A 72,089-nucleotide genomic window follows, 5' to 3' on the forward strand; every position below is an offset into this window, starting at 1 on the left:
TTGAGGGATGTGAAGGGGAATCTTACTTTGAAACAAAAAATTATGATACCAATCAGTTCAAGACACTCCAAAACACATGAAATATATAAAAGTTACACGTGCTTACCTTTGAAAAATCTTCCCTTTCAACATACCAAAAATAATAGAATACGTGTCCTCCACGCAATATTCTTTCCTAATAAATGAAAGAGAGCATAGACAAAGTAAATGATAGATATTCTAATATATTAAAATTCTAACTGATCCTCTAACCTACTCACTAACAAAACAAAAAGTGGAGTGCATCTAGACGCACATCTACATTTAATACAATTATTGACAATATATGTTATTCCTTAAAGATATTAATTTTTTTGAGAAATTACAAATATTAAATTCGAAGAAGAAAACTAATTTAAAATATAAAATTATACCTGAACACATCATGTCTCTGTCTCACCAATTGTGTAGAAGTCTCCTACTCCACGTCCATTTATGTCTCTCCTTTTTTCTCCTACACGTAGACTCTTTTCTTTAATTATATTTAACAATGTCATTTTTTATTCTTAAATGTAGGGTTGTCCTTGTTCGAGAGCATCCACGCCACTGCTTAATTAATACTTGTTCTTAATACACTTGTTAGAAATAATTTTTATAAAAATATTTTAATACTAAATTGTACCGCAATATAAATTTGTATATCTGACATAGCTTTACTTTTTTTTTCCAATTCTAACTAACCTAAAATAAAAAAGGAGATAAATTAATAAAAGGTTAGAAGTAATAATACCTCAAGATAAATTTGCATCTCTTTACCTGTAATTTTGATTGTGCTTTTGCAGCCAAAGGATAACCTGGTCTTGCAATATTTTGTCAATATCTTCATCATATCGCTGACACGAGTTGTCGAACTCGCGCAAATTAAAAATTAATTCTTTAGGGTTCAGAAAATTTGCAGTAAAGTGGAAACCCTAAGTCGTCTCTCAAGGAAATTGTTTTGGTTAAAATCGCTTATGAGAACAGAAAATTAAAAGGGGGGTTTTGGATTTTGATTCAATAATTAAAAAGACAGAATATAAATTTGGAATAAAAATTCGTAATTAAAAATAACCAACCTATGGTTTGGGTTCCATGGACGTCTTTCCTCCGATAAGAAGATATCAGAATCGTGATTGATTTGTCAATCGGATCAGAATCCTTATTTCCAATTGACAACCCTCTCTAAGCGATCGCTTAGCATTTGATCAAAGACGATGCTTCTACTCATACAATCGCAGAGTATCAGCCCGCTTGATTTAAGGTCATAGGGTCAATCAACCTAATCATCAAATCTGATGATTAATCCCTTTCCATAATCGCAATCACGAACCTCAGATTGAATATCCACGATCGCACGATATCAATCTGAGTTGGGAAGGGAAACAAAACTGATTTGAAATAAACGCAGATCCTCAAGACCAATCCATGGAATCCATTACCCTTAGGTTGATTAAAAGGTTCTTAGCCTCGCATGGCTAAGGTAAACATAATTGAAATAAAAAGAAGAAGAAGAAGAAAAAAGATGAAGAACACAATTGAATAAAAACTCAGAGAGAACTTCTCTGTTGTAAAAACTGACTACCAAGGGTTTCCTAGAGTCCCCTTTAAATAGCCGTCACGCAGGACGGCTAGGGTTTCATCGCTTCAGCCCAAACATAAAATAAAAAACCGAATAAAATAAAATGAAACAATAAAACTTGGCTTTGGGCCACTTAAGTAATTGGGTTTTAATTTAAATTACAAGCCCAATAGTCAAACAAAACTTCAGCAAAACGCGTCCAACTTGGTGTCCGAAATCGACCAGCTTCTAGTCCGAATTGGGCTTAGAGCTCTGCATAAGAATTGTAGCTCTATGTGTTATCTGAAAAACCCAACAAGAACGGAGTCAATCCGACAACTATGGACCGAGATATGGCCAAAATACAGAAGTAACGTAAAGCTGAAAAATTCTGACGAAAATAAATTAAACCCAATTAAAAACTAAAAACCTAAATTAACTCTAACAATCATTATTTTATTCAAATAAATCCTAAAAATACTAATCAAGAGTAACAAATAAGTGTAACAAAATATGTGTTATCAAATTCCCCCACACTTATCTTTTTGCACTCCTGGGCAAAAACTAAAATTGAAAGTAAATACTAAGATCAACCAATCCTTTCTAACAATTACCAAGCATACAGAAAATATACAAAGATCACAAGTCTTCTACAGATAAATCAATCAGGACAGAAATTCCCTAATCTCAAATCACAAGACCTGCTAACTTCAACTGCAACTGCTAACTGCATAAAAAATGGTTCCTCACAAGATGCTCTCAATTTTTCTCTCAAGTGTATCAGTTAATTCAGTATATCACTCAAATCAACTCAAGAAAATCATCCTACCATAGGCTTGCTCAAGTTCTACTTCTCCACTGCTCATAACACATGCATGCACAAATCAAGAGGGCTTTATGCAGGGTTGTAATGGGGCTGAGGTAAAGGTATGGATGAATATGGAAGAGAAAGCTAAACACCCCAGAAATTTACAAAGAGCAAAAGTTAAGAACTAAACTAAGAACATAAAACAAAGATACTGAAAAGATAAACACTTTTTTTTTTTTTTTTTTTTTTTTTTTTTTTTTTTTTTTTTTTTTTTTTTTTTTTTTTTTTTTTTTTTTTTTTTTTTTTTTTTAAAAAAAAAATTTTTTTTTTTTTTTTTTTTTTTTTTTTTTTTTTTTTTTTTTTTTTTTTTTTTTTTGAAGAAGTAAAACCACATAGCAGAAATGAATCAGATAGTCACCCCCCACACTTAAACTTTTGTCCGTCTCGGGCAAACCCCCACACTTAAACACAACATCACAATGAAACCAATGCTCAGTAAAACTCCAGGGTGTGGAATTAATTGGTTTTTCACTTAGGCTTGTAATGCGGCTTAAGAAATAAAAGATATAAAGGCTCAAAGGGGCTCACCAAGGGATAATAATATAAGGGATGGCTATCTGGCTAAAGTGGGTACAGAAAAGAAAGAATGCCTCAATCATATTCATGCATGCAAGTGAAAAATGCAGTTTCAAAAAGAACAAGAGCAAGTTCTAGAGGACAACAATCAAGAGCAGAAACACACAAGAAAGAAAGCATGGCCAGAAGATATGCCATGTATGCGGGCTCAAAACCTCACAAGGGTAAACCAAGTCATGCAATCAACAGCACAGAATCAATCAACAGGTAGTTGTAATCCAAGAATCGAGATCAAAGCCTAACAGATTGTGCTATCAAACACTGTGATCGAAGTCTACTCCATGTACCACTCAATAATTACCAGAAAGAAAAGGAAAATCTCCTATGAAAAATCAAAAACGAAAAGAAAGAAGAAAATGCAAATAACAGAAAGAAAGAAGAAAATGCAAATAACAGAAAGAAAAGAAAATGCAAATAACAGAAAGAAAAGAAAAGAGGGAAGAAAACTCCCCTGAGCTCCCTAAGGAGAATAAACAGCTTCAAGCAGCCTGATCTCTGCTTCCATCTCTGTATCCTCAGGCTGCTGTGGTGTTCCTTCATAGAAGGGCTTCAGACGATGCCCATTCACAGTAAATGTGTTCCCAGTCTGCTTATCACTTAATTCAACTGCTCCATAAGGAAAAATAGCAGTAATAATAAAGGGGCCATCCCATCTTGATCTGAGTTTACCAGGCATAAACTTAAGACGGGAATTGAATAACAGCACACTCTGGCCCACTGCAAATTCTTTCCTCAGGATCTGCTTATCATGGAATGCCTTTGTCTTTTCCTTGTATAGGCGTGAGCTCTCATAGGCATCCAGACGAAGCTCCTCTAACTCTTGCAGCTGTAGTTTCCTTTCTCCACCTGACTGGATTAGGTCCATGTTACACTGTTTCACAGCCCAATATGCCCGATGCTCCAGCTCCACTGGCAGGTGACATGCCTTACCATAAACAAGCCGGTAAGGGGACATTCCAATCGGAGTCTTATAGGCCGTCCTGTATGCCCACAAAGCATCTTCCAACTTCTTGCTCCAATCCTTTCTATTAGCATTGACAGTCTTTTGAAGGATTTGCTTAACCTCTCTGGAAATTTCAGCTTGGCCATTTGTCTGTGGATGGTATGCTGTAGATACTTTGTGGAGGACTCCATATTTCTTAAGTAAGGCCTCCATGCTCCTGTTGCAGAAATGTGAGCCCTGGTCACTGATAATAGCTCGAGGAATACCAAACCTGCAGAAAATATGAGAACGGACAAAATCTACAACAACAGCAGAATCATCAGTTCGGGTGGCTTTCGCCTCAACCCATTTAGAGACATAATCCACAGCTAAGAGTATGTAAGCAAAACCAAAGGAAACAGGAAAGGGACCCATAAAATCAATACCCCAAACATCAAAAACCTCACAGAAAAGTATAGGGTTTTGGGGCATCTCATGTCTACGGGAAATGCTACCTGCTCTCTGACAATTAGCACAAGACTTACAAAACTCATAAGCATCATGAAATAGAGAAGGCCAGAATAAACCAGAATCTAGAACCTTCCTAGCAGTTCTTTGTGGTCCAAAATGACCACCACAGGCAGACATGACAAAAATTTAAAACAGATAGAGTCTCACTGTCAGGCACACATCTCCTAACCACTTGGTCACTACAAAATCTCCACAAGTAAGGATCGTCCCACACATAGTATTTAGACTCACTTTTCAATTTCAAAATCTGAGCCTTAGTGAAGTCAACAGGTAACGCTCCAGCAACCAAGTAATTAACTAAATCGGCAAACCAAGGGAACTTACCTTGCAGCTGTAAAAGCTGCTCATCAGGGAAATCATCCCCAATAGGTACAGGGTCAGATGGAAGAGAGGTGATGCGGCTCAGATGATCAGCAACTTGGTTTTCCGCTCCACTTCTATCCTTGATCTCAATGTCAAACTCTTGAAGCAGCAACATCCATCGGATGAGTCTAGGCTTAGCATCTGCTTTCTTTAAAAGAAATTTCAAAGCTGCATGGTCAGAGAAAACAACAACCTTGGTATCTAAAAGATATGACCGAAACTTATCAAGAGCAAATACTATAGCCAAGAGTTCTTTTTCAGTGGTGGTATAGTTGGATTGAGCAGAATCCAACGTCCTGGATGCATATGCAATGACATGTGGGGCCTTGTTGACCCGCTGAGCAAGAACAGCTCCAACAGCATAATTGGATGCATCGCACATCAACTCAAATGGGATAGACCAATCTGGTGCCCGGATCACAGGAGCTATGGTTAGGCAGCGCTTCAGATGATCAAAAGCTGCCTTGCATGCTTCACCAAACTCAAAGTCAATGTCTTTCTGGAGGAGATTGGACAATGGAAGAGCGATTTTGCTGAAATCCTGAATGAAGCGCCTGTAAAAACCTGCATGGCCAAGAAAAGAACGAACTTCCCGCACAGAAGCGGGGTAAGGCAAAGCAGTAATAACATCAATTTTAGCAGGATCCACTTCAATACCCTTTTTAGAGACAACATGCCCTAAAACTATCCCTGACTCAACCATGAAATGACATTTTTCAAAATTCAACACAAGATTGGTTTGAATGCATTTGTTCAGAACTCTACCCAAATTATCCAAACATGCATCAAAAGAAGAACCATAGACACTAAAATCATCCATAAAAACCTCCATGCAATCCTCTAACAACTCAGAAAAGATGCTTACCATACAACGCTGAAAAGTACCTGGTGCGTTGCAAAGTCCAAAGGGCATCCGCCTGTATGCATATGTGCCAAAGGGGCATGTGAAGGTCGTCTTCTCCTGATCCTCAGGTGCAATGTGGATCTGGAAGTAGCCTGAGTATCCATCCAAAAAACAGTAGTGCGATTTACCAGCCAACCGCTCCAACATCTGATCAATAAATGGAAGAGGGTAGTGATCTTTGCGGGTTGCCTGGTTGAGCCTACGGTAGTCTATACATACTCTCCAACTGTTTTGAGCTCTTGTTGTGATCAGCTCATTATTTTGGTTGGCAATCACAGTGACTCCCGACTTTTTAGGGACCACCTGAACAGGACTCACCCACTGGCTATCAGAGATGGGGTAAATCATGCCAGCTTGCAAGAGTTTTGTTACTTCCTTCTTCACCACATCTAGAATCAGTGGGTTCAAACGCCTTTGGGGTTGTCTCACTGGTTTAGCTCCTTCTTCAAGTAGAATACGGTGCATGCATGTCGAAGGACTAATACCAATAATGTCAGCCATTGTCCACCCAATTGCCCTCTTATTTTCCTTCAGCAAGGTTAACAGTTTATCCTCCTGCTCAGGTAGAAGGTTCTTTGCCACAATGACTGGTAGCTGCTCATTCTCTTCAAGAAATGCATATTTCAAGTGGTCGGGCAGAACCTTCAACTCCAATTTCGGAGGCTGCTCAATGGATGGAAGAGGTGTAGTTGGTGGTGCAAATTCTGCAGAAAACAAGTCAGCAGCAATGCCTGTAAACAAATTCTCAGAAACAGGATTAGGATCATCAATAATATCAGCAGGCAATTCAGAAAATGCAGATTCACACTCATAATCAGAATCATCAATTAGTGCATCATTGAAACCAGAAAGATGAGATGCTATTTCATCACATACAATGCACTCTCGACTATCACCACAACCACAGAAATCAGAATCAAAATCAGTAGAAAACTCAGCAAGGAATGTAGCAGAAATATCCTCAACAACGTCATCTATCACATCTATGCAGAAGACAGAATGCTCTTCCCTAGGATGTTTCATGGCATCAAATATATTAAAATGCACAATGCTATCACCAAATTCCATGGAAAGAGTACCAGAATGAACATCTATCTTGGTCCTAGCTGTCCTCATGAAAGGCCTACCAAGTATGATTGGGGATCTATTAGTAGCAGTCTCACTCTCCATTTCTAAAATGTAGAAATCAGCAGGAAAAATCAGATTATTAACTCTGACTAATACATCCTCAATCAAACCAGATGGGTGAATACTACTCCTATTAGCTAACGTAACCACAATACCAGTGGCACGCAAAGGACCAAGACCAAGAGACTTAAACACAGATGCAGGCATAACATTGATGGAAGCTCCTAAGTCTAGCATGCAATCATGAAAAACAGAATTGCCAATCACGCAAGGGATAGTAAATGTCCCTGGATCTTGACACTTTTTAGGCATGGGCTGGATGAGTGCCGATACATTCTGACTCAGGTTAACCTGCTCATCTCCCTTCAGTCTCCTCTTGTTGGTGCACAGCTCCTTTAGAAACTTGGCATATCGCGGAATCTGCTGTATTGCATCCAAAAGAGGGATGTTCACCTCAACTTTCCGGAAGGTGTCAAGTATCTCTTTATCTTGAACCTTTGCTGACTGCTTCTTTGACTGAGTGGCTCTCTGAGGAAATGGCAAAGGGATATGGACATCAGATGTATCAGTGCTCTGCTTCTTGGAGCTAGTGTCACCTCCATTGGATGTCTCAGCAGCAGTGTGGGTTGGCTCCTCCATTTGCTTTCCAGACCGCAAAGTAATAGCACTCACATTTCCGCTTCCTTTTGGATTTGGAACTGTTTGGGATGGAAGGGAGCTGCCACTTGCTTGTTGATTTTGATTTACTGACGTTGCAAGCTGGCCAATCTGTGTTTGCAGATTCTGAATAGAAGACTCAGTCCTCTGCTGGAACTGCAGATTGCTAGTGGCCATCTGTTTCATTAAGTCCTCCAAAGAAGGACCACTGCCACTGTTTTGCTGCTGCACTGGTGGTTGTTGTTGCAACTGTTGGGGAGCAGGTTGCTGGAAGTTTTGTCTCTGCTGTGGAATGAACTGCTGCTTCTGCTGGTATGGAAAATTTTGTTGACTTTGATATGGAACATTTTGCTGATTCTGGTTCCATCTGAGGTTGGGATGATTCTTCCAGCCAGGATTGTAAGTGTTGGAGAATGGATTATTTTGCTGCTGCTGGTACTGTTGTTGCTGCTGCTGTTGGTACTGTGGCTTTCCAGGAAAAATTGCAGCAACAGACTGATCATCTTGGAAATCGTTGTCTTGATGAAAGGAAGGACAGGCATCCGTGGGGTGAGAAGGATCACAGCAGATGCCACACAAGTTGCTTATCTGTTGAGCAGAAGGTTGCACAGTCTGTGTCACTGCCAACTGCCTCACCATTGATGTCAGCTCATCAAGTCTGTTCTCCATTCTCTGGTTATCTGTGCTTGATGCTCCTGTTGCTGCTACTGTTGGATTTTGCATTGGAGGAGTTTGCACTTGGAAGACTGCACTGCTGTTGGCTCTAGTGCCAAATTGTTGAGCATTAGCAGCTATTTCAGCAATCAGCTCCTTGGCTTCATTAGGTGTTTTATTGCTCAGGACTCCTCCACTAGCTGCATCCAGAAGGTTCCTATCCATAGGCAGCAGCCCTTCATAGAAGTAAACAAGCAGGAGATTGTCTGGAATTTGATGGTGTGGGCAGCTTGAACAAAGCCTTTTAAATCGCTCCCAATACTCATGCATGTTCTCCCCATTAGCTTGCCTTATGCCACTGATCTCCTTTCTGATTGAAGTGGCCCTGGATGAAGGGAAGAATTTCTCCAGAAACAATCTGGCCATGTCATTCCAGCTTACAATGGAGGAAGGTGGCAGGTAGTACAACCAGTCCTTAGCTCCACTGTCCAAAGAGAAAGGGAAAGCACGCAGCTTGATTTGTTCCTCATCCACCCCTGTTGGCTTCATAGTGCTGCAGACTATATGAAATTCCTTCAGATGTTTGTGGGGATCCTCACCTGCAAGACCATGAAACTTGGGCAGCAAGTGTATTAGTCCAGACTTAAGCTCAAAAGGTACAACAGGATTAGTATAACGAATACACAAGGGCTGCTCATTATCAACATTAGGAGCAGCCAATTGCTTAAGTGTTCTATCACCCATGATTTCAGAATCAAATAAATGACCAAACGAATAAACACTATGTAAAGGACTCGAACAAACAGACTCGATAGACTCAACAGACTCTAAGGTATGCTCAGGAACAACTCTACTGTAAGTCAACCTACGAGCTCTACTAGCAGCATGCAATGATCTATCTATCTCAGGGTCATATGCATATAAATCATCAACATTGGTATTACTCCTAGTCATGCATCATAGGCAAAGCATACAGCAGTAAAATCACGAAACGTACGATAAGACACAAATTTTTTTTTTTAAATTTTTTTTTTATTTTTTTTTTCAGAAACGAAAATTAAAGAAAAAGAAGATGAAGATGAAAAAGAAGATGATCAAGAATCAGAAAACGATTTAGACCGATGCAATTTCCCCGGCAACGGCGCCAAATTTGACACGAGCTGTCAAACTCGCGCAAATTAAAAATTAATTCTTTAGGGTTCAGAAAATTTTGTAGTAAAGTGCAAACCCTAAGTCGTCTCTCAAGGAAATTGTTTGGGTAAAAATCGCTTACGATGACAGAAAATAAAAGGGGGGTTTTGGATTTTGATTCAATAATTAAAAAGGCAGAATGTAAAATTGTATGTAAAATTCGTAATTAAAAATAACCAACCTAAGGTTTGGGTTCCATGGACGTCTTTCCTCGGATAAGAGGATATCAGAATCGTGATTGATTTGTCAATCGAATCAGAATCCTTATTTCCAATTGACAACCCTCTCTAAGCGATCGCTTAGCATTTGATCAAAGACGATGCTTCTACTCATACAATCGCAGAGTATGAGCCCGCTTGATTTAAGGTCATAGGGTCAATCAACCTAATCATCAAATCTGATGATTAATCCCTTTCCATAATCGCAATCGCGAACCTCAGATTGAATATCCACGATCGCACGATATCAATCTGAGTTGGGAGGGGAAACAAAACTGATTTGAAATAAACGCAGATCCTCAAGACTAATCCATGGAATCCATTACCCTTAGGTTGATTAAAAGGTTCTTAGCCTCGCATGGCTAAGGTAAACATAATTGAAATAAAAAGAAGAAGAAGAAGAAAAAAGATGAAGAACGCAATTGAATAAAAACTCAGAGAGAACTTCTCTGTTGTAAAAACTGACTACTAAGGGTTTCCTAGAGTCCCCTTTAAATAGCCGTCACGCAGGACGGCTAGGGTTTCATCGCTTCAGCCCAAACATAAAATAAAAACCGAATAAAATAAAATGAAACAATAAAACTTGGCTTTGGGCCACTTAAGTAATTGGGTTTTAATTTAAATTACAAGCCCAATAGTCAAACAAAACTTCAGCAAAACGCGTCCAACTTGGTGTCCGAAATCGACCAGCTTCTAGTCTGAATTGGGCTTAGAGATCTGCATAAGAATTGTATCTCTCTGTGTTATCTGAAAAACCCAACAAGAACGGAGTCAATCCGACAACTATGGACTGAGATATGGCCAAAATACAGAAGTAACGTAAAGCTGAAAAATTCTGACGAAAATAAATTAAACCCAATTAAAAACTAAAAACCTAAATTAACTCTAACAATCATTATTTTATTCAAATAAATCCTAAAAATACTAATCAAGAGTAACAAAATAAGTGTAACAAAATATGTGTTATCACACCGCCACCACCGCCGCCGCCTCCACCTAGTGTTCAGGATGAGGGTCTGAGTCACATTGGCAGTGCTACTCATGTCGTTGAGACGATGGAGACCTTGGTAGGGCATGCTGAGGATCGTGATGTGATTGATCGCCGGCTGAATGCTTTCAGGAAGCATAAGCCACCTATGTTTGATAGGTCTTTGGATCCTATTGCTGCAGCGAGATGGCTACAGGCGCTGGACAAGATATTTCAGGTCATGCAGTGTACAGACCCGCAGAAGCTGATGTTCTCGACTTACATGCTGGAGGGCGATGCCCATGAGTGGTGGACGAACACCTCTCGTGCTTATGAGATGCAGGGTCATGTCATGACGTGGCCATTCTTCGAGGAATGCTTTTGGGCAAGTACTTTCCCTACGATTCGCAAGAGAGGAAGCAGGGTGAATTTGATAGATTGGTTCTGGGCTCGTTGTCTGTTGACGAGTACCTGGACAAGTTTAATGAGCTTGTGAAGTTTGCGCATTTTCAGATGGCGGTGCCTACTCTGATGTTTCTGGCTGCTAAGTTCCGCAGAGGACTTAGTGAGGTGATTGCTGAGCATATTGTTGGAGCTGCTTCGAGGGATTTTGGTACACTGGTTTAGCAGTGTAAGGACATTGAGGATGTCTGCATAGCGAGCAAGGCCAAGAGGGCCAAGGTCGACAAGACCAAAGGGACTGTTAGTTCCACTCCTGCTCCTATCTCTTGGAAGGACATGAAGTTTGCTGGGAAGGGCAAAGGTAAACAGTTGGCGACTAGGCAGGCGCCTGGTCAGTTCAAGAGGACTGCTTCACAGCAGGGGAGTTTTGCTAGGCCTCCTTCCACTCCGAGATGTGCGGGGTGCGAAAAGGAGCATGCTGGTCGTTGTGTTCGGGTCAGTTGATCTGTTTCCAGTGTGGCAAGGAGGGCCACTTCTCTAGAGACTGTCCGTCGTCGACGGCAAGAGCTGCAGCTGTTGAGGCAGTTCCTTTGCAGATGGTTTCGATGGCTTCTACTTCGGCACCTGCGGTGCCACCTTATGTTAGGCGTGTGTACACCTTGGATAGTCAGCAGACGGACTGCGCTCCGAACCTTGTTAGAGGTACTGTGTCCATTGATGGTTTTGCTGTTGATGCATTGTTTGATTCCGGGCTACGCTTTCGTTTGTTGCGACCCCGATTGCTTTGGGGCTTTAGTTTCCTATGTCTGTGCTTTCTCCACCGTTGCGGGTGACTACCGCCACCGGAGAAAAGTGTGATGCTACCACTGTACATCGAGATGTCATGTTTCAGTGGGAGGGCTGTGACTTCTCGGTAGATCTGATAGGGTTGCCGATGGCTATTTTTGGAAATCATCCTTGGCGTGGATGGATTGTCCAATAGTTGATTGATTGATTATTTGTTGTGCCTAGCGAGTGGTGATGTCTCCGTGTGATTCCACAGCCAGTTCCTCGCCTTTTATTGCTACGGGCTAGGAGGGCCTTGTGAGCAGGGACATTGATTATGTCATGTTGGGAGGTTTAGTGAGCGGGACACAAGAGGATCTCACTGGCATTCCTGTGGTGAAGGAATTCCTCGAGGTGCTTCCTGAGGAGATTCCTGAGTGTCTGCCACAGTTGGAGATAGCTTTCTCCATTGAACTTTTTTGCCTAGTGTGAGGCCTTGTTATTAGCTCCATACCAGATGTCGCCACCAGGGTTGGCTGAGTTGAAGTAGCATTCTGAGGGTCTTTCGGCGAAAGACTTCTTCCAACCGAGCGTGTCTCCATGGGAAGCACCGGTCATGTTGTTTTGAGGCAAGATGCCTTATGCCATTACTTAAGCGTGATGGTGCTCTGTTGGAGGATGTGAAATTCTCTTCAGGAAACTGAGTGTGTAACACTTGGAATTTGTGGCAAGGCCACGCGCGTTCTTGTATATGCGAGGCAGTGCATGTACAATTAGCTTGAGGTTTGAGTGGTCTCCATGACTCTAGGTTCTTATGTTGATTATTGATATGCTTCATAAGTAATTGGCATATTAACACCATGGGTAGTGTTAAGCATGAAATGAGTACGATAGATTGTTGTAATGTATCAATCTCATTTCACCTTTCATTGAGTTTCGATTTTGCAGATGCCATGGAGATTGAGGTATATTGTGTTTATAGTATTCGAACCATTATGTTACTAAGATTGAAAATTTTGCAGGTGTACGTGAACTAAGGTATGTTATTATGCGAATGAATATGCTAAATGACATGTGTTGGTTGAAATGAATATGATTATGATTTCGTACAATGAACATGAATATGAAGTTATTTTGAAAATAATGATTTATCAAGTTGTAAGACTAGTCGATGTTAGAGTCATGGAATAGGATCATACTCACTCGAGTTTTGTGCGGATTTTTGAGCTGTGGGGTTAGGTCACCTCTTTTGAGAGAGTGACTGGTGATCCCAGTGAATTGAATGACGTTTTGATGTCATTGTGAAACTTCGAGTTTTGTTGGTGACCTCCTTGTTGGGGGTGCACTTCTCGAGTTGGAGACTGTGAGAGTCAAGAATGAGCTTATGGAGAAGATCCATGAGGCGCAAGTGCAGAGAGAGTGTCTCGACTACGTGAAGAACCAAGACGGTGTGTCTTGGAATGAGGATGGACTTCTGCTGTTTCAGAAGCGTGTTGTGATTCCTCGAGGTCCTTTGACCGAAGAGGTTATGGTGGAGGCCCATAAGGGAAAGTTTACCGTTGACCCTGGTGCTACAAAGATGTACCAAGACCTGAAAAGGAATTTCTGGTGGCCAAGAATGAAGAAGGACATAGATGTGTATGTGTCCAAGTGTTTGATCTGCCAGAAGGTGAAGATTGAACATCAGAAGCCGTCTAGTAAACTTCAACCTCTTGAGATTCCGGAATGAAAATGGGAAAGCATTTCCATGGACTTCGTTGTGGGTTTGCCGAAGACTCAGGTTGGCTGTGACTCGATATATGTTATTGTGGACAGACTGATGAAGTCTTCTCATTTTCTTCCAGTGAAGGTGAGCTTCACTATTGAGCAGTTGGCCAAACTGTATGTTCGCGAGATGTGAGGCTTCACGGGGTGCCCGAGAGTATCATCAGTGATAGGGACCCGAAGTTCACATCTCGGTTCTGGGAGGCGCTGCAGGGAGCTTTTGGGACTCAATTGAGACTGAGTACAACCTATCACCCTCAGACTGATGGACAGACTGAGCGGACTATCCAAACCTTGGAGGACATGTTGCGGGCTTGCACGTTGGAGCAGGGCTTGGCATGGGATAGGTACTTTCCATTGGTGGAGTTTTCGTATAACAACAGTTTCCATGCTAGCCTGGGCATGGCACCCTACGAGGCGCTCTACGATAGGAGGTGTCGTACACCTACCTGCTAGTCAGAGGTTGGGGATCATGAGTTGTTTGGCTTGGACTTTGTCCAAGATACCACCCTGCAGATCCAGATGATCAGGGAAAAGCTGCATGCAGACGCAGAATCGCCAGAAGAGTTACTACGATGTCAAGCATCGTCCACTGGAGTTCAGCGAGGGTGAACACGTGTTTGTGAGACTTTCACCTGTCACCGGTGTTGGACGGGCACTCGGAGTGAGGAAGCTGAGCCCGCGGTTTATTGGGCCCTATCAGATTATTAGTAGAGTAGGCCCTGTTGCCTACCGGCTTGCCTTACCTCCAAACCTAGCCAACATCCACGACGTGTTTAACGTGTCTCAACTTCGCAAGTATGTAGCGGATCCTTCGCGCGTGGTGCAACCAGATGATATGGAGGTTTGGGAGAACTTGAAAACTCCCGTCGGACCACTCAAGATTCTCGATCGTGGCGAGAAGCAGCTGAGGAGCAAGATCATTCCGATGGTCAAAGTGCAATGGTCAGGAAGAACTCCTGAGGAGTGTACTTGGGAGCGAGAGGACGAGCTTCTCCGGCAGTATCCCGACTTCCGAGACAGGTATATTCTGATTTTGATGACAAAATCCTAAAAAGGTGGGGTGAATGTAAGAACCCGCACCGTTAATCAAGGAAGTTAATTAATTATGTGAAATTAGAAAATAATTCCATAATTGACCCTAATAATTATTATGAGGCTTTAATATTTATAATAAGTGATTAAGAATGCTGAAAGTCGCTTTTCGGAAGAAAAATGTAGATACCGGTTCTGCTAGTCGGTATAAATGCGTACCAAAAAAGTATCCCGAAAAATTATAATAAGTGCATGATAATTACTAGAATAATATGTAGGACTTGTAAAACGAGTTTCAAGTCCAAATAGTGAGAACAGGTGCCGGAAACTGGTACTGGCTATGAAAAACGCGTACCGGAAAGGTGCTCTGAAAATTATAAGAAAAATATGATAATTCTAGTAAAATTGAGTAGTTAAGAATCCAAAGTGTGGGATTAAAATGCTAAGCGTAGCAATTAAAGTTAATATTGTGTGTTTGAGACTTAAGTGGGCTATAAATACCCTTATGATGGCACAAAACCCTAGGAAACAGAAACTGGTACCAGAAACTGGTACTGGCTATGAAAAGCGTGTACCGGAAAGGTGCTCCGAAAAATATAAGAAAAATATGATAATTCTTGTAAAACTGAGTAGGTTAAAAATCCTGAGTTTGGGATTAAAATGCTAAGCATAGCAATTAAAGTTAATACTGTGTGTTAGTGACTTAGCCGCCTATATATAGTGCTTGGCACTAAAACCTAGGCTAATTCTTCAGCTACTCTACGTGAGTTTTGTGCCTTGGGCTGCTGCCTCCTTCCCCACTTGGTCCTAAGGCTTTCTTCTTCATTTCCTCACCAAAGACACCATCTTTGATTATTGTTTCTCTTCTTGATCAGGTAAACACTTGAGTGTGAGCATGGGTGAGTGCTTTAGGTGCCTTTTCTGAGTTTGAGAGGGCTGTGTGTGTGAGGGAGAGGGGTTGTTTCTGTGTTGGTTGGTTTGTGGACCCTAGATTGATGAAGTTGAACTTCTGTAATTACTTAACTAAGTTAGAATCAATGGATTAAGGGCTTGTGGCTTTGTGGGAAGCCTTAAGACGTAAAACGTAAGAAATGCGTTGTCTTTATGATGTATGCTTGTAGTGCATGTTTATTGATTTATTATTGGTCCATATCAGATTGTGATCTGCTGTGTGTTGGACTTGAGTTGTGGACTCTTGGCCTTGGGTGTTAGCTTGCAAGGTAAGCTTTCGTGTTCTCGGTTTAGCCATGTTGTGGTTCCACCATGTCCCATAGGGGTATGGTTATATGCATGCTGTGTTACATGCTTTGAATATTTGAAATGTTGTTAAGCTTTATGTGTAATGGCTTTTAATATGCATGTGTGGTTCCATCTTGACCTTAAGCCTTAGTATGTGGCGTCGTACAAGACTGTGATCCGGGGTGGATGCGAGTGGCATCTTGCACTATTTGTGGGTATTAGACGTATATAAATCCTGCATTTCTCTGGACAGTAGAATAGAATTGACACACATGACATGATTATCTGCTGCATTGCACTATTTTAGAACTGATGATGATAAACTGCTTTTGAACTTATATTGCACATGTAAGTGAGCTTGGGGTGGAAGATCCTTGAGGACCCCTTGCCTTACTGAAATTTCTTGTTTAAAGATCTCACCCCACGTTTGGGGAATGCTTATTTCAGGTTCAGGTAGTATGGGGACTGATGCCTCTGGCGGCAGGAGGCCATAGCTTTGTTGATGTTTTGTGTTGTTCATATTATGCTGGCATGACTGGATTGGATGCTATTTATGTTTTCCGCCTTTATCTTTATGTTGCTGTTGAGTTGAGACTTATGTTGGGCTTTGTTGCCTTATTTGGGGTGAGCATGGGAGTTGTCCATGCCACCATGTTGTTAGTACTTTTGAGTTGATTTGTATAAACTGCTAGTTGGTCCGGTCTACATGTTGTAGCTCCGTGACTAGAGACATACTTATGTTATTTTAATTAATGAGGTATATTCTTATTTTGAGGACAAAATCCTAAAAGGTGGGATGAATGTAAGAACTCGCACCGTTAATTAAGGAAGTTAATTAATTAATTATGTGAAATTAGGAAATAATTCCATAATTGACCCTAATAATTATTATGAGGCTTTAATAATTTTAGTAAGTGAGTAATAATGTTGAAAGTTGCTTTTCTGACGAAAAGTGTAGATACCAGTTCTGCTAGTCGGTATAAATGCGTACCGATAAAGTATCCCAAAAAATTATAATAAGTGCATGAATATTCCTAGAATAATATGTAGGATCTGTAAAACGAGTTTCAAGTTAAAATAATGAGAACTGGTGCCAGAACTGATACTGGCTATGGAAAAGCGCGAACTGAAAAGGTGCTGCGAAAAATATAAGAAAAATATGATAATTCTTGTAAAATTTAGTAGGTTAAGAATACTGAGTTTGGGATTAAAATGCTAAGCGTAGCAATTAAAGTTAATATTGTGTGTTAGTGACTTCACCGCCTATATAAGCCTTGTGGGCACTAAACCCTAGGCCATGTTGTGTCTCCTACGTAAGTTTTTGCTGAGTCTTGAAGTCAGCCACCCTTTGCCACCTTCTTCTCCATTTTTGTGAGCCAAGGAGCTTCCTTTCTTCTTGGTTTCTTCATCAAACACTTAGTGGAATGTGTTGTGAGTGGGAAGAGTTCATCTTTTCTGAGTTGTGTCCCTGCCTTGGGAGGTGTGAGGGGCTAAGTTGCTAGTTATGGGGTTGTGGTGTCTTACTCTTGGTTTGTGAAGCTTCAAGAAGCTTCCTTTGTGAAGAAAGGGCCAAGCTTGGTTGGCATTTTTCGTTTTGGAACCAAGTCAGAACTGTAGAGACTGTGTGGTGAGCTCCAAGAGCCATTATTGCTCTGTTTTGAGCTTGGGTAAGCTTCATCACCTTTGATCATGAGTCTAAGTGATTAAAAATGGAACCTTGATGCATGTAATGGATTAAAGTTGATAACCTAACGTTGGGTAATGCTAAACACACTTAGAAATGCATGTTTTAGCTTCTGTAATCGGTAAAAATGGAACATTGGAAGTGGTATTTCGCGATATTGATATCCGGATATGGATATCCGGATATGGATATCCGGATATTGATATCCGAATATGGGGTTCTGAATATCTGGATATTGATATCCGGATATTGCCAGTGAGATATCCGGATATTGATATCCGGATATGCCCCTGACAGATATCCAGATTTTCTGGGATTTTGAAGAACAGTAGCTGCACTGTTCATACAGTGGGCTATTGGGGGTTTGTGAACCCTAGATTGATGAAGTTGAACTTCTGTAATAATTGAACTAAGTCAGATCCAAGTGATTAAGGGCTTGTGGCTTTGTTAGAAGCCTTAAGACGTAAAACGTAAAAGGAAAGACGTTGTCTTTACGTGGTTTTCTTGTAGAGTATGATTATTGATATATTATTGGTCCATAACAGATTGTGATACTGTTGTGTTTGGGCTTTGAGCTTGTGTTGGACTCTTGGCATTGGATAGTTAGCTTGCAAGGTAAGCTTTCGTGTCCTCAGTTTAGTCATGTTGTGGTTCCACCATGTCCCATGGGGGTATGGTTATATGCATGCTGGGTTACATGCTTTGATATTTGAAATGCTATTGAGTTTTATGTGTAATGACTTTTAATATGCTTGTGTTGTTCCATCTTGATGGTAAGCCTGAGTATGTGGCGTCATACAAGACGGTGATCTGGGGGGGATGGAAGTAGCATCTTGTACTAATTGTGGGTAATAGACGTATATAAATCCTGCATTTCTCTGGCCAGTAGAATAATATTAACACACATGACATGATTATCTGCTGCATTGCACTGTTTTAGAAATGATATTGATGAACTGCTTTTGGAACTTATATTGCACATGTAAGTGAGCTTGGGGTGGAAGACCCTTTAGGACCCCTTGTCTTACTGAGATTTCTTGTTTAGAGATCTCACCCCACGTTTGGGGAATGCTTATTTCAGGTTCAGGTAGTATGGGGGCTGATGCCTCTGGCGGTAGGAGGCCGGAGCTTAGCTGATATTATTGCTGTTTATATGCTGACCTGTATGGACGCTGGATTTAGATGCTGTTTATGTTTTCCGCACTTATATTATTATGATGTTGTTGTTGAGATGATGTTGAGCTTTGTTGCCTTATTTGTGTGAGCATGGGGTTTGTCCATGCCACTTGGTTGTTAGTACTTTTATTTGGAGTTGTATAAACTACCAAGATTTGTCCGGTCTACGTGTTGTAGTTCCGTGACTAGAGACTTATATCTGTTATTTATTTAAAGAGGTATTTCAGTTAGCTGTCTTTTGCAATTTACATACAAGCAAGGTTTTATTAATTGGTTAATAAGCAAGTTGGTAATGATGATGTCATCATAATTGAAAAGAAAAAGATATTCCGCATTTTTTAATTAAGCGCAGCTTAATACGATAACCTGATAACATTACCGGATATATACGGGTTGTTACACCTCTTAGGGTAACAGACATCAGAAACACTCCAAAGAGGCAGACGTTCATCATCTGAACAGTTGCCCACACGACCCCCTGATCCCTTGAGTCATAGCCTAGAAGATCAACCGTAGAGCAGAATTGCGACCGTTCGTGGTGCGTTGCTGCAGATCAAGAGGCTTGAGAAGGAGAACTGAACGTGAGAATTTGTCACGCTCGCTACTTCACCCCAGGTAATCAAAGCAGTGTCTTTATTCTTCCTCGTATCGATACGATGCGCTTCTGCAGTTCTGATGATAAACCTTCATGTGGTATCAGAGCCGGATTGTGATGGGGATTAAGATCAGTTTTGATTGATTTATTTATTTTTCTATGTGATTTTGAAAATATGGCACCTTTATTCTGTACGTGTTATTTATATTCATGTTGTTGATTCTTTATAGTTCTTTTTCATAAAAGTTTTAATTTTAATCGGTAAAAATATTTTAATCCATGGTTAGGGTCTCTCGTATATTTCTCGATTTGTAACAAGGAGGCTAATCTCATATGATTAGGTTTCCTTCTTGCTGTTTATATTTATTTTTTGGAATTTCTGTGTATTTTTCCAATATTTTGTAAAAGTTCAAGATCGAGAAACCGTGAGGAAGAAGCGCAGTCAGCACTGTCAAAGACTTTTCGAGGACTTCCCGATCTCAGAATGGGGCGATGCATATATGGTTGGAAAGAGGACGGAAAGACTAACACAATGGTGGGTGGATCGCCGCCACAAGCGGCTTAGAGTGGCTGTCACTCTCCGGCAGAGAATCAGCGCGTGTGGGAGCGTGGGGCCACTTTTTTGGGTGGTTCCGGCGGCGGTGCACTCATTTCTATGTGGCGGTCCTTCCCCTGGAGTTTCGGCCTGAGTTGACTTTGGGTGACACCGCGGAAGACCTGACGGCTAGGGTTCCTCTTTCGCGTCCTAAGGTTTCTCGCCAAAGGATTGGGTCTTTGGGCCCATGGAAACCATAAAGGGGCTTGAGATAGATATTATGGGTTAGACGAAAAATCGAATTCCAACATTGTATTATTTTATTTTTTTATTTTTTTATTTTTTTATTTTCTTTAAGATAGGAAGGCCATGTATTAAAGTAATTAGAATTTATTATTTAATGTTTTTATTGATTAGTATGATTTATATGTGCGATTAATATGATATTTGCGATAACATGTCATATAGGATAGGAAGGTGCCATATTATTGCATGATCACATGTCATACATGCATATTTACTATTATGTCATTATCGACTAGTATGGTAGTTTATGCGCGTAGTTTTTGATTTTGAATATTCCGGTAAAACAAAATTATGATTATTATGATTTTAGAAACAAAATCTAGATTAATGGTTATATTAAATTCCAAAATTAATTAATTATTATGATTTTGGTAAAATCTAGAATAATCAAAATTGATTATTTTTGGAGTTTAAAATCAAGACAAATTAGTAAGAAAATTTTCTAAGAGAACTCTTTTATTTTGCGAGTAATTTGTGGGTCTACTAAAATGGTCATGTGTTAAACACACGTTGCATACCACAATCATGTACCATGATTGTGTGAAGCACACGCTGCCTATCATGACCGGATTTTAGGACCTTAATGATTTCAAAATTCAGATAAGCTAAGCGATGCACGTTCATCGGCACTCTCGCTTACATAGTTTTTGAAATCAAACAAAGGATACTCTCAATTAAATAATTCTTGGAAATTGGAAAATATTGCTTATGTTGAATGTAAGCATATTTAAATTAAGAAATTAATTTAACCTTCAAGCACATTATAGGACCATTAATAAAATAATCATGTGAAGTCTCATCGATAAATTAAGAATGGGAAGAGATTTAAATTAAGAAATTAATTTAACCTCCAGGCGCATTGTGGGCCTATCAATAAAATAATCATGTGAGGCTCCAACGGATAAGCTTGATTGGATTTTATTGGGCCTTAATAATTTCAAAATTTAATAAAGTATTGTACCACCCATCGTCGATAATACTAAGTTATTAAAAGATAATTTTGAAATTAAACAATGAATTCGACAGGGCTTATGAAAATTTTCAAATAAAAAATATTGAATGGGTGAAGGTTTTAAAAATTAAATAATTAATTTTAAAAACCTGCAGGCTCCATTTGTGGGTTTATTAGTGAAATGGTTATCGCTGAAGCCTCATCAGATAAGGATACTTAGATTTCATTAGATTAAATCTTAATAATTTCAAAATTTTAGTAAAGTATTGTACGACCCATTGTCGGCAGTGCTTAAACACTAAGGATAATTTTCGAGGCTCTGGCAATGGCACTGAAGGCCCAAATAACAATTTTGGTTTTTACAAGTGGCTTGCCCATCGTAAGCCTTGTAAAGATAAACTGAAGGATTGTTAACAATAAACAAGAGTAGTTATGAGAATCTACTTGTACTTTGTTTGTTTATTGCATTATTTTTTTGTAATTATGTGCTTTATATGTTTTTACAGAAAATGACTTCCTTCAATCCTATAGTCATGATTTTGAGTCAAAAATCTCTAGATGGTAGAAACTATGAAGAATGGAAAAGGAACCTTGATGTTGTTCTTAAACATGAAAAGCTGAAATTTGTCCTTATCGTACCAAAGCCATGGCAACCTGTAGAGCGTGCATCTAAGGAAACTAAGATGCATTTATCAGATTAAAAGAGGGAAGACATGGTCGTTCGCTGCTATATTTTTGTCAGTCTTTCGAAACACTTGCAGAAGCAAGTGTACATGATTAAGAGTGGAGTAGAAAAGCTTCAGACTCTTAATGACATATTTGCTGTGTCTAGCAGCTCTGCTAGACATAATGCAGTCAGTGCAGGTTTTGCTAAGGGTCTTATTAAATCCAAAGGGAAACCCAAGGGTGGTAACAAGAACAAAATGACTTGGTTATCAGTTGTCAAATTAGTTGCAATGAAGAAGCTGAAAGCCTAGTGCTTCAATTGCAAGCTGAAGGGACACTTGATGAAAGATTGCCCAGAGGTAATGAAAAGAAAAAGGTAAAGGTAATTTAAAAGGCTTAATTAGTGGATGAATCTATGATTCAGAAACCACTAACTATGTTTGTTGCTCTTTGCAGTGGTTCAAGCATAGAGAGCCTATTACCTTTGGACAAAGATATTTTAAGCTTGAAGATGGGGAGCTTGTGTCTGCATTAGCAGTAGAACAAGTTATTTTATCTTTTGATAATTTATGACTTTAGTTTTAGATGATTGTTTAATTATTCCGGATTTGAAGAGGAATTTTATTTCTGTTAGTTGTTTTGTGGAAACATGGTTTAATATTACAATTTAATTCCTCAGTTTCAATAAGAAGTTTATCTTCTTTTATTCTGATATATTAAATTGTCTTTATTACTTGAGTTATATATCCCATTTAATTTATTATGTTGAATGGAGAGGATGATGAACAAGGATTTTCACCAAAGAAATAAAAGTTTCAAATGAAACATAACTTTGGCCTTTGTGATTGAGTCACATTACCTCAAGTAGGAAACATGTTTTAGTTAAAAGAGGGACTGAAAGTTCAAGAATCTTTTAACTAAAAGCTACATGTTAGTCCTATTTTGGAAGGTAAAATGGCCACGCAATCCTACAAGGGGCCAAAAAGATTTGCTCAACTATTCAACTGGAACTGTTAATACTAATGTATATAAACCAATTAGCGTTCAGACTAGAAGAGGTGATGAGTACTTCATTATATGAATGTTTACTCTGGATTTGGACAGATGAACCAAGTGCGCTATAAGTCTAAAGCTTTTGAAAATTTCCAAGAAGTTTAAGTCTGAGGCAGAAAAGCATGTAGGTGTTCAAATCAAAACACTTCCGTCTACTAAAGTGTTTCACTACCTGTCTGGTAAGTTCAGGTCTTACCTGATTTAAGAGGGGATAGTTTTCGAAACTGTCAATTCTAAGAACGCGTTAGTTGAATGAAGTTGCAGTATGCAAAAATCAAATAGTTTAGACTTGGTGAAGATCATGTTCGGTTATTCATATTTGCCAATGTTGTTCAAGGGAGATGCCTAAGAGAAGGAAATGTACCTTCTTAACTTGGTTCCATCAAATTTGTTGTAAAGACACCTAAAGAATTATGGAAAGGGTGCAAGCCCAGATCAAACCATATTCGGATTCAGGGAGCTACGACACACGTCCTACAATAGCAGTCAAATAAGATGGAATCTTGTATGGAAGAGTGCATATCTTTTGGCTACCCTAAGAGAACTAGGGATGATTTCTTATTTAGTCTTAAGGACAAGATAATATAAGTAAGCACTCACATGATTTTCTTAAAGGAGGACTAGATGAGAAATTATAAGCTCTTAAGTAAGGTTATTCTTGATGAGATATATCTCAGATCAATAATTTTCAGAATCTCTAAAAGCTTCATCCATTGTTCCCTTGATTGTTCAAGAGGGGATAAATATATCTCTAGGTGAACAAACAAGAGAACCATAATTGAAAATTCAACATGATAATATATAAGTGAAACTAGTAGAAATATTAGTATCACATGTGGAAGAAAAATATCAAGAATAAGCAGATCCTCGAGAAATTGAAGATTCACCATTGCGGATCCTCAAGAAATTGAAGATCCACCATTTGACCCACTCTTTGTTTTACCTATAAATACTCAAAGTCTAGTACAATACATTCGTAGTGGGAGAGAACCTTGTTAACTCTCAAGTTGTCTCTTGTTGAGTGACATTCATCCTACTAGTTACGATATGCACTAGAAGATGTTGTTGATCAAGTGTTGCTCAAACTATGAACAATGAGATAAAATACTTGTATTTCAACTCCGTTTGGTCCTAGTAAAGACACCAAGAGGGGTAAAACCCACAAGGTGCACGTGGACATAAAAGACAAAGAGAGGATGGACAGGAAAAGTGAAAACCTTCAAAGCTAGCTTGGAGGCAATTTTTTCCAGACGTCATGCTTGAGTCTATCCAGATTCTCTTAGTTGCTATAAGTCTCAATTATGAGATTTTATTTTGGGAGTTGGATGTCAGAATATCTATATACAACAACCAAAACGGTTTATAGCAAATGAGTAGGAACACATGGTATGCGAGTTGTGAAAGTCTATTTCATATAATTAAGCAAGCATCCAGGTCTTGGAACATCAGTTTTGATCAGGTTATCAAAATTTTGATTTTGAGAGAAACTTGACGAATCATGTGTATTTGTATGTAAAGGATCCAACGGAAGATAGTAGCTTTTCTGGTACTTTATGTAGATGATATGCTCCTTATTGGAAACAACGTGGAGGTAATATCAAGCATAAAGAGTTTGCTAAGTTGGTGTTTTGGTATGGAAGTACTGGAGAAGCCAATTATATTCTTGGTTTAAAACTCTTATGAGACCGGACGAATAAGTTGTTGGCATCACCTCAGGCTACTTACATTGACAAAACTCTTGCCAAAATTCAACATGAGAATTCTAAGAGAAGAATTATAAATTCTTAGATGTGGAATTCATCTTCCTAAGGAGTAACCAAAGACTCCTAAGAAGGAAGAATGCATGAGCATGATATCTTATACTTTGGCAAAGGTAGACTCTTGCATATCATGTTGGGCGTTAAACCAGACATCTGTCATGCAGTGGGAGTAGTGAGACGGTACCATTTTGAACCTAGAGGAATACTAGATTATTGTTAAGCATGTACTCAAGTATCTTCAGAGAACGAGAGATTATATGCTGGTATATTCTAGTGGGAGTCTTGAAAAGCTGAGTTTTCACAAATTCAGTTATTTCAAGTGGATATTGGCTCGAAAAAATCAACCTTGTGCTATGAGTTTTACTCAATTAGGATAGGAATAGAGGTGGATCTTGTAGACTTAGTTACTAAGAGTTTGCCTGAACTTGTGTTCAAGAGGCATGTTACTTCTTTGGGTCTTGGGAGGATCCCAGACTTGCATTAAGCAAGTGGGAGTTATTGGTTTCATTGTGCTCTTGGAGTAAGACGATGAAATAATGAAATCATTTTCTGAATTTCATAAATAAGGTTTTATTTATTTATTTTGCGCACTATTTACAAACATCAAGGTCCGGATCAAATTGTGGAGTATATGATCATATGGATACGTTCATGGAGGACATGATCATATGTTCACACAATTGATGAATGGATTCACAGCTGTTAAATAAAGTTTGACACTTTATTTAGGCTGCAATATTTTATGAAATGGTTTTGTCCGAATCATTGTAGAATATTGGTGTGAATTAACATTCACATTGAAAGGATCAAGGAGAGATTTGATTAAGGTTGTTTTTCTGTCATAAGGTATCAAATCTGCAGTTAACTATAGTTCTGTGATTGCTCTTAATCTTGAGTTTATTATAAATAGGTAATCAAATAGTTTTCATTCTTTGATTTACCAACGGGTGAGGTTCGATCAATTGACGGCCAATAACTTGGTATTTTGGGATTGAGATTATCTGGTTATCAGTATTTATGAGATAAACAACAAGGAGTTTATAGGAAATGTCCTCTTGATATGTTTCAGTACTTGGATATTAAAGACACTAGTCAGTGCAATTAATCCATTAGAGAAACTATCATAGTCAAGTGAATAAATAATTGATTGGGTTACAGAAAATTAATCAATCAATTATAGACATTCTGTAAAGGGGCAACACATATTCATGTTATAAAGATCACTAATCTTGGAGTTACGTTCGGGCTTTTAGTGGAATTGCGCCGAATTAGATAATCTTTCAAAGATTATCAGGAGCCTTGGTAAGTGACAAATGGTAGATCTCCAAGCTAGCTTGACACAAGGGATGGGTTGTATAATCAGATGATGATGGCTTATGGGCTACATAGTCTTGGGTTTATGAACTCAAGTTTGTGTCCAAAAGAGCAAGTGAGAAATTGTTGGGTTTAGTATGCTCTTTTCACTTAAGCCTAATAGCTTTAGTGAGAGTAAGTCCAAAGTCTAATGTTAACCCATGAAGCTTAGGGTTAGTTTTGGATTGGGCAGAGTATATAAACTCTCTTTTCTCTCTAGTGCCTCCTAGGGTAACAGACATCAGAAACATACCAAAGAGGTAGACATTCATCATCTGAACGGTTGCCCACACAACCCCATGATCCCCTTGAGTCATAGCCTGGAAGATCAACTGTAGAGTGGAATTGCGATCGTTCGTGGTGCGTTGCTGCAGATCGTGAGGCTTAAGAAGGATAACTGAACGTGAGAATTTGTCATGCTCGCTACTTCACCCTAGGTAATCAAAGCAGTGTCTTTATTCTTCATCGCATCGGTACGATGCGCTTTCGCATTTCTGATGATAAACCTTTACTTTGGGAAGTCCACGAGTCATCCTTTTTAACTATATGCATTTTCTCATATAGCAACTAATATACTAATTTGGATCTGTTGCAAGGTCTTCCATTTGCAATACAAAAATTCAGCCAATCAAACATGACAGAAACATCGAATAATTGTTTATAATTGTTGAAACTATAATTTAAATTACTTACTAATCTTTTTTTGTGCTAGGTAAATGGAATGGAGCCTCCAACATAGGAAGCTCCTTCATAACAAGCTCTATTTTTCTTTTTTTTTAGACTTTATTTTCCATTCATCTGAAGAGCATATTTCTTTCATGTTAGCCAAAGCGTCATCCTTAATCCATGTGTCTTTCTCCTTCCCATTTCGAATCCTATGCAAGTGATGTGACAACAGAGTTGATGCTTTGGAATCAAAAGTCTTCCTCATCATATTCTCATCACGTGGAAGACATTTGTAATTTTGCTGAATTTATAAATTGAAAATAGGAGATGGTTACATAAATTGAAAATTTTACGTCCCTAATAGGGACGAAATATTTTTCCATCTCAAAATTTGTCCCTATTAGAGAAAAAATTTATTTCATTGCTTATTTCATTCCAAATAGAAACAGATTATTTTTCTCGTCTCTAAATTCGTCCCAATTAGAGACAAAATACTTTACGTCTCTAAAATCCGTCCACAATTCATACTTGTATAGTAGTGATCCTTAAACACCTCCTTATAGCTACGTAGGTTCGTTATCCTTAAACAAGAAGAATATTAGAAAATCAGTCTTAAACTAATTGAAAAAGTTGTGATTATCAGGTGTCAAGCACAATAATATTGTAATTTTTCTCAACTTCTCATGCAAAATGTTATCGTCTTCATTTTCTCTCTTTAACTAATTGAACTTCCATATTTAAATTTTTGTTAAATTAACAAAAGATAATGATATAGGGTTAGGAATCTTTGACACCAGTGTCAAATTTGAAATTTGACATCTCATCTGAGAGTCGTTAGATCAAAAAAGATCAATGGTGTCACATGCTTACAAATCAGAGTCGTTGATCTTTTTTGATCTAATGGCTCTCAGATGAGGTGTCAAATTTTAAATTTGACACTGGTGTCAAAGGATCCTACCTCAATGTTATAAATGTTGTAAAAGATCAAGTATAATTAATTTGATTATTGGTTTGTGTTTTTTACACAACCAAATATGTATATCATTAAAGTATTTTGTTTTCTTTAATTATAATTTATGGGTTCGCTTTTTCTACGGTCAACGTTGATAACTTATCTACATTGAGCCCAAAACGAATCGTTTTGAGGCGGAAATCAAGGTGTTTTTGTAATTATAATTTATTTTAGGGTTATAATAGTCTTTTTCATTATATTTTTTAATTTTTCAACTCAAAACGATATCGTTTTGGAAGCGAATGTAGATAACTCGCGGTAGAAACATTTAAGGGCTTTTTGACCCTTTTGCCCCTCATTAAATAATTAATAACCAATTTGCCCCTCCCCCAGAACTATCCACCATCCTGCCCCCATTTAGTCGATTAAGTTGCAATTTTAATCGACTAAATGGGCAAAACTCAGAAATTAGTCGACTAAATAATCATCTTAATCGACTACATTCGTTGCACTTTTAGTCGACTAATCCATTATTTAGTCGACTAAATGTCGTAGATCAGGTTTTTTAAAAAAAAACCCATTTCACAAAGGGGGTTATTTTCAAACCCTAATCGATTAAATCGCTCCATTCCGTCCCCTCTCTCCAACCAAGTCCGAATCTCAACCCTTGAAGGTGCGATTGAAGCATCCTTGGTTCACACTTGCGAAATCGACATTTAGGTAACGTATTCTGACTTGCATTTGGTTTTAAGTTTAGGTTTTTTTTTGTTTTCTCCATGCATTTGATTTCTGTTTGCGGTTTTGTGGATTTAGGTTAGGGGTAGGGTGTTAAGTTTGTTGTGAGGGTGAGGGTTAGGGTTGATGTGGTACCTTAGGCTTAGGGCTAGGGTAGGGTTAGGGTTAGGGTAGGGTTAGGGTTAGGGTTAGGGTTAGGGTTTATGTTGCTGTTTTGTTTGGGTTGTAGTGTTAGGGTTGATGTTTTTATGTTAGGGGCTAGGAATGGTTTTTTGTGATGTTCCAGGGTTAGGGTTAGGGTTAGGGTTAGGGTTTCTGTTTTAGGGTTAGGGTTAGGGTTTGGGGTGCTGTTTTTGATTGGGTTTCTGTTTTAGGGTTAGGTATAGGGTTCGTTTTCTATTTTATTTTAGGATTAGGTTTTGTTTTTTATATTGAATTTTAAATTTTTTGATATTGTTATTGTTCATTGATATTGTTTCCACTTGCATTGTAGGTACAGTTGTTCCCATGGCTGGCCGTAGAAGCTACGACAAGACCGTCCGTCTTCGTCAAGGCCACAAGAGGAAGAGCCCGCTCCTGTCGACCTCCCATTCGGATACTTGTTCGAGAATGACCCCGTGGTTCATGAATCATTTGTCCGTGACTTTGTTAACCGACCGATATGTGGGGCCAAATCACTTGATACAGCCTTTTTTGAACAAGAAGGTTTTAACATTGTGAGGTGGTTGGAGGAATCACATATTAGGACCTTGGCTGAACTGTCGTGTTCATATTCTGAGCTGCATGTACAGGCCTTCTACCATAACCTCAGCTACCATCAGGGTGAGCTGAGGTCTAGGGTCTGCGGGGTGGAGATCATCATGACTGCTCCGGTATGGTTGGAGTTACTAGGGTATGACTTTGATTCTGCGCAGACTGTGGAATATGACGCAGACAGCGGGACCATACTTCCAGGATATACACGAGGTGATGCCGTGCAGGAGAAAAGAAGAGTCTGTGGGCAACACATGGCCTATACGGTGGGGTTGCTTACTGTGGAGTCCCGCATACTACACTATGTCATCACCCACATTCTGTTTCCGCGAGCGTTCAATCATTCTAGGGTGTTGGAGCATGACATTCCCATTATGTGGGCTATCCAACATGGTACTTCGGTGAACTGGAGGCGCTACATCTGTTGGATGATGTATAAGGCCAAACACAAGGGTGCACTTCCATTTGCTTGTCTTGTTCAGAGGATATTGGAGCATTTTGATGTTCCCATAGGTAATGTGACCTTGAAGAAGACCACATGGTATAATCATAAGTTTGGGAAACGTCTACTGGAGCAGTGCAAGATGACAAAGAACCCCAAAACAGGAGTGTGGCAGTTCACAGGTGCGGCTGATGTTGAGGTCCCTGATGTTGCTCCAGTTGTAGACATGGTTGAGCCCGAGGTGGAGGATGATGATGACGATGATGATGAGGGTGACCAGCAGGAGATAGCTGAGCCTGAGGGTGGGTTTTCATTGCGTGATGTCATGAAGGGCATAAACGCCACGCTGAAGAAAATAGGAAAAATGGCGCTGAAACACAAAAAATGGAGGAAGAGTCACGTGCAGAAAGGGAATGAGAGATTTAGACATATACAGGGACGGTTCAAGGGTGTTGAAGATAGGCTTGCTCGTCTAGAGCTTGGACGAGGAAAACAACAGGTTGAGGATGTTGCAGGACAGGGGACTGATGTGTCAGACGAGGATGACGAGGAGACGACGTCTGAGGAGGAGTATGATTAGATTTAGGGTTTATGTTTTTTACTTTACGTTTGTAGTGTGTGTTGTTATGTAATTGACTTCGGTCTTCATATTTGACATTTGTAGTTTATGTAATATTATGGTTATGAGCTGAACTATTTAATGTTCCCATCATGTTGTGAACCGTTTACGTAATTATGTCATTTTTCTTGTTTACCAAATGAAGAAACATGGTTATTTTACATTCTTGTTTTCAATTTGTGTCTAATCACAGTCCAACGGGTCTAAAATGTCCAATGAAATTCAGAACAGGTGCTGATAAGAGAGTTAAATGAAGAACACAAGTTTCGGGTACCCTAAACCAAGATTTATGCAATACATGTACATTCATGGCTTATAACCGCCACAATACAATTTTGTACCTGAAAGTGTGTTCCCCAAGTCATTATTTGCGTGTACATTGATATTCGATCGATTCCGGGCCAAAAAATTGTGCGCAAAACAGAATGGGGTGTCAAAACCAGTTATTTAGTCGAGCAACCTGTACTGGTTTAGTCGACTAAATTGTGTAGTCGACTAAACCAGCACAGGTTTCTCGACTAAATAACTGGTTTTGACACCCCATTCTGTTTTGCACGCATTTTTTTGGCACGGAACCGATCGAATACTAATGTACACGCATATAATGACTTGGGGAACACATTTTCAGGTACAAAATTGTATTGTACAGTATTCGTATGCGATTGGGTACGTATTGCTTGAAACCGTTTGTTTACGCTCCCCGAAACTTGGTGAATTCATTTTTTGGTAATATTAGTATTAGTTTTGGGTTTCAATCTATCAATATGGACCAATGTTAGATAATGGACTTAGAAATGAAAAGTCAAATAACATAATGAGTTATACAGTAACACAAAGTAACATCAAAATTCATAAAGAATTACATGACTGCTAGCACATGACTGGAAGGGAATCGTCTAGCTGTGAACCGTCCACATTGACATTAATGATTTAGCAAGTCAACCCTCATAATGTCGCCGGCATCATGCGTAGATTGATTGTAGGTATCCTCAACTTCAAACAACTGCAAGTCTCTATCAAAAACACGAACACGGAGACTGACAGTTAACTGATCATTCTTTTGTAAGAAGGCCTCAACCTTTTTTGCAATTCTCTAGCCTTTGTCCTTTGCTTTTTTGATCTTTTCACGCCCCTTCACAAAATACTCTACAAGTCTACTTTGCGTCATCTTGACAAATGCAGTTACTGGAAAATTACGTGCACCCCGTAGGACCTTATTGATACACTCAGATAGGTTAGTCGTCATATGACCAAACCTTCGGCCCTCCTCATCATAAGACCTGCACCATTTCTCTTTGGGAATCTGATCTATCCATGAGGCTACTTGTGGGTTACTGTCGACAAATTCTTGAAATCTTAAATCAAAGTGAATCTTCGAACACATGTAACCTGCAAAAAATGAACCCAAATTGCAATGAGTTATACATAAACAACATTACATACAACATGCACTACATTCATGAAAATAACTTACCTAGTTTCATCAACGTTTTCTTCAGTTCCACGTCCCTAAACTTAGTGTTAAAGTTGCTTCCAATGTGACGAAGACAAAACACGTGATACGCAAATGGAGGCTGCCAACCGGCATGATCCTTCACAGCCCTGATGATGCTGGGGTGACGATCGGATATTAGACATATACCATGCCTACGTGTGACATGGAAACGCATCTGGCTAAGAAACCACAACCAATCATCCAATCTCTCACCCGGTGGAACAATGGCAAACGCAATAGGCAGAATGAATCCATCACCATCCTGTGACGTAGCAATCAAGAGGGTACCTTTGTATTTCCCGTACAGGTGCGTGCCATCAATTTGGATTATGGGTTTACAATATTTGAAAGCCTCAATGCTCTGGTGAAAAGTCCAAAATACCCTGCGAAAGACAGCCTTATCGGTGTAGACACGTCGTTCGTCACAACACTGATCCGTATCAATCTTGAACACAGAACCAAGATTAATCTGTGTCGTGTAGGTCAGCCAACCAGGTAAGATGGCATATGATTTTTCCCAGTCGCCAAAAAACTTCACAATGGCCTTCATTTTAGCCTTCCAAGCCTTCCTATAAGATATGTTGTATCCATACAAACTTTGTACCCTCTCCTGAATAAGAACTGGTTTCGTGGATGGATCTTCTTTTAACATACCTATACAAAATTCGAAGTCAACACAGTCAATAAATATACCGAAAAATTAAACCATAAACAAAAATTTTGTAATACATACTTATAATGGCTGCACAGATTACATCAGAATCCAGCTGTCTATGGTCCCGAGTAAGGCCTTGGTTTAGGCAGGTGTGTTTTTTACCCCACTTACTAACAACCCAACTATTTCCATTCTTGGGCAACATAGCCCGCACGTACCAGGGACAACCATCATTATGGTGTCGACACTTCATCACAAATCTATGGTCATCACTTTTTGCCACCACAGCAGTACGATGAGACTCCATACAATATAATTTGACTGCATGTTGCATTTCAGATTTAGTTCGAAACTCCTGGTACAAATATAATGGATCCCCTAAATGCCAGCCACCGTGGATGTCATCGTCGCCATACAATATCTCTGTCTCATCATTAGGGTGAGCCCAATTAATGAAGGAATAGTGTGGGCTGTCGTTCCAAAATGGCTCAATCTCAGAACCTACGTCCAAATTTAAACTTATCCGTCAGTACGAAATAAAACACAAATATATATATATGAAAAATTAAAACTTTAATTTACAACCTTACCACTGCTAACAGGGTCAACACGGAGTGGTGGCATAACCTGGGAACTCAAGTTTGCTGAACTAGTATCAGCGTCAAAATTCCCCTCTACGTCCGTATCTGAGGTGTCCCCTAGCGGAATAACACTCTCGGGTTCACCATCGTCTTCACTGTCCATATCCTCGTCGTGCTCATCCTCATCCTCGTCTATTTCCCTCAGTGGTATCTGACTTAAGACAGGTGCAGGTGCAGATAAACCGACCACTCTGTCTTCTTGACTTTGACTTCTTCCATGCACAGGTGCAGATGAAGATTGACCACAGTCTATTTCAACATATATCTCAATAAAGTTTTGAAATTTTCGGTCCACAAATGCATCTATGACACAGTCCACATCTTCATCGTCACATATATCATTACCAATGTAGAATATAGCATCCGTACCAACTGTAGACTCTACCCTGGCGATCATCCGTTGAACGCCATGGCTGCCGTGTAGCCCCAATTTTTGGTGAATCCTCCCCTTCAGCTCATTGTACGTAGTGCCCCATTTGATTTTCAGCATTTTCGTTTTTCCTTCAAATTGAACACCGTTGGGGCCTTCATAATGCTGTCCATCATAGTAAATCATGGTAACATACATGTTTGGACTTGAGCTCATCTTTCACACGAATTTTGGGGGTAGGAATCGGATTTTAGGGTTTTGGGTTCGGATTTGGGGGAAACAATTGAGAAATAAAGGGAAATGACAATGATTTCACAAGTACTATGCCTTAGAGGTGGTGGGATGAAATGGAAGGGTGATTAAAAGGATCACAGCTGACAAACAAGAGAAAAAGGAGTTTTGATTTCGAATATAATGCAAATGAGACAGAGAGAGGTCTGGATATAGGGTTTTCCGCGACATTTAGTCGACTAAATAATGGGCTTAGTCGACTAAAAGTGCAACGAATGTAGTCGATTAAGATGATTATTTAGTCGACTAAAATTCGCGTTTCATGATTTCTGAGTTTTGCCCATTTAGTCGATTAAAAGTGCAACTTAATCGACTAAATGGGGGCAAGTTGGTGGATAGTTTTGGGAGAGGGGCAAATTGGTTATTAATTATTTAATGAGGGGCAAAAGGGTCAAAAAGCCAACATTAAAGCCATAATTTATTAAGTAAACAAGCAGAATATTAGAAAATCAGTCTTAAACTAATTGAAAAATTGTGATTCTAGTTTCATATTATCCTAAATTTAATATAAACTTAAATCCCAAAAATAGAAATTCAGGGATGAAGTTTCGATTGCTAAGTAAGTTTCCTTAGCTAACTTAACTTTTTAAATTTAGTAACTTCACTAATTTGGTAGTTTGGAGGGAAAACTTGTTTCTTAAAGGTAGAAACCGCTCTCGTATCTTACCAAAAAAAAAAAAAAAAAAAACCGCTCTCGTAACTTGTAAGAGAATACTTTCAAAGTTCTTGTAATGCATATTACACCCAATTTAAATAGAAATACACTCACTCATCTAACTGCATTTATAAAGTTGCCCAGAAAATGAATGTAAATTCCCCTCCTAACCCTTTAAGTGACGTACTTGGATTGTTTTGAGGAAGTAGTATAAAGTACATTATAGATGGTATATCAGCATTTTTTTTTCTCTCTATTCGAAACAATCTAATGATACTTTAATTATCTATAGATGGTATATTTTCGTTTTTTCATTGATACAGCAGTAAAAAAATTTTCACTAATTTTTTATGTATAAAACATTTTTTGGGGTTGGGAGAAGGTGCACCTGTGGACTAAACTAGAGAAGAATGAAGAACAACGGTTAAGAAAACAGTAAGAGGTGAGAAGTTGCTGACTAAAATAGAAAATGAAGAACAACGATTAACAAAACTTTAACGAGGGTGGGAGTTTATTGAAATGTAAGTGGTGAAGGTTAATTACAAACACATTTAGATTTAGGCCAAGCTACTCTTTTTAGTCCCTCCCAAGCTTGTTTTATGTCTATTTTATTTATTCATCTCAAATATGATTACATCATAATCTCAATTAATTTTTATTTTTTTCTTTAAAAAATGAATATATAAGATATGTATGAAAAAAATGGACATAATTCCCAAATATATATATATATAATTTATAAATAATTTTTTTATAAATATAACGTCTCCCATTAACCTAATTTAATGTGGAATGAAAAATGCCCCTGTTTTTTCGAATTACCAAGAGACAATTAGGACTCCTAGGTAGAGCCAGCAAAACGGGCTCGGCTCGGCGGGCCAACCCGCCCAATCCGCCAAACGGAGCGGGGCGGCCAGAGTTTTTCAACCCATGTCAAAAGCGGGGCGGGGCAGGGCGGGCTCATTTTTTGGCGAGTTGACGACAGGCATAGGCGGGCCGAGGCGGGTCAGTGTAAAATATGCTCGGGCTGGCGGGCCAACCCGCCAAACGGGGCGGGACGGGCTGAGTTTTTCAGCCCACTTTCAAAAGCGGGACGGGGCGGGCTGACTCATTTTTTGGCGGGGAGAGGCGGGGCGGGGCGGGCCGCCTACTTTGCCACCTCTACTCATAGGTGACCGAATCAAACCTAACGTTTCGTTAGAATACCCACCCTACCCATCTTCTGTCTCTGTCTGGTATATCAGTGTTATTAAACCTGACCCGGGCATCGACCCGGTCGGGATACTGGGTTACTAGGTCACTGGTCGGACCGGTTGACCCGGATATATATAAATATATAAAAACATATATAAATATGAATATATAATTCAATTATATTCTTCATATCTAAAATGAATTAAATAAGGTCAACTAAATAAGCTCAAAAATATGAAGCATAACTAAATAAAAATGCACGCTATTACTATGTCAATTTAAATTGCAACTCATCATCTCTATAAACATATTTCGCAATAAACATTGAACTCATATTTTTCAAATTCAACTACATTAAAATGACATATGTCACATTCTCTTAATTTATTATTCAACAAATTGCTTCAGTATTGGAAGCTAAAATTTGAGGTTATTGTAAAAGAGTATACTAGCAAAAAAATTACAACAAGTTTTAAAAATGAGTTATACATTTTTCTGACAAGATGAAACAATTTTAGTTTTTTAGTTTTTTTTTTTTAAATGCATGACCCGACCGGGTCACCGGTTTTGACTGAGTTTGGCCGATTTTGTCTGGGTTTGACTAGGTCGATACATGACCGGTCCAATGTTTGACCCGAACCGGTTCGATGACTGGTTCACCAGGTCGGTCTGGGTTTTACAACACTGGTGTATACAGTGATATATATGCCATTGGATCTCACTCACTCTCTCAACATCCTCTTCTTCCTCTCCTCTCATCTCCAGGTAAACGAATGTCTCTGTTTCTATTTTCTTTCATTCCACTCTACCTTCAAAAATACAATACCTTGTTTCGATGCCCCGGTTGTTATGAATTGTGTTCAAGGAAAAAAAATGTATTTTTTTAATAATGGCTCTTTAGTTTTTTAATTTTGTTCGATTTTATTTTGTGGGCATCCTGAGGTTGAGGTGTTTCATGTTGTAAATTTGTGTGCAATTGTTTCAACGCTTGTTATTTATTTATTTTGTTCATATTCTGCTTCAACAAAGCATTTACGTGTATGCCTTTCGAAAGTTCTAATTCTAGTCAACTAAGTTGGATTTTTTTTTTGGGGCTTGTAAATAGCAGCTGCCTTTGGCGGTTGGAACTTGTATCATACTTGAGTATCATGTCCTCCATTTTAGGAAGCAAGAAGTGATCTTATCATATACAAAGTGGGGTAGTTTAAGCTCACAAATCAATTTCTTTCTGGTAAAGAAAGCAAATAGAAAACTTGCATGGGTTGCAAAGTCATCCCTAAAGAGAGCATGACTACCCAACAGGGTTTTTTTTTGTTAAGGATATACGTGCTAGGATGAGAGTAGGGGGAATTTGCCAAGACAAATCCCAAGGATCAGGTGGTGGAGACTAAGAGAAGGAAAGAAATGAGCTTTCAGATGGATATTTTAAAAGAAGAGATATGGGAAGTACAAGGGAATGCTAACGATATGTGGGATGAGATAGCATGAAGGATTAGGAAGGTAGCAAAAGACACTTGGTGAATCAACTTTCAACATAAGGATAAAGAATCTTGATGATGGAATGCAAGTGTTCAAGAGAATGTATAGTTAAAAGGGAGTGTTATAAAGCTTGGCATTTGCATAAAAATTATGAGGACTTAAGGTAGCTGGGAAGATACTAAGAAGGCGATGAATGAGGCAAAAGATAAAGCTTTCAAAGGGCTATACCAATCTTTAGGTACCAAATGCGGGAAAACTATATTTATAGGCTTGCTAAAGGTAGACAAAGGAAGACAAGAGACTTAGATCAAGTGAAATATCCTACAAACACATCATTTGTAGTAGCCAAAAACTTCTCATCATCTTATCTCCCCTGCAAATTGTGGAACTAATGCGGAATATAAAGATTCAAGGATTTTGATGATAACAAACAAAGCATGGAAAGAAGACTTCAAGTCGCAACAATCAAAAAGAAATAATCAACTAAGATTCATGGAGTCCATCAAGATTCAAGCTTCAAAAGAAGAATCTAAGTCCAAGAATTCGCCGGTAATATACTATAGGACTTAGAATTAACTGTAAGGATAATTGACTTCTTGCATGAGTAAGCTCAAAATATTTTTGTTAAAGTACAAGCATTAAATCATCATTTGATAACAAAAAGGATTTCTAGCATCACACATTTATAAAAATATGTTTTCAAGATCCAATCAAGTAATTAAATATGTTTGAAAGGAATTTAAAACAAAGAAGAATGCTTATGAACGTATTTACAACCTTTCCAACAGGTTGGGAATCGATTCCCACTCTATGAAAAAGTTAGGAATCGATTCCCAAAGCAAGGGAATCGATTCCCTCCTGCACCAGAGGACGAAAATAATTGCTATAAACGGCTAGTTTTGCTAAAATGGCTGTATAAACTCTCATGGGCCCCCTCTATAAATAGATATTACTGTTCCATTGATTGGACAACTTTTCTTGATCATCATTCTTGATTTAAATCATATCATTTACTTATTTTCATTCATCTTGATCATAAATACTCTTTGAACTTTATTCTTGTGAGAATGTCAACACCCATAGTTCTTCAACTTGTATAATCTGTATTTTGAGAGTACTTAGCTATTGTTAAAAACCTCCGTTTGATTTCTTGAATAGTTAGGGGAGTGAACCCTTTACACTTGAAAGGTCACCAAATTCCTAAGAAAATTTGGAATGTAAAATTGTAAGGAATAAAGAGCCCGAAGTCTTGAAAGGTTGTAGTGGTTTGTCAAGTATAATAACCCTAATTATATGACTTTTAAATTAGAGAGTTATGATGAGGACCTTATGGTCATATAGAATGAGAATGAAATTCTAAGAATTTGGATACCCATATTGAGGGTATTTCAGTCTGGTGAATTTTCATCTGTTGTGTTTGACTGCTGACGCGGTAATAGACTGTAGAATAGCTCCAGTACAGTGAATTTAAGTTAGAGAGCTATCCTAATGATATGAATATCATAAATGATGTAAGCATAAGATTCGATGAAGTTTGATACCTATATTGAGGGTATTCTGAACAGTTGAGTTTTCATCTGTTATTTTTGACTGCTGACGCAGTAACAATCAGTAGAATAGCTTCAAGAGAGAAAATTATAGTTAGAGATCTAATCTAATGATATAAACATCATGAATGAGGTTAGAATATGATTTGATGAAGATTGATACCCATATTGGGGTATTTTTGAAAAGTTACTTCTGCCGGGTATTTAGTACTGCTGTAGCAGCAACCGGTAGAATTCCGGAACGGAAAAAAGATGAGAAAATGGAAATAAAGACCAATATATGCCTAACAAGTCATAATTAGACCAAAAATATTAAACTTAAGAAGATTATGAAATCCGGGTACAGTTAAGGACACCAGTAAAGACTACAGTGCAATTAAACAACTGTTAGTGGATCTGTGATCTACTAATCAAATTTTTAAGTTATAAACATGATAATTAGACAAAATTAATGTTAAGTACTTAAAGTTAGAGTCTTGGGAGTTTCCGGGTAAAAATTTGATGACGGATCAGTTAAAAATTACACCGGGTCTCACTAAAGGACGAATGACACTTAAGTGACATGGCACCCCTCATTAGGGCAACCTCTTCTCTTCCATTCCACTTCTGATCAGCCCCCTTGCTCCTTCTCTCTCTAAAATTTCATTTTTGAAAACTCTCTCACTTCTCTCTAAGATTCCATCACCTAAACCTCTCCAAAACACAAAACATCTTTCATCAAAGTTGTTCCTCTCATCCTTTTCTTCAAAAACATACCATTTTTGTTCTTGGAAGCCAAATTTTCGTGGTGATTCTCTCACAAAATAGCAGCTGAAATACCTTCCTTTTATGGCAAAGAAATGGTGGTTGAATCTCCTTGTTGAAGAACACTCTTCCTTTGGTCAATCTTTGAGTTCCTAGTGTAAGTTTCTTGCATTTTTTTCATGAAAAACCTTACCTGTACTCTTTTAAATTCATGTTTTTGGTTCTAAATCCTTGTATATTTCATGAAGGTGTGTTCTTGGTGAAAAAGAATCATTTTTGGTAAGTAAAAGTTGGAGCTTGAACTAAACGAACCATCTTGGAGAAGTAAAGCTTGAATCCATGGAAAAGATGACCAAAAATCCTCCTTTCCTTCACTTTTGATTTTGGCCATCATGCGTTTATGGTGTTAATGATGTTGTATTTTCTTAAAAATGGAGTCTTGGTGTTTTAAATGTGTTCGTGGAAGTTTAAAACTCAAGAAAGATGAAGACTTGTAAGGGCGTCACCTTTGGTAGGTGTGTGAGTTGTTCTTGATGTGGATGAACTAAGAATCCTAAAATTATATGTTATAATTCTGCCCCATCCATATTAATTAAGGTTTAATGGTTAAAATTATTAAAGATGACACCTTTTGGGACTGAAGACACAAAAGACTTAATTAAACCATGAAAGTGTGTTAAAAAGACAAGTAAAAACCTTAATTTATGACTATGCAATTCAGCCATATAGATATATATTAGGGTTTGATGTCTTAAAATGGTTCTAAGACTTAATTAGGACACTAATGGAGGGACCAAGTGAGGTGGATTAAGCATAATTGATTAATTAAATCTTAAACTCTAAAAATTGAACTAAGTAGGGTTTAGGTACACTAATTAAGCAATTAGTGAAATTTAAGTATCATGACATAATGAGACTAATGATATTTCATAATGTGACTTAATAATATAAAAATCCAAGAATTAATGTGAATTGGGATTTATAATCAAAAGTAATTAAAGTTTGTTAAGTAAACACATTTAAGGCTAAGTAACCAGGTTTTTTGGCAAAATTGGGGAGATCATATCTCCCTCCACAGAGGTCATATAGGGATTTTACTTATATCAAATTGAAGCTTGAGATGTTAGCTATGTGTTGTAAAAATTTGGTATCAAATTAAGATGTATTGCATTCTGTATGTTCGTTTGAGTGAGAACTACACAGGGAGGCCATGTGCAGGGGCGCTGTACATGGCTGCAACTTCCACGAATTTTTTCTCCCTCTGTACTTACTCAAATTAGGCTCATAATATGTATAATTAAATATAAAGGTGTCTAGGTTTCTACATAAAAGTTTTAGAGAAATTGGTTTAGTAAATTTTCCAGAATCACAGAAATGGTAAAGGATGTTTAGGGCCTTGTTCGGAGTTGGCAAACAGCTTTGCTTATCCAACTTCAAATGGTGATAACCGGAGCTAGGAAACTCCAAATGAGGCATGTGATACCTTGTTGGAAAGGTAATTGAGTCTAGATTAATATACTAAAAGATGAGAATTTTATAACAAGTGAGACACGCCCAATAACTAGAAAACAGAAGCATGTACAGTTATAGAAAAACCGTAAAAGTGATTTTTAAGCTAAGTGGGATTAGAGGAACCCTTAGTAACTTATAATAATCATAAATATGGCTTGGATGAGTTGAAATAATCTAAGTTATGTAAGTGAGCCTTGCATGTGATTCTAAGCTATGTAAGTAATTGAAGATTAAAGTGGCTTGTAATAATGCACTAAAATATGTAATAAGTAATAATTAGTCTAGACTTGTAATGGGCATATTATTGGCATATGAGTATGAAAAGTGGAATCATTAAATAATTAAGTCGTGGATATGACTTGATTAATTAATATGTAATTAATGATGTGAATGGTTCCTACTCTAGGTGTCCCTAGAGAACCGTACACTTGAGGACTTTGTTGGAGCATACATATACTATTGGAGTGTGGGCTTGTGCTAAGCTCCTTAAGGTAAGCTCCTAGTTCTAGTTGAATCCTCTCTCTTTTGGCCCCACCATGATGGTGGGTATTATAGTTGTATTGTATGAAAGTATATGGTATGATGTATATGTGCATTCATTCACATTCATATAGATATTATATGATCTTGATGTTATGATGATGCATTGATGTATATGTTATGAGGATCCTGGCCAATGATCATGGTATGTAGGCTGCCTATGACTTAACTCTGGGAGCTATTTCATACTGAGGTTGTGTTGACTGTCTATGGCTTGACCCTGGAAGTCACACATGTGTAACTGTCTATGGCTTTGACCCTGGAGTTACACAAGGATAATATGATGATGCTATGTTTATGCTGTATGTCTGTATTATATGCATTATATCTGACTTGTCATGCAGGAAGTGGGCTCAGGGGTTAGAGGATCCTCTATGAACCTTGAGCTTACTGAGATATTGTTATCTCACCCCGTTTGGGGATATCATTTCAAGTACCCAGAGTAGTGGTGATGCTTCTAGGGGCAAGGCCCCCGCATTGGAGTAGTTGATGATGCAACTGATTATTTTAGACTATGTTTAGACCTTATGATGGCATGTGGATTTGTTAACATGTTTAATTATTTATATGGAGATTATGTTATGTATTTATTTAGGCTCATGATCGTATCCTTAGAGCCATGGATTAATTACTGATGTTTTTATACTTTGAATTAATATAGACTTGATGCATGTATTCAGTTAATTTGGGCATGAAGCCTTCTTGTTTGTATTGACCCATTGAGAGGATTGCATTCTGTGTGGACTTGCAAGCTGTCTATTTAAATTATCATATTTATCAGGTCAACTGTATGTGTGGGAACCATGTTCCTAGTTATCTGAATTACAGCCGTTATGCTGTCCGTGAGACTCCGTCAGGAGTGACACTTGATGTCATATCTTGATGGTCAATGGCCACTAATACTGGCTCATGGGATTAATTAGTAGATGTATGTTTAGATTTACGCTTTCGCAGTATCTCACTTGAACGTTTTTAGAAATGCTTTTTTTATAAAATGTTTTGGAAAAAGTTTACTCGTATTTTTATAAGAAGCTTTATTCCTTTTCAATAAAGTCTTCCGCTGTGAATGTTAAATGTCATGTATGTTAACAACCGGAATACTATGGGGCGTTACATCAAGCACCCTCAAGCTTGATAGCTAGTGAAAAAGTTTGATCGAGCGACTTCAGTCTAGACGTAGGTCACGGTGGTGGTGACCGAACCAGGATACATCTAGTTTGCAATTTCTCTAACCTTAAACTCCTTATTTTAGTATTGAAATTGCTTTATTAGATTGTGTCTATCTATTTGCTTGCTTACTTTATTGATGACACACTTGCTCTCACACTTAGATTTTTCCTTGTTAAATCATTTTATTGAAGAAACGCTCTTTTTAAACGCTCTTTAAAATATCAAAGGAGACACTTTGCGAAAAGATTTTATAAAACTTAATTCACCCCCTCTTGAGTATTGAAGCCACTTGTCCAACAAAAATACAATTCCAAGGTTACATAAGTTGGCAAACAATTTGTAAATGTAGATAACAAAAAACAAGATTAAAGAATAGAAAGAAAATAAGATTAAGAAAAAAAAAATTTAAACCTTTTATTTTTTCTTCAATCCATACTTATTACGTAGTCTATCTCCTCCACATATTTCAGCCAAGCTAGAACGATAAGCATCAATAACTTTTCCTCCAGCACTAAATGTTAATTTTGATGTTATTGTAGAGATTGGTACAAATATTTATGTCATTCCAAAGGTGGTATTGGTGGAGATCGAACCTAGGTCCTTCCACCACCTACTCAACTCACATGCACCATTTCACCCTTACTTAGGATGCACCATTTCAAAAGTTAGCTCAAAGGATAAGAGTGTTCAAGGTCTTCTAAAATCCACATTAGTTGTCCATATAAGTCGCATACTGTAACACCCCGTATATACCCGGTTTGTTAACATGTCATCGTATTAAGACATGCTTAATTAAAATGCGGAATAACTTTTTCTTTAATTCAATTATGATGTCATTATACTTAACCAAGTTGATTACTTAATTAATTTCATAAAATATCAGCTGTATGTGAATTGCAAATAGACATCTAATTGGAATACCTCAATATATAAATTAAGTGAGTGTCACGGATCTACAACACGTAGTCCGGACAATATCCTGATACATTATTACACTCCAAAAAAACAAGACATAATTTAGTCTAGGTGGCATGGACAATCCCCATGCTCACCAAATCAACAGCATAACCAACAAAGTCTCCACATATAAATCCATAAACTGAAGCTAAAAGGATAAGACAGTAAACAGGATCCAGCATCCAATCATAACAGCATATCAGCACAAGCAGCATAAACATGTATCATCTATCAGCTAAGCTCTGGCCTCCTACCACTAGAGGTCTCAACTCCTGGGTTACCTGAACCTGAAATAAGCGTCCCCAAACGTGGGGTGAGATCTCTAAACAAGAAATCTCAGTAAGAGAAGGGGGTCCTCAAGGATCTTCCACCCCAAGCTCACTTACAAGTGCAATATAAGTTCTAAAAACAGTAATTCAATATAAGTTCCAAAACTATGTAGTGCAACAGATATTCATGCCATGTGTGTTATAACTATTCTACTGGCCAGAGAAGTGCAGAAATACGTCTATTACCTACAGTTAGTACAAGGAACATCGCTTGCACCTCACCCACAGCCTCACCATCTTGTATGTACTACATACTCAGGCTTACCGTATAGGTGGAACACCACATGCATATAATAAAGACACTTGTGTATAATAGCTTAGCAGCATTTCACAAATCAAGATATCATGAAAACACATCATGCATATAACCATACCCCCATAGGACATGGTGGAACCAACAATGGCTAAACCGAGGACACGAAAGCTTACCTTGCAAGCTAGCTATCCAAGTCAAAAGCCCACATAAGCTTAAAGTCCAAACACAGCAATATCACAATCTACTATGGACCAATAATATATCAATAATCAAACTCTATAAGCATACAACATAAAGACAACGCCTTTTCATTACGTTTTACGTCTTAAGGCTTCTCACCAAGCCATAAGCCCTTAATCACAAGATTCTGACTTAGTTCAATTATTACAGAAGTTCCACTTCATCAATCTAGAGTCCACAAACCCCCAATAGCCTACTGTATGAACAGTGCAGCTACTGTTCTTCGAAATCCCAGAATATCCGAATATTTGTCGGGGACATATCCTGAAATCCAATATCCGGATATCTCTCTGCCTATATCCGGATATCAATATCCAGATATCCCGATCCCCATATCCGGATATCAATATCCGTATATTTCACGACAGAATGCAGCTTCTGCATTTCATGAAGATATCCTTCAAAGGTTCAACTTTTAACACTTAAACATGTCCAAGGATCCATTTTTAAGCATAAACAGGTTCATACATCGATTACTCACTTGTGTAACTCTTTAAACATGCTAAGACACCAACTTTAACCAATTAAACTCATGAGCAAAGGTTGGTAACACTTACCCAAGCTTAAAACTCAGCAAGAATGGCTTAAGAAGCTCACTAACAACTCCTCAAATTCAGATTTGAACAGAAAATGAAAATGGAACACCAAGGTGAGTTCTTTCTTCACAAAGGTGACTCCTTGGCATCACAAATGCCAAGCAAATGGTGCACACACTCACCCAACTCAGAAACAGCAACAAGAACTCCTCTCACAGGAACCCCAAACCAGCAAGAAGCACCCTTTACCCTATCAATCACTCAACCAAGTGTTTACAAGAGAAAGAGGAAGAAAATCAAAGAGAGAATGCTTCAAGGCTTACAACCATGGAGAAGAAGCAATGGAACAGTAGAATGAAGGCTGGTCAGCCCCACACTTAAGTAGCATTAAGGAGTTATCTAGGGTTTTGTGAAAATAAAAGTATTTATAGCCACTTAAGAGTTAATCACGCAGTATTAAAGTTAATTGTTACGATTATTATTTTAATCCCAAACTTAGGATTCTTAACCTACTCAATTTTGCAAGAATTATCATATTTTTATTTTATTTTTCGGAGTACCTTTCCGGTACGCGCTTTTCCATAGCCAATATCAGTTCTGGCATCAGTTCTCATTATATTAACTTGAAACTCATTTTACAAGTCCTATATATTATTCTAGGAATATTCATGCACTTATTATAATTTTCCGGGATACTTTATCGGTACGCATTTATATCGACTAGCAGAACCGATATCTGCACCTTTCGTCAGAAAAGCGACTTTCAGCGTTATTACTCACTTACTATAATTAATTAAGCCTCATAATAATTATTAGGGTCAATTATGGAATTATTTCCTAATTTCTTATATTTAATTAATTAATTTCCTTAACTAACGGTGCGGGTTCTTACATTCACCCAACCTTTTTAGGATTTTGCCATCAAAATCAGAATATACCTGTCTCGAAACTCGGGATACTGCCGGAGAAGCTCGTCTTCTCGCTCCCAAGTACACTCCTCAGGAGTTCTTGCGGTCCACTACACCTTGACCATAGGAATAGTCTTGTTCCGCAGCTGCTTCTCGCCACGATCGAGAATTCTGAGTGGTCGGACGGGAGTCTTTAGGTTCTCCTGAACCTCCACATCATCCGGTTGCACCACGTGCGAAGGATCCGCTACGTACTTCCGAAGCTGAGACACATGAAACACGTCGTGGATGTTGGCCAAGTTCGTAGGCAAGGCAAGCTGGTAGGCAACAGGTCCTATTCTACCAAGGATCTGGTATGGCCCAATAAATCGCGGGCTCAACTTCCTCTCTCCGAGTGCTCGTCCAACTCCGGTAACAGGTGAAAGTCTCACAAACACGTGCTCACCCTCACTGAACTCCAGTGGACGATGCTTGACATCGTAGTAACTCCTCTGGCGATTCTGCGTCTGCTTCAGCTTCTCTTTGATCCTATGGATTTGCTGGGTGGTATATTGGACAAAGTCTAAGCCAAAAAGCTCCTTGTCTCCAACCTCAGACCAGCAGGTAGGAGTCCGACACCTCATACCATACAATGCCTCCTATGGTGCCATGCCCAGGCTAGCATGGAAACTGTTGTTTTACGAAAACTCACCCAACAGAAGGTACCTATCTCATGCCGAGCCCTGCTCCAACGTGCAAGCCCGCAACATGTCCTCCAAGGACTGGATGGTCCTCTCAGTCTGTCCATCAGTCTGAGGGTGATAGGTTGTACTCAATCTCAACTGCGTACCAAAAGCCTCTTGCAGCGCCTCCCAGAACCGAGATGTGAACTTCGGGTCCCTATCACTGATGATACTCTCGGGCACCCCATGAAGCCTTACCATCTCGCGAACATACAGCTTGGCCAACTGCTCTGTAGTGATGCTCACCTTCACTGGAAGAAAATGGGCAGACTTTGTCAGTCTGTCCACGATGACCCAAATAGAGTCGCAACCAACCTGAGTCTTCGACAAACCCACCACGAAGTCCATGAAAATGCTCTCCCATTTTCATTCCGGAATCTCAAGAGGTTGAAGCTTACCAGGCGGCTTCTGGTGTTCAATCTTCACTTTTTGGCAAATCAAACACTTGGACACATACACAGCTATGTCCTTCTTCATACCCGGCCACCAGAAACTCTTCTTTAAGTCTAGGTACATCCTTGTATAACTAGAATGAACAGTGAACTGGCCCTTATGGGCATCCGCCATGACCTCTGCGGTCAATGGACCTCGAGGGACCACAATCCTCTTCAGGAACAACACAAGCCCATCCTCATTCCAAGACACACCATCTTGGTTCTTCACGTAGCCCAAGCACTCTCTCTGTACTTGCACATCTTGGATCTTCTCCATAAGCTCATTCTTGACTCTCACAGTCTCAGTCTCGAGAAGTGCACCCGCAAACAAGGAAGTCACCGACAGTTCTCGATACTTCGCAATGACATCAAAATGTCATTCGATTCTCTGGGATCATCAGTCACTCCCTCACTAGAGGTGACCTAACCCCACAAACTCAAATCCACACAAAACTCGAGCGAGTTTGGTCCTATTCCATGACTCTAACATCAACAAGGCTTACAATTTAAAATCAATATCCTCAAAATAGTTCCTATTCATTTCACACTACTGAATCATAATCATGTTATTTCAACCCACACATGTTATTTAACATACTCGTTCACATGGTAACGTACCTTAGTTCGCGTACACTTGCAGAATTTTCAATTTCAATAACATACTAAATCAAAAGCTTAATACAATAGTATACCTCAATCTCCATGGCATCTGCAAAATTGAGAGTCCATTAGGGGTGAAATAACATTGATACATTACCACAGTTTATCATACTTATACCGTGCTTGACACTACTCGTAGTGTTGACATGCCAACTACTTATGAAACATGACAATCATCAACATAAGATCCTAGAGTCATGGAGACCACTCAACTCACAACGAATTGCACAAGCACTGCCTCGTAAATACAAAACCACGCGTGGCCTAGCCACAAAGCCCAAGTGTCACACAGTTAGTCTTCTTGGAAGAGAATTTCACATTTTCAACAAGGCATCATCACGATTGAGTAATGGTGTAAGGTATCATACCTTACAACAAAATGACCAGGGCTCTTCCTCGAGACACGCTCGGTCGAATGAAGTCTTTCGCCGAAAGATCTTCAATGTGCTTCCTCGACTCCGCCAACTCCGGTGACGACATCTGATATGGGGCTAACGAAATAGACCCCACACCAGGCAACAAATCTATGGAGAACTCTATCTCCCTCTGTGGCGGAAACTCAGGAATCTCCTCAGGAAACACCTCGAGGAATTCCCTCACCACAGGAATGCCAGCGATATCCTCCTGTGCCCCACTCACCAAACCTCCCAACATGACATAACCGAATGCCCCTGCTCTCAAGGCTCTCCTAGCCTGCAACAACGAAATGTATGGCAAGGAACTGGCTGGGGAGTTACACGGAGACATCACCACACGCTTGGCACACAGTTAATCCTCACACAATTTCTGGACAACCAATCCATGCTCAGAATAATCTCCAAGTTGGCCATCGGCAATCCTATCAGATCTACCGAGAACTCATGGCCATCCCACTGAAACGCTACATCACGGTGAACAGTGGAGGTCACACACTTTTCTCCGGTGGCGGTGGTCACTCGCAACAGTGGAGAAAGCAAATACATGGGCAACTCAAGCCCCAAGGCAATCGGGGTAGCAACGAAAGAATGCATATTCCCGGAGTCAAATAAAACATCAACTGATGACCACCAATGATAACAGTACCTCTGACAAGGTTCGGAGCTCTGTCCGATTGCTGATGATCCAGGGTGTAAACACGATCAATCTTTGATGGTGCAGGAAACATATGAAAAGGAGCCGTCTGAACTGCTGCAACCCTCGCCACAGACGACAGACACTCTCTAGCATAGTGGCCCTCCTGGCCACACTGGAAACAGATAATATGGCCGGTAGCACACAATCCCAGATGAAGCTTCCCACATCCCAAGCATCTGGGAGTAGAAGGTCTCGTTGCACTCCCAGGGAACATCTGAAGGGGGGCTGTCTGAACTGCTACGGCCCAAACAACTGAATTATAACAATCCTTGACAATATGGCCACTCTTCCCGCATTTGTGACATAACAACTCTCCAGTAGCACATCATCCTAAATGCTCATTTCCGCAACCTACACACTGCGGGATAACCAACGGTCTAGCCAAGTTGTCTACCAGAGAAATAGACCTCTTGAATTTGTTGCAAAGCTGTTTGACTTGAAGCTGCTTCCCTTTACCTCTGCCTCCAAACTTCCTGCCCTTCCAGGAAATGGAGCCACTGTTTCTCTTAGCCTCAGATCCTTTAATTTTCTTTGCCTCGTGGCTCACACGAATTTTCTCGAAGTCCTTAGATGTCGATCCAGCTGTCTTTTCTATGGGACCTACTGAAACACCGTGTATTCCTGCAGCTCACTCCGTTTTGGAAGCACACCATTTGATAAGGTGGCCTGGCTGGCCACAATTGAAACATACTCTCTGTCCTTGAACGCAAGTACCCTTATAAGTCTCTCCACATGGGATGCACTCAAGCATCGAGGATTCATTCCTAACTAGCATCCCTCTAACGCCACTCCCACATCGGTAAGGGGATGGAGGTGATGGCAGCGGAGGATGTTGGCCGTCATGACAACCAGTTCTCGTCTCCTCCAATACGACCCGAAGCTTGGTCATATACGCCCGTCGATTCGCCTCCAAAACATCCTCCATGGCCTTCCGGTTCGCCTCCCGAACGGCGTCCATCATCGCCAGGATGGCCAATCTAGTGGCCTCCTGCATCTCAGCTAATGCAGTCAGGATCGGGTCGAGTTGACCCTCAGCAGTCTCGCGGGTTCTCCTGGGTATTACCATGCCTCTGCATAAGTTACACAAATTATGAGTTGATCAGGCCCACGCAATGTGATCACATATGCATTATCGTAATAACACTCAACGGAACGACACACGAGACAGACATAACCAAGCATCCTAGTTATTGGAATACATACAGGCTTTTCCCTCGAACCATTGCTCTGATACCATAAAATGTAACACCCCGTGTATACCCGGTTTGTTAACATGTCATCGTATTAAGCCATGCTTAATTAAAATGCGGAATAACTTTTTCTTTAATTCAATTATGACGTCATTATACTTAACCAAGTTGATTACTTAATTAATTTCATAAAATATCGCCTGTATGTGAATTGCAAATAGACATCTAACTGGTATACCTCAATATATAAATTAAGTGAGTATCTAAAGTCACAGATCTACAACACGTAGTCCAGACAATATCCTGATACATTATTACACTCCAAAAAAAACAAGACATAATCCAGTCTAGGTGGCATCGACAATCTCCATGCTCACCAATAACAACATAACCAACAAAGTCTCCATATATAAATCCATAAACTGAAGCTAAAAGCATAAGACAGTAAACAGGATCCAGCATCCAATCATAACAGCATATCAGCACAAGCAGCATAAACATGTATCATCTATCAGCTAAGCTCTGGCCTCCTGCCACTAGAGGTCTCAACCCCTGGTTTACCTGAACCTGAAATAAGCGTCCTCAAACGTGGGGTGAGATCTCTAAACAAGAAATCTCAGTAAGACAAGGGGTCCTCAAGGATCTTCCACCCCAAGCTCACTTACAAGTGCAATATAAGTTCTAAAAGCAGTAATACAATATAAGTTCCAAAACTATGCAGTGCAACAGATATTCATGTCATGTGTGTTATAACTATTCTACTGGCAAGAGAAATGCAGGAATACGTCTATTACCTACAGTTAGTACAAGGAACATCGCTTGCACCTCACCCATAGCCTCACCATCTTGTATGTACTACATACTCAGGCTTACCGTATAGGTGGAACACCACATGCATATAATAAAGGCACTTGCATAACCCCCATGGGACATGGTGGAACCAACAATGGCTAAACCGAGGACACGAAAGCTTACCTTGCAAGCTAGCTATCCAAGCTAAGAGCCCACACAAGCTCAAAGTCCAAACACAGCAATATCACAATCTGTTATGGACCAATAATATATCAATAATCAAACTCTACAAGCATACAACATAAAGACAACGCCTTTTCATTACGTTTTACGTCGTAAGGCTTCTCACCAAGCCATAAGCCCTTAATCACAAGATTCTGACTTAGTTCAATTATTACAGAAGTTCCACTTCATCAATCTAGAGTCCACAAACCCCCAATAGCCTATTGTATGAACAGTGCAGCTACTGTTCTTCGAAATACCAGAATATCCGTATATTTATCGGGGACATATCCGGATATCTCTCTGCCTATATCCGGATATCAATATATCCGGATATCCAGATCCCCATATCCGGATATTTCACGACAGAATGCAGTTTCTGCATTTCGTGAAGATATCCTTCAAAAGTTCAACTTTTAACACTTAAACACGTCCAAGGATTTATTTTTAAGTATAAACATGTTCATACATCGATTACTCACTTGTTTAACTCTTTAAATATGCCAAGGCACTAACTTTAACCAATTAAACTCATGACCAAAGGTTGATAACACTTACCCAAACTTAAAACACAGCAAGAATGGCTCATAAAGCTCAGCAACAACTCCTCAAATTCAGACTTGAACAGAAAACGAAAATGGAGTCAGTGACCTATTAAATAACATGTTGGAGTTGAATAACTTCGGTTTGTTTTCCTTAGATTCGTTTGAATTAGTGATTAGTTTTTAAGTTATTATTATCTTCAATTTTATTTTATTCGAGTAAAGCAAATATTTTAAATTTTATCAATAATTTACATAATTAATTTCAAATAAGTATTTTTTTTAAAAAAAATATTAGTGGTGTTATAAAATTAAGTTTTCATCATTTTCCATGTATATTCAATCAAACTCCTTAATCTGGATATCAATTTTTGAACACCATTTCATAAAATAAAGATTTTTAATTTTTTTCTAATTTTTATAAAATTAGTTGCGACTCTATACTTTATTGTATTTTTAAAATACATTTTTGGTCGTTTCCTATGGCTTTGAATGTTCATGGACGAGAGATGAAGTTTTGATCACTTAATTTTTAAAGCTTTCTCACCTATGTATACGTACTTGACACAATGGTACATCATATATGGCACACCAAAATTATATAATGTTAAATTGATAAGGGGTAAAGATCATTTACATCCTGATAAGTTATATTATTCTTGGCCGTGAATCTTATTTATACCAAACGACTATGGTTTATAATATATGTGAATCGTTAGATACATCATACAAGCAAACTAATGAAACAATATTTAATAAAAGAATAACATGCCCCATTAATTACACCTGTGATATATCTTAATTATTAGACAGACTAAAGCAGAAACGAAATTTTATTCATCCGAAGACCTTTATATTCGCTTAAAATATTCAAATTTAAACCATGCATGATGTTTCATCTTATTCAAAACATTCATCAGCTACACAACCTAGTGAAGCACCAAGGCTAGTTCTCCTCTATTTCAATTATCTAGTTTTTTATTCTCAAGTGATCTTGCATATCTTCAATGATTTTAGCTCATCTATCAACTGCATCAAGTTGTTGTAAGAGGATCCACCTTCCTCTATAGTCTTCTTCGCAGCATCACCAAGTTTTCTTGCTCTCTTCCTCATTTCTGTGCTCTCTCCTTCTCTTCCCATGAACCGTACCACAGCCTCAGTGATCTCTTCCCTTCTCACCATTGGATCCTCACCCATACTGACCCAAAAATTGTTTTCTTTTGATCCCACTGGGACTCCAATCTTCAAGACATCAACTAGCAATTTCTCATTGTAAAATTGCTCTGCAAACATTGGCCATGTGATCATTGGCAAACCAGCACTCATGCTTTCAAGAATGGAGGTCCAACCACAATGAGTCACAATTCCTCCTATGGCAGGGTGGTCCAATATGAGCAACTGTGGTGCCCAATTCCGTATGATGTAGCCCTTGTTGCTCTCTTTCATCCTGTGCTCAAATTCTTGCAGGAAACTGTTTCCATCTTCATCTCCATCTATTTTCCTAATTACCAAGATAAAATAATGACCAGAATTTTCAAGTCCATGAGCAAGTTCAACAAGCTGAGCATGAGAGAGTCTGGTTAGGCTTCCAAAACATACATATAACACAGACTCATTTTGCTTTGAGTTAAGCCAATTTAGCCACTCTGGCTCTGGCTCTTTTGCAAGTGCAAGTTCTTGGCTCTGTCCACCATCCTTATTAATCCAAGCTGAAACTGGTCCTACACTCCAAGATCTGATCCCCTTTATGCTCTCATGAAGTTGCACATATTCACTTTCAAGTTCTTGAAAACTATGGTACAGTGCCCCATAGCTTCTGCCCTCTGATTCAAATATTGCATCAAAAGATTCTCTGACTTCTTTAACACTATCAGGCCTTACCCATTCTTCAAGCTGCCGAGTGGTCATCTCTATGCTATGAGGTAAACCAGGAATTGTAAACTTCTGAGTATCGGAGACTAAGTTTTCATAAGGTTTATGCTTACGGACAGAATACATGGCACAGGTTGAGAAGTAGCTTGAGCAGTAATAGTAAAGCCTTGGAATACCAAGTTTTGCAGCAGATTCCACTGTCCAAGGATAAGACATATCAGTCACTATACAATCCGGTTGCAGATTCTGAAACTGAAGCTCAATTTGATCTTTGAGCAGCAATATTCCCATAGTAATTTTACCAAGTATTTCTGGGGAATTGCCATCTTTGATGTTTTCAAACCCATCAGGGAGACCAACTTGGGCTGCAGGGAATTGGATAAGTTGAGTTCTGATGGGATATCCATTGCTAAAATCATTGTCTATGGCTTTTTGGAATATCAAAGCATTAGCATGGGTAGTGATAATGGTAACACTAACACCATACTTGGCAAATAGCCTTGCTGTGTCTATCATGGGGTTCATATGGCCAGGGGCTGGATATGGAAGAAAAATGACATTGAGTTGGTGGTGGGGTTGAAACTCCATTGCCATTGCAATCTATGAGAGAAGTCTTGGTCTCTGAGCTGAGGGATAAAGAGAATGGTTTTCAAGCCTATGTCTGCAAACACAAGAAGAAGAAGAAGAATATCAAAAGCAAACACTACAAGAGAACACTTCATTCTTTGCAATCACGGGATAGGCCTATAAATACTTGGAGGAAAAAGATAATAGAAACCTACCTGGTCCCGAAAATTGCCTTAAAAAATATAGTGTGCTTTTGGACTGTGATGATAATCTGTGATAGCGGCTATGAATCAATTTTTAAGTGTATGCTGGCCAATATAGAGTATTAGAATATTATAGAGCGTAAGAAGTTTCATATTTTCAAAAAACATAAACAATACGCAATCTATGTTTCTCAATCCAGTTTCATGCCCTTAGTGTTATTTATTCTCTTTATATGACCAATTGACTTTGAACAAGTATCATTTTGTGTTTGTCTTTTGATCATCAAGTCGGTTTTTGCTTTCTCCGTTGCTCTTGACATATTTTAGTGATTAGTTTCTGCTTTGTTCGGCTTGTGGGGTCAGTTTATTGTTTTGTTTTTATTGGCACTCTGGATATGGAATTGTGATTATGTGATCCGATTCAGCAATATGCTCACGCTCGGTCTCATTTTAAAATGGGGATAGATGACCCATTTGAGGAATAGATAACCCATTAATATTGAGCCTGGGGAACAATTTAAAATGTGCCCAACATTTCTAAGCCTATTATTCATGGACCCAAAAAAAGGGGGGGCTTTTACTCGAAGGCAAATGCCCAACTTGAGGGGAACCGTGACCAAAATGCCACTGTTCACCAATTTTTTTATCTAAATGCCACGCGAACAGTGTTATTTCTCAATCTGCCACGGGGGCAAGTTCGCTACCCGGTGTACCGAACTCGATTTGCTGACGTGTCACGTTTTTAGTGGACACCAAGTTCGCTACACGGGATAGCAAACTTGGTTTTAACCAAGTTCGCTACCCAATGTAGCGAACTTCATACTTTTTTTTTTTACTTGGTACTTGTTAACCACTAGAAATGTGACACGTCAGCAAACCGAGTTCGCTACACGGGGTAGCGAACTTGCCCCCGTGGCAGATTGGGGAATAACAATGTTCGCGTGGCATTTAGGTAAAAAAGTTGGTGAACAGTGGCATTTTGGTCGGTGTTCCCAACTTGAGGACCATCATTCCCTAACATCACATTTAACGTTAGAATTAGAAATAGAAGAAACTTGAGAAAGATTAAATTTCTTATTAAGAGCATCTAATTGTTCTTGTTGTTTCTTGTACATTTGTAGCATTTGTTCATTCTGGGCTAAGAGTGCATCATAGTCTTCAAGCTTCATGATCCCTAATCTTCTTGGTGCAACTGGAGCAGGAGCATTGTCAAATTCTTGAGATGCTAATGATTCCAACAATTCAAGTGCTTCCTCAGGAGTTTTTGTTTTCAATGAGCCTCCTGAAGCGGCATTTACCAATGTTCTTGTGTTGGATGTCATTCCTTGGAAAAAGATTCTTGCCTTCTCCCATGCTTCAAAATTCCGTGTTGAGGACACTTCCTGAGTAATCCCTTGAATCGTGTCCAAGCCTCGTACAAAGATTCGCTTTCTTTTTGTTCAAAAGTTGTGATCTCCGCCTGGAGCCTAGCCATCTTTGAAGCTGAGAAAAATCTGGCCAAGAATTTCGCGGCTAAGTCATCCCAACTGGTTATGCTTCCTTCAGGTTGAGACTGCAACCAATCCCTTGCTTCATCCTTCAGTGAGCATGGGAATAGCCTGAGCAATATAGCATCACGACGAACTCCGTTTACTTTTAATGTATCACAATAAAGCAAAAAGTCATCAAGATGACAATAGGGGTTCTCTATGCTTCCTCCAGCGAACTGTTCTTTTTGAATCAGTTGCAGTAATGTTGGCTTCAGTTCAAAGTTGTTAGCCTCTATGTTGGGTCTAACAATGCTCGCAGTTTGTGGAGCTCGAGCTGGGGTCATGTAATCTCCCAACGTCCTTCGAACGATTTGATTGTTGTTTTCTGCCATTGGTTCCTCCTTTGGATCTTTCTTTGGTTCTGTCGAAGTTGATGCTGTTTTTGTTTCTTTCGCTTTCTTTGCTTTTGCGTCCTTCCTAAGTTTTCTTTCTGTCTTTTTTATCTCAGGATCAAACTGCAAGGTTCGCGGGTTAGAAGTACCTCGAATAAACTAAGATTGAAAAGATGTGCAGAAAAAATAGAAAACGCAAAAAAAAAGAAAACAGAAATTTGCAGAAAATATAAATATGAAGAAAAACATGCAGAATTTTTGTATGCAGAAAATGTTTTTAATAGTATGCTTAAAGTGCAGAAAAATAAACGTCCAATCTAAAACTTAATTAGTTACTTCTAATGTTGAATAATTCGATCCCCGGCAACGGCGCCAAAAACTTGTTGCGACTCGGCAAGTACACCGATCGTGAAAGTAATAAAATGTACTGAGTACGAGATCGATCCCACGAGGATCAGAATTTCAAGCACTAGTTCGCTAATTGCGTCTTAGTTGGACAATCAAAAGTTGGGTTTGAGAGAATTGTGAATTTAGATGAAGAGAGTTGTGATTCAAAGAACTTAAAATTAAAAACAATTAAATTCATGCAATTATGAAAATTCAGAATTAAAAGAATGAATGAGATGATGTAATATTTTAGTTTCCTTTGATCCATATTGAGTCGTTACTTCTCCGTCATGATTTCTTTAGCACTTTTAGCACCAATTCTTATGGTTTTACCTTCAAAACGCAAATATTCTCAAAACGTTAGCTCAATTTCCTATCTTATGACTTAAATGTCTTAAAACCTTGAATTTCATGCAATCTATGATATATTTCTCATATAATTTAGCCTAAAAATATGGTAAACCAAAGGTTTATCAGTATTCCAATACTCTTCCAAGGAGTATTCGACTACCAAGGGATAAGTATTCGAATACTACACGAAAAGTATTCGAATACTTATCAGACAGAATGCAGAAACTCGAGCATTCTTCTATATAAGTCCAATTTTAAGGGTCCAAACTCGATTTGGAGTCGTAGACAGATGTTCATTATCATGTTTAAGACTCAGAAACACAGTCATTTACTTAAATGGTCCAAGTTTTACTCTTTAATGGATTAAACAAGCTTAAATCATGAAAATGACAAAAAGGTGATCATCGTATACCTCACGTGACTTAAACTTCGAATATGAGACACACAAGGGGTCCTCTACACTACACCACAATACTTACTTTGCCAAGCCACGGATTAACACCAAAGGCGACCTTTCACCATCAAAATGGCTTCTTGGAGCCTCCAATGGTATGAACAAGGCCCACACCACCTCAAACGCCAAGTAAACAGCTCCAAGACAGCAACTCCACCTCACCCCAGAGGCTACAATCTCAGAAATGAGACACTCCACACTCTCACAAGACCAACTCTCACAAGCTATAGTGTTTTGGTGGAGAGAAAAGGAAGAAAGATGGTTTCTTTGGTGAGTTTTCAAGGGAGGGAGCAAAGGAACAGAAGAAGGCTGGTCAGCTGCCAAAGACACTCACGTAGCCTTCAAAATTATGGCCTAGGGTTTAGAGCCAAGCTTATTTATAGGCACATTAAGTTTTAAACGCACTGTATTAGCGCTAATTGCTGCGCATATCATTTTAATCCCAAACTTTGGAATCTGAACCTATTCATTTTTCTAAGATTTGTCATATATTTTTTTTCGCAGCACCTTTCTAGTACGCGCTTTTACTTAGCCAGTATCAGTTCTGGCACCAGTTCTCATTATTTTGACTTCAAACTTGAAATCACAGTCTTAAATGATATTCTTGGAATATTCCCACACTTATTATAATTTTCTGAGATACTTCATCGGTACACACTTATCCTGTGGAGCAGAACCGGTATCTGCACTTTTCGTCAGAAAAGCGACTTTCAACATTATAAATTACTTTCTATAATTATACAAGCCTTATCATAATTATTAGGGTAAATTACGGAATTATATCAATTATCTCATAATTATAAAGTTAAATTCCTTAATTAACGGTGCGGGTTCTTAGAAAAACCATCAAAGCTAGCTTGGAGGCAATTTTTGCCAGACGCCATGCTTGAGTCTATCCAGATTCTCTTAGTTGCTATAAGTCTCAATTATGAGATTTGATTTTTGGAGTTGGATGTCAGAATATGTACATACAACAACCAAAGCGGTTTATAGCAAATGAGTAGGAACACATGGTATGCAAGTTGTGAAAGTCTATTTCATAGAATTAAGCAAGCATCCAGGTCTTGGAACATCAATTTTGATCAGGTTATCAAAATTTTGATTTTGAGAGAAACTTGACGAATGATGTGTATTTGTATCTAAAGGATCCAACGGAAGACAGTAGCTTTTCTGGTACTTTATGTAGATGATATGCTCCTTTTTGGAAACAACGTGGAGGCAATATCAAGCATAAAAAGTTGGCTAAGTTGGTGTTTTGGTATGGAAGTACTGGAGAAGCCAATTATATTCTGGGTTTAAAACTCTTATGAGACCGGAAGAATAAGTTGTTGGCATCACCTCAGGCTACTTACATTGACAAAACTCTTGCCAAAATTCAACATGAGAATTCTAAGAGAAGAATTATAAATTCTCAGATGTAGAATTCATCTTCCTAAGGAGTAACCAAAGACTCCTAAGAAGGAAGAATGCATGAGCAGGATATCTTATACTTTGGCAAAGGTAGACTCATGCATATCATGTTGGACGTTAAACCAGACATCTGTCACGCAGTGGGAGTAGTGAGACGGTGTAAGAACCCGCACCGTTAATTAAGAAATTTAATTAAATAATTATGAGATTAATGAGATAATTCCATAATTGACCCTAATAATTATGGGAAGGCTTAAATAAATATAGTAAGTGATTAAGAATGTTGAAAGTCGTTTTTCTGACGAAAAGTGCAGATACCGGTTCTGCTCACAGTATAAGTGCGTACCGATGAAGTATCGCAGAAAATTATAATAAGTGCATGAATATTCCTAGAATAATATATAGGACTGAGATTTCAAGTTTGAAGTCAAAATAATGAGAACTGGTGTCAGAACTCATATTGGTTAAGTAAAAGCGCGTACCAGAAAGATGCTGCGAAAAATAAAATAAAAATATGAAAAATCCTAGAAAAATGGCTAGGTTCAGAATCTAAAGTTTGGGATTAAAATGATAAGCGTAGCTCTTAGTACTAATACAATATGTTTAAAACTTAAACGACTATAAATAGGCTTGGGCACATAACCCTAGGCTGACTCTAATCAGCTCTACGTGCCCATTGTGCCTCCCAATTCTAAGGTGGTTCTCTCTAAGCCTTCTACCTCTATTTTCTTCCAAAACTCCTCAAAGTGATCAACTTTCTTCTTGTTTCTCTCATATAAACATCATGGTTGAGTGTATGAGAGACTTGGGTGGGAGTGTGACCCTTGGTTGCTGAGTGAGGTTGCTGTTTGTGGAAGTTTGAGGGCTGACTTTGTGGTTTGAGATGTGGGAGTGTTTGTGATGGTATTTTGAGCTTCGAGGAGTCATCTTTTGTGCAAAGAACTAACCTTTGACCACCATTTTCGTGTACCCTTGGAGTCAGCACCTTGAAGCTGACTTGAGAGCTCCAAGAGCGTCACTTTTCTCCGTTTTAAGCTTTTGGTAAGTTGTTGAATCTTGATCATGAGTTTTTCTTGTTTAAAGGTTGAGTCTTGGCATGTTAATGAGTTCTATAAGTAACCAACCTGTATATGAACCTAAAAGTGAATAAAAATGCATGCTTGGACGTTCTATTGAGTTAAAAGTTGAACCTTTGAAGTGATATCTCGCGAAATGCAGAAACTGCATTCTAACGCAAAATATCTGGATATGATATCCGGATATGAGACTTGTGATATCCGGATATGGATATCCGGATATGTCCCTGACATATATCCGGATATTATGGGAATTTCGAGGCAGTAGCTGTACTGTTCATACAGAATGGAATTTTGGGTTTGTGGACCCATGATTGGTTAATGTGGACTTCTGTAATAATTAATCTAAGTCGGAATCAAAGGGATAAGGGCTTATGGCTTTGTGAGAAGCCTAAACATGAAATGTAAAAGGAAAGCGTTGTCTTTTGTCATATGCTTGTAGAATATGATTGTTGGTCTAAACAGATTGTGATTGTGCTGTTTGTGGACTTTGAGCGGGTGTGGACCTTGGATTGGATTGATTGCTTAGAGGTAAGCTTTCGTGTCCTCGGTTTAGCCATTGTTGGTTCCACCATACCCCATAGGGGAATGGTTTATATACATGATGTGTTTTCATGCTTTGATATTTGAAATGCTTGGGAGCTGTTAAGTGCAAGGGCCTTATAATATGTATGTGTTGTTCCACTTAGACGGTAAGCCTGAGTATGTGGCATCATACAATACGGTGATTATGTGGGTGGATGCAAGTGGCGTCTTGCACTAATGTGGGTAATAGACGTATATAAATCCTGCATTTCTTTGGCCAGTAGAATAGTTTTGACAGACATGACATGATTATCTGCTGCATTGCACTGATTTTGGAACTGATATTGTATATTTCTTTTAGAACTTATATTGCACTTGTAAGTGAGCTTGGGGTGGAGAAATCCTTGAGGACCCCTTGCCTTACTGAGATTTTTGTTTAGAGATCTCACCCCACGTTTGGGGCACATTTTCAGGTTTAGTTAACTCGGGGGTTGAGACCTCGAGCGGCAGGAGGCCGGAGCTGAATTGACTATTATTTATTTGCTTTATGATGATATGCATGGATACTCTTATGTTTTACATTTTATGGCTATTGTTGTTTGATCTGAGACTCTATTGGGCTTTGTTGCCTTATTTGGTGAGCATGGGGATTGTCCATGCCACATTGATGTTAGTATGTTTGTAGTTGAGTTGTATAAACTATCAGGATGTTGTCCGGTCTATGTGTTGTAGTTTCGTGACTAGAGACACATTTGTTATATATTTAATGAGGTATTTCAGTTAGATGTTTATTTACAATTTACATACAGGCGATGTTTTGGAAAATGATTAAGTAATCAAGTTGGTAATGATAATGACGTCATAATTGAAAAGAAAAATTTATTCCGCAATTTTAATTAAGCGTAGCTTAATACGATGACATGATAATAAACCGGGTATACACGGGGTGTTACAAACGGTACCATTTTGAACCTAGAGGAATACTAGATTATTGTTAAGTATATACTCAATTAGGATAGGAATAGAGGTGGATCTTGTAGACCCACTTACTAAGAGTTTTCCTGAACTTGTGTTCAAGAGGCATGTTACTTCTTTGGTTCTTAGGAGGATCCCAGACTTGCATTAAGCAAGTGGGAGTTATTGGTTTCATTATGCTTTTGGAGTAAGACAATGAAACAATGAAATCATTTTCTGAATTTCATAAATAAGGTTTTATTTATTTATTTTGCGCACTATTTACAAACATCAAGGTCCAGATCAAATTGTGGAGTATATGATCATATGGATACGTTCATGGAGGACATGATCATAGGTTCACACAATTGATGAATGGATTCACAGCTGTTAAATAAAGTTGGGTACTTTATTTAGGCTGCAATATTTTATGAAATGGTTTTGTCTGAATCATTGTAAAATATTGGTGTGAATTAACATTCACATTGAAAGGATCAAGGAGATATTTGATTAAGGCTGTTTTTCTGTCATAAGGTATCAAATCTCCAGTTAACTATAGTTCTGTGATTGCTCTTAATCCTGAGTTTATTATAAATAGGTAATCAAATAGTTTTCATTCTTCGATTTACCAACGGGTGAGGTTCGATCAATTGACGGCCAATAACTCGATATTTTGGGATTGAGATTATCTGGTTATCAGTATTTATGAGATAAACAACAAGGAGTTTATAGGAAATGTCCTCTTGATATGTTTCAGTACTTAGATATTAAAGACACTGGCCAGTGCAATTAATCCATTAGAGAAACTATCATAGTCAAGTGAATAAATAATTGATTGGGTTACAGAAAATTAATCAATCAATTATAGACATTTTGTAAAGGGGCAATGCATATTCATGTTATAAAGGTCATTAATCTTGGAGTTCACGTTTGGGCTTTTAGTGGAGTAGCGCCGAATTAGATAATCTTTCAAAGATTATCAGGAGCCTTGATGAGTGACAAATGGTAGATCCCCAGGCTAGCATGAGATAAGGGACGGGATGTATAATCAGATGACGATGGCTTATGAGCTACATAGTCTAGGGTTTATGAACTCAAGTTTGTGTCCAAAAGAGCAAGTGGGAGATTGTTGGGTTTAGTATGCTATTTTCACTTAAGCCCAACAGCTTTAGTGAGAGTGAGCCCCAAGTCTAATGTTAACCCATGAAGCTTAGGGTTAGTTTTGGATTGGGCAGAGTATATAAACTCTCTTCTCTCTCTAGTGCCTCCTAGGGTAACAGACATCAGAAACACACCAAAGAGGCAGACGTTCATCATCTGAACGGTTGCCCACACGACCCCCTGATCCCCTTGAGTCATAGCCTGGAGGATCAACCGTAGAGCAGAATTGCGACCGTTCGTGGTGCGTTGCTGCAGATCGTGAGGCTTGAGAAGGAGCACTGAACGTGAGAATTTGTCACGCTCGCTACTTCACCCCAGGTAATCAAAGCGGTGTCCTTATTCTTCATCGCATCGGTACGATGCGCTTCTGCGTTTCTGATGATAAACCTTCACTTTGGGAAGTCCACGAGCCATCCTTTTTAACTATATGCATCTTCTCATATAGCAACTGTTGCGAACTCGGCAAGTATACCGATCGTTACAAGTAATAAAGTGATAAGAAGAATATCGTTCTCCCGAGGATTGAGGCACCAAGTACTAGTCTAACTATTCCCTTTAATTTGGAACAGAAAAGTTGGTTGTGTTTGTGAAATAGTTTGGGAAACCCAAAACAGAATTTAAAATAATTAAATTTAAAAACAGAAATTAAATGACAATGGAATTTGAACGTGTAACACCCTGTGTATACCCGGAATATTAACATTACATCGTATTAAGCGGTGCTTAATAAAAAAATTGCGGAATATTCTTTTTCTTTTCAATTATGACGTCATTATCAATTACCAACTTGATTACTTAATCAATTTCATAAATAACGCCTGTATGTAAATTGCAATAAGACATCTACTGAAATACCTCAATATATAGATAAAGTGTGTATCTAAATCACGGCATTACATCAAGTAATCCAGACAATATCCTGAATACATTATTACAACTCCAAAAGACTCAAGACATAATCAAGACATAACAATACTATGTGTCATGGACAATCCCCATGCTCACCAAATAAACATAGAAAACAACCAGTCTCAACATAAAACTCCATAACATAAACTGAAGCTACAAGCATAAACAACATGCAAATCCAGCATCCAATCATGGCAGCATAATATACAGCAATCTAACTCAGCTCCGGCCTCCTGCCGCCTGGGTCTCAACATTACCTGACCCTGAAATAAGCATTCCCCAAACGTGGGGTGAGATCTCTAAACTAGAAATCTCAGTAAGACAAGGGGTCCTCAAGGATCTTCCACCCCAAGCTCACTTACATGTGCAATATAAGTTCAAAAAGCATTTATGTCAATATCAGTTCCAAAACTATGTTGTGCAACAGATATCTATGGCATGTGTGTAATCACTATCTACTGGCCAGAGAAATGTAGGAATACGTCTATTCCCTACATGTAGTACAAGGAACACCGCTTGCACCTCACCCACAGTCTCACCCTCTTGTATGTTCTACATACTCAGGCTTACCGTATAGGTGGAACACCTCCATGCATATCAACAAGGCACTAACATACAATAGCTCAACAACATTTCCAAAACATCAAAAGCATGTAACACAGTATGCATATACCATATCTCCATGGGACATGGTGGAACCACAACATGGCTAAACCGAGGACACGAAAGCTTACCTCTAAGCTAGCTATCCAATGCCACAAGCTCAAAGTCCAATCACAGCAGATCACAATCTGATATGGACCAAATATAAATCAATAAACATGTACCACACGCATACAAATTAAAGACAACGCCTTTTCATTACGTTTTGAAGTCTTAAAGCTTCTAACAAAGCCACAAGCCCTTAATCCCATGATTCTGGCTTAGACCAGTACATACAGAAGTTCAACTTCATCAAACTAGGGTCCACAAACCCCCAATAGCCTACTGCACACACAGCACAGCTACTGTTTCACGAAATCCCAGAATATCCGGATATTCCTCGGGACCATATCCGGATATCCAATATCCGGATATCTCACTGTCCATATCCGGATATTCAATATCCGGATATACAGATTCCCATATCTGGATATCCAATATCTGGATATCCCAAAACCACATATCCGGATATCCAATATCCGGATATCTGTACGACAAATATCCGGATATTTCACGACAGAATGCAGTTTCTGCATTTTCGTGAAGATATCCCTTAAAGGTTCCCTTTTTACCGATTTTAAACACCTAATCATGCATTTCTAAGCGTGTTCAACATTACTCAACAACAAGTTATCATCTTTTAGTCATTAGATGCATCAAGGTACCATTTTTAAGCCTTAAAACTCAAGTTAAAGGTTGTACAACATACCAAGGCTCAAAACTCAGAATGGAGATGTTCTTGGAGCTCAACACAGCCCCTCAAGTCTGACTCAAGGAAGATGCACGAAAATGCCTTCACAAAGGTTGGTTCTTTAACACAAAGGTCACCACTTGGACCTCCAAAAACCAAAACCAAGCTTCTGTCAACCCAAAACCAACAAGTCAGCAACCATACCTCCCTCACACAGACTTCACAACTCAGAAACCACACCAAATGCAGTCCCAAGGCCAACCCTCACCCTTACCAAGTGTTAAAATGGATGAACAAGCCTCAAAGGTGAAAGCTTGCTAAAGAAATGGAAGGAAAGGCAATGGGACAGTGTATAAGGTGCAAGTCAGCCACCAAGTCACGTAGACAATTCTGAGTGCCTAGGGTTTAGGGCCAAGTGTGCCTATTTATAGAGATTTAACACATAAACGCACAGTATTAACTTTAATTGCTACGCTTAGCATTTTAATCCCAAACTTTGGATTATGAAACTACATAATTTTCTAAGATTTATCATATTTTTCTTATAATTTTCTGAGCACCTTTCTGGTACGCGCTTTTCAAAGCCAGTACCGGTTTCTAGCACCAGTTCTCATTATTTGGACTTGAAACTCGTTTTACAAGTCCTATATATCATTCTAGTAATTATCATTCACTTACTTTAATTTTCTGGGATACTTTTTCCGCACGCATTTATACCGACTAGCAGAACCGGTATCTGCACTTTTCTTCCGAAAGCGACTTTCAGCATTCTTAATCACTTACCATAATTATTAAAGCCTCTTAATAATTATTAGGGTCAATTATGGAATCATTTCCTATTTTCACATAATTAATTAATTAAATACCTTAATTAACGGTGCAGGTTCTTACATTCACCCCACCTTTTTAGGATTTTGACCTCAAAATCAGAAACATACCTGGTCAAAACTCGGGGTACTGCCGGAGAAGCTCGTCCTCACGCTCCCAAGTACACTCCTCAGGAGTCCTTCCGGTCCACTGCACCTTGACCATCGGAATGATCTTGCTCCTCAGCTGCTTCTCGCTACGATCGAGAATTCTGAGTGGTCCGACGGGAGTCTTTAGGTTCTCCCGAACCTCCACATCATCCGGTTGCACCACGTGCGAAGGATCTGCTATGTACTTTCGAAGCTGAGACACGTGAAACACGTCGTGGATGTTAGCCAGGTTCGGAGGCAAGGCAAGCCGGTAGGCAACAGGTCCTACTCTACCAAAGATCTGGTATGGCCTAATATATCGCGGGCTCAGCTTCCTCACTCCGAGTACCCGACCAACACCGATGACAGGTGAAAGTCTCACAAACACGTGCTCACCCTCACTGAACTCCAGCGGACGATGCTTAACATCATAGTAGCTCTTCTGGCGATTCTGCGCCTGCTTCAACTTCTCACGGATCATCTGGATCTGCAAGGTGGTATCTTGGACAAAGTCCAAGCCAAAAAGCTCCTTGTCCCCAACCTCAGACCAACAAGTAGGAGTCCGACACCTCCTACCACACAGTGCTTCGTAGGGCGCCATGCCCAGGCTAGCATGAAAGCTGTTGTTGTAAGAAAACTCAACCAACGGAAGGTACCTATCCCATGCCGAGCCCTGCTCCAACGTGCAAGCTCGCAACATGTCCTCCAAGGTCTGGATGGTCCTCTCAGTCTGTCCATTAGTCTGAGGGTGATAGGCGGTACTCAATCTCAACTGCGTACCAAAAGCTTCCTGCAGTGCCCCCCAGAACCGAGATGTGAACTTCGGGTCACTATCACTAATGATACTCTCGGGCACCCCGTGAAGCCTCACAATCTCGCGGACATAAAGCTTGGCCAACTGCTCTGTAGTGAAGCTCACCTTCACTGGAAGAAAATGGGCAGACTTCGTCAGTCTGTCCACAATGACCCAAATAGAGTCACAACCCGCCTGAGTCTTCGGCAATCCCACCACGAAGTCCATGGAAATACCTTCCCACTTCCACTGTGGTACTTCAAGAGGTTGAAGTTCACCAGACGGTCTCTAATGTTCAATCTTCACCTTCTGGCAGACCAAACACTTGGACACAAAGATAACAACATCTTTCTTCATGCCCGGCCACCAGAAGTTCTTCTTCAAGTCTTGATACATCTTAGTAGCACCAGGGTGGATAGAAAACTTACCCTTATGGCCTTCTGCCATAACCTCTTCTGTCAACGGACCTCGAGGAACTACAATCCTCTGCTGAAACAAAAGCAATCCATCATCATTCCAAGACACCCCGTCTTGGTTCTTCACATAATCCAGACACTCTCTCTGAACTTGTGCCTCTTTGATCCTTTCTAGCAGCTCGTTCACAACATCGGATGCTTCCAACCCGAGAAGCACACTCTCACACGGAGCGGTCACTCCCAAGTTGCGAAACTTCTCAACCACATCAAAGTTTCCAAGTAACAAGCTGGATGAACTACTAGATTTCCGACTCAAAGCATCAGCTACCACATTGGCCTTGTCAGGATGACACCTCAGCTCGAAGTCGTAGTCCTTTATGAACTCTATCCATCTCCTCTGCCTCATGTTCAACTCCTTCTGGTCGAACAGGTACTTCAAACTCTTGTGGTCACTGAACACCACAAACCTCAAACCAAAAAGATAATGCCTCCAAATCTTGAAAGCAAACACAATAGCAGCCAACTCCAAGTCATGAGTATGGTAGTTCTCCTCATGAGGTTTCAACTGCCTCGAAGCATAGCCAATCACTTTGCCCAACTGCATCAACACACAACCCAACCCCTTCCCGGAGGCATCGGTGTAAAGCTCAATCTCAAGCGCAGGATCAGGAAGGACCAACACAGGAGCAGTAGTCAGTCTCTCCTTCAACTCCTGAAAACAGACCTCACACTCGTGAGTCCACACAAATGGAGTCTCTTTCCAAGTAAGGCAAGTCAATGGCAAAACCATGGTGGAGAATCCCTTGATGAACCTCTGATAGTAACCTGCCAAACCCAGAAAGCTCCTCACTTCCGTAACTGTCTTGGGTCTCTCCCAATCCAGTAAGGCCTCAATCTTGTTCGGATCCACTGCAACTCCCTCAGCAGAAATAACATGCCCAAGAAACTTCACAGACTTGAGCCAAAACTCACACTTTGAAGGCTTTGCATACAGCTTCTTCTCCTTTAGCACTTGCAGAACAGTTCTCAAATGCTCCACATGCTCTTCCTCCGTCTTGGAGTAAATCAAAATATCGTCAATGAAGACGATAACAAACTGATCCAGGTACGACTGGAAAATCCGGTTCATGTAATCCATGAACACAGCAGGTGCATTGGTGAGACCGAACGGAATCACCAAGTACTCAAAATGACCATATCTCGAGCGAAATGCGGTCTTCGGGACATCCTCCGGCTTCACCCGAATCTGATGGTATCCGGAAGATCAATCTTGGAATACACACAAGCACCCCTGAGCTGATCCAACAGATCATCAATCCGAGGAAGGGGATACTTGTTCTTGATTGTCACCTTGTTCAGCTGCCTGTAGTCGGAGCACAATCGCATTGTCCCGTCCTTCTTCTACACAAAGATAACCAGTGCTCCCCAAGGAGACACTCTCGGTCTAATGAAATCTTTCGCTGAAAGATCCTCAATATGCTTCTTCAGCTCTGCCAACTCTGGTGGCGACATTCGGTATGGAGCTAAAGAAATCGGCCCCACACCAGGCAACAGATCTATGGAGAACTCTATCTCCCTCTGTGGCGGAAACTCAGGAATCTCCTCAGGAAACACCTCAAGGAACTCCCTCACCGCAGGAATGCCGGTGATGTCCTCCTGTGTACCACTCACCAAACCTCCCAACATGACATAACCAAATGCCCTTGCTCTCAAGGCTCTCCTAGCCTGCAGCAACGAAATGTACGGCGAGGAACTAGCTGTGGAATCACACGGAGACAACACTACACGTTTGGCACAACAATCAATCATCACACAATTTCTGGACAGTCAATCCATGCCCAGAATAACCTCCAAGTTGGCCATCAGCAATCCTATCAGATCCACCGAGAACTCACGACCATCCCACTGAAACGCCACATCGCGATGAACAGTGGTAGCATCACATCTTTCTCCGGTGGCGGTAGTCACCCGCATCGGTGGAGAAAGCACATCACTGGGCAACTCAAGCACCACAGCAATCGGGGTAGCAACAAAAGAATGCGTAGCCCCAGAGTCAAACAACACATCAACAGCTGATGAACCAATCGTAACAGTACCTCTGACAAGATTCGGAGCTCGATCCGACTGCTGAAGATCTAGAGTATAAACTCTCCGAGAAGATGGTGGCACTGCCAGTGCCGAAGTAGGTGGAAGGGAAACCATCTGAAGTGGCACTGCCTGCACTGCAGTAGCCCTCGCCGTCGCCGACGGACAGTCTCTGGAGAAGTGGCCCTCCTTGCCACACTGAAAGCAAATCAACTGGACGGTAGAGCACGGCCCAAAATGAGCCTTCCCGTATCCCGAACATATGGGAGCAGGAGGTCTCACTGCACTCCCCTGAGCAGAAATCCTCTTGAACTGATTCGGCGCCTGCCGAGCTGCCATCTGTTTACCCTTGCCCTTGTTCCCAAACTTCCTGTCTCGCCAAGAAGTGGAACTACCAGATGCAACCTTCGTCACCTCAGCAACCTTGGCCTTCTTGGCCTTACTCGAGCTGTAGTAATCTTCAATATCACGACATTGCTGAACCAGTGTCCCAAGATCTCTAGAAGCAGAACCAGCTAGGTAACCAGCAATATCCTCACTAAGTCCCCTGCGGAACTTAGCAGCTAGAAATGTAGGAGTAGGCCTCGCCATCCTAAAGTGTGCAAACTTCACCAACTGGTTGAACTTGGCCAGGTACTCGTCCACAAACAACGAGCCCTGAACCAATCTGTTAAATTCTCCCTGCTGCCTCTCCTGAGCGTCATATGGAAAGTACTGACCCAAGAAGAAGTCCTCAAACATAAGCCAAGTCATCACATGAACCTGCATCTCATAGACATGAGAAAGGTTTGTCCACCACTCATGGGCATCGCCCTCCAGCATGTAAGTAGCGAACATCAACTTCTGCGGATCTGTGCACTGCATGACCCGAAATATCTTGTCCAACGCCTGAAGCCAACATGTCGCAGCAACAAGATCAAAGGATCCATCAAAGGCAGGTGGCTTATGCTTACGGAAAGCATTCAACCGGCGATCGATCTCATCTCGATCCCCAACAAAAATAGGGACAGTCTGCAAGGCCCCCGTAAGATGACTGCCATCTCCCATCTGACTCTGAGAGTCATCCTGCAGACTGGGTGGAGGTGGTGGTGGTGGTGGCGGTGGAGGTGGTGGCGGTGGAGCATGTCCAACATCAGGGCCATTCCTCATCTCCTCCAACATGACTCTAAACATCGTCATGTTCGCCAGACGGTTGGCCTCCAACACGTCCTCAGTGGCCTTCCTGTTTGCCTCTCTTACGGCGTCCAACATGGCCTGGCTTGCCATTCTCATGGTCTCCTGGTCGGCTAGTCGGGCCGCCTGCATCTCAGCCAATGCAGCCAGGACAGGATCGGGCCGATCCTCCGAAGTCTCGCGGTTTCTCCCGGGTCTTACCATGACTCTGCACAAGTTACACAATTTATGAGTTGATTAAGCCCACGCAATGTGGTCACATATGTATTATCATAATAATACTCGACGGAGCAAACACACAAAACAGACACAACCAAACATCCTAATCATTGCAATACATACAGGCTTTTCCCTTGAACCGTTGCTCTGATACCATAAAATGTAACACCCCGTGTATACCCGGAATATTAACATTACATCGTATTAAGCGGTGCTTAATAAAAAAATTGCGGAATATTCTTTTTCTTTTCAATTATGACGTCATTATCAATTACCAACTTGATTACTTAATCAATTTCATAAATAACGCCTGTATGTAAATTGCAATAAGACATCTACTGAAATACCTCAATATATAGATAAAGTGTGTATCTAAATCACGGCATTACATCAAGTAATCCGGACAATATCCTGAATACATTATTACAACTCCAAAAGACTCAAGACATAATCAAGACATAACAATACTATGTGTCATGGAAAATCCCCATGCTCACCAAATAAACATAGAAAACAACCAGTCTCAACATAAAACTCCATAACATAAACTGAAGCTACAAGCATAAACAACATGCAAATCCAGCATCCAATCATGGCAGCATAATATACAGCAATCTAACTCAACTCCGGCCTCCTGCCGCCTGAGGTCTCAACATTACCTGACCCTGAAATAAGCATTCCCCAAACGTGGGGTGAGATCTCTAAACTAGAAATCTCAGTAAGACAAGGGGTCCTCAAGGATCTTCCACCCCAAGCTCACTTACATGTGCAATATAAGTTCAAAAAGCATTTATATCAATATCAGTTCCAAAACTATGTTGTGCAACAGATATCTATGGCATGTGTGTAATCACTATCTACTGGCCAGAGAAATGTAGGAATACGTCTATTCCCTACATGTAGTACAAGGAACACCGCTTGCACCTCACCCACAGTCTCACCCTCTTGTATGTTCTACATACTCAGGCTTACCGTATAGGTGGAACACCTCCATGCATATCAACAAGGCATTAACATACAATAGCTCAACAGCATTTCCAAAACATCAAAAGCATGTAACACAACATGCATATACCATATCTCCATGGGACATGGTGGAACCACAACATGGCTAAACCGAGGACACGAAAGCTTACCTCTAAGCTAGCTATCCAATGCCACAAGCTCAAAGTCCAATCACAGCAGATCAAAATCTGATATGGACCAAATATAAATCAATAAACATGTACCACATGCATACAAATTAAAGACAATGCCTTTTCGTTACGTTTTCAAGTCTTAAAGCTTCTAACAAAGCCACAAGCCCTTAATCCCATGATTCTGGCTTAGACCAGTACATACAGAAGTTCAACTTCATCAAACTAGGGTCCACAAACCCCCAATAGCCTACTGTACACACAACACAGCTACTGTTTCACGAAACCCCAGAATATCCGGATATTCCTCGGGACCATATCCGGATATGCAATATCCGGATATCTCACTGTCCATATCCAGATATACAGATTCCCATATCCAGATATCCAATATCCGGATATCCCAAAACCACATATCCGGATATCCAATATGCGGATATCTGTACGAAAAATATCCGGATATTTCACGACAGAATGCCGTTTCTGCATTTTCGTGAAGATATCCCTTAAAGGTTCCCTTTTTACCGATTTTAAACAACTAATCATGCATTTCTAGCGTGTTCCACATTACCCAACAACAAGTTATCATCTTTTAGTCATTAGATGCATCAAGGTACCATTTTTAAGCCTTAAAACTCAAGTTAAAGGTTGGTACAATATACCAAGGCTCAAAACTCAGAATGGAGATGCTCTTGGAGCTTAACACAGCCCCTCAAGTCTGACTCAAGGAAGATGCACGAAAATGGCTTCACAAAGGTTGGTTCTTTAACACAAAGGTCACCACTTGGACCTCCAAAAACCAAAACCAAGCTTCTCTCAACCCAAAACCAACAAGTCAGCAACCATACCTCCCTCACACAGACTTTACAACTCAGAAACCACACCACAATGCAGTCCCAAGGCCAACCCTCACCCTTACCAAGTGTTAAAATGGATGAACAAGCCTCAAAGGTGAAAGCTTGCTAAAGAAATGGAAGGAAAGGCAAT

General features: G+C 39.5%; 2 protein-coding genes and 1 non-coding gene across 3 annotated transcripts; 1 reads left to right on the forward strand and 2 right to left on the reverse strand.

The window, feature by feature from the left end:
- Positions 1-3,480: 3,480 nt before the first annotated feature.
- Positions 3,481-49,413, reverse strand: LOC133297149 (uncharacterized). The gene is made up of 9 exons (XM_061496235.1): positions 49,170-49,413; positions 48,850-49,076; positions 48,374-48,567; positions 7,878-9,125; positions 7,673-7,733; positions 6,521-7,510; positions 5,597-6,415; positions 4,607-5,494; positions 3,481-4,482 (listed from the first exon to the last, which is right to left on the reverse strand). Exons 1-9 carry the CDS (start codon positions 49,411-49,413, stop codon positions 3,481-3,483), a joined length of 5,673 nt encoding a protein of 1,890 aa, XP_061352219.1.
- A 2,772-nt stretch (positions 49,414-52,185) lies between these two features.
- Positions 52,186-53,671, reverse strand: LOC133297153 (soyasapogenol B glucuronide galactosyltransferase-like). The gene has a single exon (XM_061496240.1). It carries the CDS (start codon positions 53,665-53,667, stop codon positions 52,186-52,188), a length of 1,482 nt encoding a protein of 493 aa, XP_061352224.1. The 5' UTR covers positions 53,668-53,671.
- Positions 53,672-55,204: 1,533 nt separating this feature from the next.
- On the forward strand, positions 55,205-55,311 carry LOC133297154 (small nucleolar RNA R71). The gene has a single exon (XR_009749605.1). It is a non-coding gene; the product is annotated as a small nucleolar RNA R71 (small nucleolar RNA).
- Positions 55,312-72,089: the final 16,778 nt, after the last annotated feature.

This window comes from Gastrolobium bilobum, unplaced genomic scaffold (assembly GCF_033153095.1).
Source record: "Gastrolobium bilobum isolate Gb01-03AN ecotype WA unplaced genomic scaffold, APGP_CSIRO_Gbil_v1 utg842, whole genome shotgun sequence".
NCBI lineage: Eukaryota > Viridiplantae > Streptophyta > Magnoliopsida > Fabales > Fabaceae > Gastrolobium > Gastrolobium bilobum.

Excerpts from the sequence above, each read along its gene's own strand:
- LOC133297149 (XM_061496235.1), bottom strand. The coding sequence starts at position 49,413 with ATGGACGCCGTTCGGGAGGCGAACCGGAAGGCCATGGAGGATGTTTTG. Across the intron at positions 7,734-7,877 it reads CTCAGATGGAACCAGAATCA|TGGTCCTTCTTTGGAGGACT; the intron begins GCAAAATGTTCC and ends AAACAGTGGCAG. Across the intron at positions 7,511-7,672 it reads GCAATCTGCAGTTCCAGCAG|CAAATGGAGGAGCCAACCCA; the intron begins AGGACTGAGTCT and ends CGGTCTGGAAAG.
- LOC133297153 (XM_061496240.1), bottom strand. The coding sequence starts at position 53,667 with ATGGCAATGGAGTTTCAACCCCACCACCAACTCAATGTCATTTTTCTT.